Consider the following 72,089-nt stretch of genomic DNA (forward strand, 5'->3'; position numbering starts at 1 on the left):
TTCCCAGGCCATAGCAGAGGGCTGGATCGGAAGAGGCGCAGCCAGGACTAGAACTGGTGCCCATATGGGATGCCAGCGCTTCAGGCCAGAGCTTTAACCTGCTGCACCACAGCACCGGCCCCAGGACTGTGTTTCTACTGGAGGCTCTCAAGGAGGGTCATCTGCCATTGCCTTTTTCAGTTCCTAAAGGCTGGCTGCACTCCTTGGCTTGTGGCCATTCTTCCAATCCAGCAGCATCATACCTTCAAGTCTTGTTCTGACTCCAACATCTTCTTCTACCTCCCTCATCCACCTTCCAGGAACCACATGGCTAACCTTGTTATATAACAATGACCTTATATAGTATCAGTCGGCTGCAACCTTCATTTGCCTCTGCCATGTCACATAACGCAGACTCAGTTTCTGCAGATGAAGACCACAATTTTAAAGAATTTGCTTCAGGCTGGCGCTGTGGCATAGCGGATAAAGCCGCCTTCTGTAGTGCTGGCATCCCACATGGTCACCAGTTCGAGTCCTGGCTACTCCACTTCTGATCGAGCTCTGCTAATGCACCTTGAAAAGCAGTGGAGGATGGCCCAAGTCTTTGGATCCGTGCACCTGTGTGGGAGATCTGCAAGAAGCTCCTGCTGGCTTCAGAACAGCCCAGCTCTGGCCATTGTGGCCATCTGGGGAGTGACCTAGTGGATGGAAAACATCTCTGTGTGTGTGTTTCTAACTCTAACTTTCAAATAAATAAATAAATCTTTAAAATAAAGAATTCACTTCAAGGGCAGGCATTTGGCACAGTGGTTGAGACACCACTTGGGACATTCATATCCCATATCAGAATGCCTGGATTTGAGTCACGACTCTGCTTCTGATGCAATTTCCTACTAACACAAGCCCTGTGAGGAAGTAGATTAAGGCTCAAATGCTTGAATCCATGTCACCCACGTGGGAGACCTGTATGGAGTTCCAGGCTTCTGGCCTTGGTCTGGCCCAGCTCCAGCTATTGCAGGCATTTGGGGAGTAAGCCAGTGAATGGTAGATTTCTCTCTGTCTGTCTTTCCCTGCCTTCCAAGAAAATAAATAAGAAAATTAATCAAAATTGAAATAAATTTGTTTAAAAAAATCAACTTCAATAAACAGGAAATTGACCTAAATGAAGAAAAATGAAAGGATTTGTTAAACATCTTGATAAATGTAAATAAATTGGCTTTAGTAAAAACATAAGAAAAATGGCACAGTAAAATGCAGTGTTGGGATTAAAATACTAATGGATGATGTGGAATAGGGCAGGAGATTATCAGAAATAAATTCCAATGTTGTTGTGCAGGTTGGGAAAAGAGTAGAGTTCTGGTAAATGGTCCCTGCTTATCCATCATTTTACTTTTCACAGTCAACTGTAGTCCATAAATGGTGAATGGAAGTTTCCAGAAATAAGCAGATGGTAAGTTTTACGTTAAATGCTTTTCTGAGTAGTGTGATGAAATCAGGCTATCCTGTTCCATCCTGCCATCCTGCCTGGAATGTGAATCATGTCTCTGTCCAGCGGATCCATCCTGTATACACTACCCCTGTGCTAGTCACTTACTTATCAGATCTACTGTTGTGACATCAGAGTGCTTGTGTTTAAGCAACCCTTCTTTTATGTAAGAATAGCCCCACCATGCAAACATAGTGTTGCACAAGAGGCAGCAGGGCATAACACAGATGGACTCTGGTGTGGCTATGCTATAGGGCACAGAGGAAAAAAATCATATTGTACACAGTGTTCAATCTATCCATGGTTTCAGGCATCCACTGAGGGTCTTGGGACAAATCCCCTGTGGACTGAGGGGGACTATTATATTAATTAATTCTAAACTTTCTTAACTGAAATGTATATCTTACTCTTATAACCTTAAAAAATAGAAAAAATTCTATGACATTCCCAGGAGGCAAGGGAAAAATATAAAGGAAATAATTTATCCGTTAGAAAAAACAAAAGGGGGGATGAGAGGAGGGGAAGAGAGAATAAAGCATTCTTTATTGACCATAAAAGCTAATACATACCAAACAAGAAGAAATGAGGGTAAGAGCGGCCATTTGACCTAGCATTTGAGACATGCACATCCCACGCCAAAGTACCTGGCTTTGATCCCCAACTCTGGCTCTGATTCTAGATTCCTGCTGGTGCAGACCCTGGGTGGTGATGGCTCAAGTAATTAGATTCCTGCCACCCACGTGAAGACCTGGATCGAGTTCTTGGCTCTGGCTTTGACCCAATTTGTAAGCATTTGGGAAGTGAATTAGCTGACGGGAATATGTTCTCTCTTTGTCCCTACCTCTCTTTCTCTTTAATGGTCTCTCTCTAAAGGAAAAAAAAAAAAAAAAAGCAGAGACCCAGGGAAGCAATAGACTTTAAAATGAATTTGTATCCTGAAAAGGTGGATGGAGACAACACAAGATTTGAATTTTATATCAGCATGAACACAAACATTTAGTCTAAAATATGTCCAAATTTACTGTAAGGATGCCCCAAGTAACATTTTGGAACATACCTATACTAAAAATAATCGTTTTTCTTTATCTTTAATATTTTAAAAGGCTCATTTTATTTATTTGAAAGAGTGATGCAAAGGGAGGGAGAGATAGAGAGGAAGATCTTCCATCTGCTGGTTTACTCCCCAAATAGCCACAATGGGAAGCCAGGAGCCTAAAACTCCACCTGGATGCCCATGGGGGTGGCAGGAACTCAAATATTTGGGTCATCTTCCACTGGTTTCCCAGGTGCATTGTCAGGGAGCTAGAACAGAAGTGAAGGAGCTGGAACTCAAATGGATGATCCAATAGGGGATCTCGGCACTGCAAACAGCAGCTTAACCCTCTGCACCACAATGCTGCCCTGGTTTGTTCTTTATCTTAAGCTCCAATTTCACCCATGCCATTTATCTGTATTTGCTAAACTCTGGCAGCTCTATTCCTGGATGGAACGCCAATCACAGGATTCCAAGAATTAGCTCTCTAAGACAATGGCATGTTTTGCATCAGGGTGGAAAATAATAGAAATAAGTCCATTATCCTACATCATCTGTTTTCTCCAGAGAGATTGCAGTTGACTCTGGAGGATACTATCATGCCTGATGGCCTTCTGTGAGTGGTGACCCCAGCTGCAGGGCCCACCTGCACCTGCTGACCATGCAGCTCTGGACTCAACAGCCTGCCCTGAGGCTGTAGCTTTGCAAAAACAGAAGTGTCCAGGAAAGCTTGGAGTTTCTTGCTGGAGTCACCCCATGGGGCACCTCAACTGTTGAATTCATCAGATTTTAGACTAGAGGAGTCTCTAGGGAGTTTTCTTAATTCCCATCTGCTGCTTCTAGCAATGGGGAAGCTGCCCCTGGTCCACAGCAGGCCTGGAGCCCTCTGCACCGCACACAAAGGCCCATCCTGGCAGATGTCTGTTTTCTTAAACCTCTCATTCTCCCCTAGACACATTCTTTTTTTTTTTTTTTTTTTTTTTTTTTGCCAGGCAGAGTTAAACAGTGAGAGAGAGAGAGACAGAGAGAGAGAGTTATAGACAGTGAGAGGGAGACAGAGAGAAAGGTCTTCCTTCCGTTGGTTCACTCCTCTAATGACTGCCGGCACTGCGCCGATCCGAAGCCAGGAGCCGGGAGTTTCCTCCTGGTCTCCCATGCGGGTGCAGGGCCCAAGCACTTGGACTACCCCTCCACTGCCCTCCCAGGTCACAGCAGAGAGCTGGACTGGAAGAGAAGCAACCGGGACTAGTACCCGGTGTCCCAACCAGCACTAGAACCCGGGGTGCCGGCGCCACAGGCAGAAGATTAGCCTAGTGAGCCATGGCGCTGGCCTCCTAGACACATTCTTACAGAGAACCCCAGGAACTGGAGAAGAGGATGCTTCTGTGAAATAATAAAGTCCGGGAGGCAAAAGAAGTTTGCACCTTCCGCAGGCTAGGGAGCTCTTCTCATAACTTCATCCCTGCCCTGTGTGTGACCTGCATCCCGAGGGCAGATGTGTCTGCTCAGTAAATCTTCTCACTCTTCAGTCCAGCTTGATGCCAGAGCCGCCTCCTCCTCTGACTTTCCCTGGGGCTGAGCTTGTGCTAAGGGGGCTATTGCAAAAGTGTCAGCTGCCCAGACCTCTCTAGGTTGAGGACAGCAACAGCGCTGTCTCCCATTCTGTCCGTTCATGACAGCTCCTGTGGCCAAGAAAGTGGCTGTGGGAGGGGACATCCTTCATCATCCCCAGTCTGGAAGATTCCCTGCTGTTGTCAGCCCTGTGGGTGCACGCTGGAGATGAGTGGATGGAGGTGTAGGGAAGCTCTTGTGAAGTTCACTGCTCTGTCACAAAGGCTCATGCCTTCACAAAGGCCCAGAGAGTCTGGATATGTAAATAAAAATGGGACACACTGTGTGCCCTTCCCTCCACTGCTGGCCCCCTGGGCTGCTGACCTCTCCACTCCCCTTAGTCTCACCTGTGTCCCCCTCCCTCTAATTTTCATGATTTCTCCACCTGCATGTGCTTTTATTACAGCACCCAACATACTCTGCCACTCATCCTCTTCCCAGTTGGACTGTAAGCTCCTGAGGACGGAGGCCCTGAATTGACATCACAGTGTCCTGAGATCTAGCAGAGAGGACCCAGAACATCCCCCACCAAGAATGAATCAAAGGCAAGCAGCATGTTTGAGGAGGATGTGGGTGCATGGGTGCACGCTGGAGATGAGTGGATGGAGGTGTAGGGAAGCTCTTGTGAAGTTCACTGCTCTGTCACAAAGGCTCATGCCTTCACAAAGGCACAGTAGCTGGGTGGCAAAGTTCCATCACACTTGCTTCCCAATATTCCCATGAACCTTCCGGACTAACAGAAACAAAACCCAACCTTAGATGGAAATATCTGTGCGTGCTATGTGGACCATGAAGCCAAGACACTGATTCATCTGACCTTTGGCCTCTGTCACTCTCTTGCCATGGACATTTCAAGAAGAGCCATAGGATGCCGAGCTTCCCTCTCATCCCAACACACATCGTTAAGGGCCACCCAACGCCTCATCCACACACCAGTGGCCCCTGCCTTGGTCAGCCCTGGCCAGAACGACTCAGCATGGACATGCCAATCCTGCCAAGAAAGCCCAGCCACAGGCCAGATCAGTGAGTTACGGTGCCTTGGTCCTCCATTGAGGGATGTGGATGCTTGAAGGCAGCCAGCCAAAGTGAGCCCCCAGCCATGGGATCGTCTGCCTGTCCCCTGCTTGTTCCTTTACAAAATCAAAAGGCCAGCTCTTGCTTTCCTCTCTCAGAAACAGTCTAACAATGTGATGTCATGCTTCACTGGCAGTGTTTCCCATGGTAACAGCTCCCCCCCCACCCTGACATGAACCATGCACAGGACCCCTGTACTTCAACTGGAACAGAGCTAAAGGTGCATACAACAAAACAGAAAAACCTGCAAGTAGATTTTTGCACCAAGATAAACCTATCTTTTAATTCCCTCTTTCCACAAACTTTCTGACGTAACCTCTTATGCCAGGCATATATTCTATGTTTTCTCATTTAATCTCCTGAAAATCCTATAGATTAGGTATGATTGCCCCACCAACCCCATCCGAAGATGGAAGAGCTATTGCATCTAGAAAAAAGGGACTTGCCCAAGGTCACCGGGTGGTCCCAGATGACCCTGGAGTGTGTCACAAAGCAACCTGCAGCTTCTCTAAGACCACGTCAGCCACAGACAGAGATGCTGCCGCTCACCATGGTCCTCAGCCAGGAGCACAGTCCTGCCTCCCCCCTACTCCTTCCTGGCCATGGGCGTCTAATTTAATTTCACTCTGGAGCATCAATAAACGTATTATTTTAAAGGAAAACGAAAACACTGCAGAAGAACATTTGAGTATAATTTCAAGAGCAAAAGAACACAAATATCCCTTTACAAAGAAGTCCCATAATGAATAAGCTCTCCGTGTGGGGTGGCGAGAAGCAGGAAAAATAAAGTTGGATTTCCTTGGGATCAATTCAACTCTTTAATTCGGACTCTCAGTTACTAAGAAAACACTCTCCAATGCAGTCTCACCCCCACGCGATTGTATCAGACAGGAACTATGGAGGCCTTTACCAAAATCCATGCATTGCTCTTTTTTTTTTTTTTTTTTTTTTTGAAGGAGTCAGCTTTGCCATTGTTCTTTCAAGTTTTTAGGAAAGGAAGAAAGTACTCAGAATTCTCCAGACTTCTCCAGCATTCACAATTTGGTGAGGGATGTTTGTGGTCTTCTTGCCTTCTGTAAAGAACTTCAACCGAATCCCCTAGAAAAGACACATTTGTAAAAGAAAGGGAGAGTAGAGAAAACTGCAGAGGCAAATGTGGCAATTGCCAGGGGCTTGGAGACCAGGTGATGGGAGAGATTGGTGTGTGATACCTCTCCTCACCTACCATGGAGGTCACAGCCAACGCTCCTGTAACAAAAGACAGGTTACCAAAGAGCAAACTGGAATACATTTATTTCAGCTACAGTTTAAGGGACACAGAGAAGTTCAGAAATGAAGGCGCAGAGACCCAGGGGGGAACGCTGGTTTTTGTGGTTGTGGTAGGTAAAGAATGGACACCAGAGCAGAGATGTGATTGGACAGAAGGGCATGATGGACCAATCAGCCTGAGAGGGAGCTCAGCCCAGCCAGCCTGTCTGTTCCAATTCTCCTGGGACTATCTGGGTAGCCCCCCTCTTCCCAGGGGTGGAGCAGGACCCCTCGGGGATGACATGTCTCTAGAGGGTAAGGAGAAGCAACATGGTGGCCTTTTTAGGGTTTAGGGTCCACACTGCAGGGACATGGACCTTAGGTTCAATGACCTGCCTTGAAGAGAGGGATGCTGGTGTCTGGAGCTCACTCCAGGGAGAAGGAGGATCCAGATGTAGGAGGGCAAGAGGTCAGAGAAGCCTTGCCTCTGAGTCCTCCCGTTCCCTTCATTCCAAGTTCTCCATGCGTCAGGGCGCCACTTTCGGGTGCTATATTCTGAGCCCTGATGGTGACTATAGTTAGCATCCAAGTCATGTATTCTTGAAAACTGCTAAGAAAGTAGATTTTGGGGACCGATGTTCTGGCGTAGCAGTGAAAGCTGCTGCCTGCGACACTGGTTCATGTCTCAGCTGCTCTTCCAATCCAGCTCCCTGCTAAAGGCCTGGGAGAAGTAGTGGAAGATGGCCCAAGTGGTCGGGGCCCTGCCTCCCACCCAAGAGACCTTGAGGAAACTCCCAGCTCTTGGCTTTGGCCATTTGAGGAGAGGGCCAGCATATGGAAGATCCTGCTCCACGTGTCTCTCCCTCTCTCTAGAGAACTCAGATGTTCAAACAAATAAATACATAAATCTTTAAAAAGAAGATTTGTGGATGTTCCAACACACACAAAAACAGTACCTGAGATAATGCATGTTAATTTTCTCAATTTAGCTATTCCAAACATAGATATATTTCAAAAGAGCATGCTAGATAGTGTACTTGTATCAGTTTAAAAACAATTTTTAAATGAAGAATCTAAATGGAAATTAATGTTAAGAAAAACATATTGATTAATAGGAAAAATAGCAAATGTTCAATGCTGTTGACTTCCTTCAATATTTGATGTCTTGGTGCTTCCCTCCTCTGGCCACTGCTCAGCCCACCTCCCACAGCCCTGTGTAGGCTCCTGTCCCTCTGGGCTCTTTCCTCCCTGGGCTGCTTTCCTTCTAACCCTTGTCCTGGAAGGTCCAATTGAACATCACGTTTATCAACTGACCTCCAGAAAAGCCTTAGTGACCATGCAGCTTATGTAGTTGTGGGCATGCACTTGCTGGGCTATGACTTCTGGAGCAGACAGCATTTCTCAGACACTTTGTTTGCAGTGGCTGGCACCTAACAGGGAGTCACTCCATGAGGCCACTCCAAAGGGTGACTACATGACCATAACTGAAAACCTACTCAGGCCACTTCCTGAGAGCCCACTTTGGATTTAGCACAAAAGGAAGTGTTATTTGTGCCTCCACAGGTTTTCTTCAGAGGTCATGAAAAGACTCATAGCCACTGGGTAAATATGGTATTACAGTCAGCCCCCCAAATCTGTGGGCTCTGCAAACTCAGATTTAATCAACCACAGACAGAATATTCTGGAAAAGAAATCACCTTTATGCTAAACACACAGAGACCTTTTCCCTTGCTATTATTCTCTAAAAAATACAGTAAAGCAGCTATTTACATAGCATTTGCATTGTATTAGGTATTGTGAGTAATCTAGAGAGAATTTCATGTATTATATGCAAATGTCAAGCCCTTTTATAGAAGGAATTTGAGCACCCTCAGACTGGGGTATCCAGGTGGAGTCTTCAAGCCAGTGCTCTGTGAGTACTGGGGAATGACTGTACTCCGAGAGGGCCAGACTCATTCAGTGACTAACCAACACAATAGGAGACATAAAGTAACGTTTCTATAGTGAAGTCATTAAAAGACGGAACACAGGGCCGGTGTTTGGTGTAGCACTTAGATGTCATCATCTCATATCGGAGCGCCTGGGTTTTGAGTCCTGACTCCACTTCTGCTCTGACTTCCTGCTAATGCACACCCTGAAGAGCAGCAGCTCAAGTACTTGGGCTCCTGACACCCATGTGGGAGACCTGGAAGTAGTTCCTGGCTTCTGCTTTTTTGTCTGGCCCAGCACCAGCTGTTGTGGACATTTGGGAAATAAACCAGCAAGTGGGATCTCTCTCTATGTAACTCTCCCTTTCAAACAAATAAAGTAAAGGGGTTCTTTAAACAGATGGCACAAAGCCCTCTGAGACACTCTTGCCCTTGTCTTTGGCCACCCTGGCTCAGGTTGCAGATAGAGGAAGCTGGGAGACTGAATGAAGACAGTTTGTGCCATTTGAAATCATGCAAATTAGTGTATTGAGAAGAGCACCGACTCTGCAGACAGGCGAAGGCAGCTCTGCCACACATACACGTGTGTCCTAGGGCAAAGTAAGCCTGAGTACATTGAGTATGTATGGCAAGGCCCATCCTACAGTCTAGCCTACAGCTGAGCACCAGGCCGTGGGAGCTGATAGAGACCCTGCTATAATTCAGGTGTGGTTTTCTCCCCAAGGTTAGTGTGCTGAAGGCCTGGTCCCCAGAGTGGCAATGTCAACGGGGGAGCCTAGTAGGAGGTCATTAGGTCACTGGGGTACCACCTTGGGAAGATACTAAGATGGTTCTCATGGGACCTCAGTTAACTGTCACAGAAGAGTTTTGATAAAAGAGGAAGACTGATGATAGGCCTCACAGTTGAAACACCCACATCCCTCACTAGAGTACTGGGGCTCAGCCCCCAGATCTGACTCCTGAGTGCAGCTTCCTGCCAATCTGGCCCCTGGGAGGCAGTGGTGATGTTTCAATGTCTTGGGTCTCTGCCAGCCATGTAGGAGATCAGGATTGAATTCCCAGCTTGAGGCTTCAGTCATCTTGGCCACTGTTGGCATTTGTGTAGTGAATCAGCAGATGGGAGCTCCATTTACCTATTTATCACACACACAGATATACAATACACACACACACATATGTATTTCTATATTTCATTCTCTGCCTCTCAAATAAATATTTTTTTTAAAAAAGAAAACTGGCTCATCCCACTTGCTTCTTATCCTGTCACATTGTCTCTCCCTTTCACATACATGATGCAATCAGGCATGTGATACAGCAAGGGTCGCTCACCAGAGCCAAGCAGATGTCAGCACCATGCCCTTGAACCTAGAAAACTCTAGCCAAATAATCCTCTTCTTTATAGATTACCCAGCCTCCAGTACTTTGTGACAACAGCAGAAACTGGACTGATAGAGAAACTATCCTCATTATCACCATTTGGAACACTGACTCTTCCTGACACAAGGGTTTCCAGGGAACCAAAATCATAGCAAAACTGAAAAGGAAAGAAAATGGAGAATGGTAGAGACAGTGAAAATAGACAAAGCATTCTCTTTGGTCTCATTCACACCCAAATATTCACCTTTCCTGCATATTTCAAAGATGTCAGAGGTCAAAGTCAATGTTAGCGCCTTCAGGTGCAGTGAGGAGTTTGGATCCAGACTGGGCCCCTCAGCCCCTCTGCCTTGTGTACGATGAGCCCCTGCTAAGGGGAGCCCACAGGGACCAAGGGACTTCAGGGAAGCTGGGTGTGCCCAAGAGTGTGGGGAAGGGCAGGCGGGCGGGCGAGAATGCCATTTCACTGTTGCGCGGTGTTTTATTTTGCCTTGTTTATTTAAATGTGATTTTAAATTCTTAAAAAGACTATTTGAGAGGTAGAGTTACAGACAGAGAGAGCGAGAGACAGAGAGAACGGTCTTTCATCTGCTGGTTCACTCGCCAAATGGCCCCAACAGCTGGAACTGGACTGATCCAAAGATGGAAGGCAGGAGATTCTTCCAGGTCTCCTATGTGTGTACAGGGGCCCCAGCACTTGGGCCATCTTCTGCTGCATCTTCCAGGCCATAGCAGAGAGCTGGATCCGAAGAGAAGCAGCCAGGACACGAACTGGCACCCATATGGGATGCTGGCACCGCAGGTGGCATTAGTAGGCTACACCACAGCACCAGCCCCTAATTTGAAATTTTAGCCGCCACACAGTTAACTGTATATATTTATGGGGTGCGGGGGGACATTGCATAATTGGCATAGGGATCACCTCAAACGTTAATCCATCTTGGTGCAGAAACAGTCACAACCCTCCCAATTAGCTGCCTTGAAACATGCGATTCATCACTGCCAGCCACCGTAACCTGTGCTATGGAACATTAGAAGCTGTTTCTCCTGCCCAACTGCAGCCCTGGACTCATTAACGATTCTCTCTCCATCCCTCCCTTCCCCAAGCCTTCCCTCTCGTGACCACTGCTCTGCTCTCCACTTCTACACGATGGACTTTTAAATGCCATCTGGACCCAGTTTTGAGGCCTGGGCTAAAGGCTAGCTTCAGTTCCCCCTATGGAGGTCCCAGTTGAGTCCACTCAGCCCAACTACCTCCTTTTTCCTCTCTTTCACACTCTGGGCCACCATTCACCTGCCCTGATCACCCATGGCCCAGGTCCTAGCCACAGCCCCTGGGCCCCAAACCCATCAATCCTGACCCTGTTTGTGCTGCCTTGCTATTCCTTCTCAAGGAAGCCTCAATAAAGGCACTTGGCCACAGTTCCCACTTCTCCCTCAGCCCTGCCATGTCAAAGATCTGGAGTTATAACACGGCATAAAACTCTTTCTGCTGAGGCCGGCATTGTGGCATGGCGGGTAAAGCTACCACCTGCAGCACTGACAAGACATATGGACCCCAGTTTGAGTCCCGGCTGCTCCACTTCCAATCTAATCCCCTGCTAATGAGCCTGGGAAAGCAGCAGAGGATGGTCCAAGACCTTGGGCTCCTGCACCCACGTGGGAGACCTGGATGAAGCTCCTGGCTCCTGGCTCCTGGCTTCAAAACAGCCGATCTCTAGCAGTTGAAGCCATTTGGGGAGTAAATCAGGGGATAGAAGCCTTCTCTCTCTCTCTCTCTCTCTCTCTCTCTCTCTCTCTCTGCCTCTCCATAACTCTACCTTTCAAATAAATACATAAATCTTAAAAAAATACCCTCTTTCTGCTGTCTCTCTCCTCTCTAGACCTCACCCAAGGTAACGTACCTAAATCTGGCACAACTCCCAGATCAGAGTGCCCTAGGATTTTTGCTGGCATCAGCATCGTGCCCCCTCCTGGCTCCCACACCCTCTGCCACCAGGCCAGGACCACCCCATCTCTGCCGCACAGGCATCAGCCACACTCTCACCTTCTAGGTAAAGAAACAATATCATTGCCTCTGCTGCCTACATCTTGAGTTCTATCACTTTTCAGGTGGCAAAGATCTTCCACTCCCTAGAGGCAGGGACACTGGATTCAGTCAGAAATGAGCCTGCACCCGAGGCCTCCACTGAGGACAGGTCACCTCAATGCTATGGGGGTCCGTTTCCTTATTTCTAAAACACTCACAATAATGCCTGCACCCAGGGCTGTGATGGGGTGGAGAGAGAGAAGGCTATACCAGCCCATTCGCAATGCACACTCGGACAAGCCAGGGTGGTGCTTTCCCTGAGGTCCCGGGACTTGCACTCTCCGCATGGTCCATCATATCATCCTGGAGGGTGAGAGCACCTGGCTCGGGCACCTGGACGAGGCACTGCAGGAGCCTGCCCTGTCAGCGAGCCACAAGTCATCCCCAGCAACTTCAGGGCGGCTTCCTGGTCAAGCAGCTGCCAGCAATTTCCTCCTCTAAACCTAGAGCCGACTTGGCCCTCATCTTGTCCCTTTCCCAGAAACCATCCTCCGTGTCTCTCTTGCTACACGTGCGCCTCTCGTGTAAAAACACTTACTTGGCACATTTTCCCCCAAAACATCTAGCTGCCTCAACTCAAGAATTTCTACAATTCCATCTGGTTATGAAATCCCTTAAGGAAAAATCGTGATGGAAAGCTTTATGGCAGGCAAGTTGCATGGTGGAAGAACCTTGTGGCTTATAGTTTCTTGTCGGGTTTGCTTCTGAAAAGCGAAATGTATACTGAGAAATTCAGATGTCCTGAGATGTGGTTTGTCTTTGCAAAAATCACAGCATTGTGCAAAGGGGGCTGGCATTGAGCTGATTGTGAGACTGTGTCTTTGATGATGTCATTTCCCAGGGGGAGAAGCTTGGCCCCCACATCTGCTCCCCGGGGGAACCCAGGCTTCGGCTGAAATATCAATCCTCCCGCTTCAGGCAGCAAACCTGAAAGCGAACAAAAACATTCTTCCGCAGAGCAGCTTGCTCCAGAGCTGAAGAGAACTTACGGAAATTCTATCTCTACTCTTCACTAGGACTTGAGAGCATCGCAAGTGACAGGTCAGCAAATACAGTAATACTGGATCTGGATGTGGTGAGAAAGTGACTCCTCTCTTTAACCCACCTTTGTTAGTGTGAAAGGGGACCACCATGTTAAACGCCAACCTCTCTGTAAAGGGAACCGTTCTCCTGGAAGGTTCCGAGACGTGGATAGCCACAGGGCACCCCAGTGAGCCTACGATGTGAGATGGCGCCCACCTGCAGCCCACCCCGAGGCTCATGCTCCTGACCCCTCTCCAGGAGCCTCTGCAGAACTCTTGACTACTGGCCTCCACCATGCCCAAGCTCCTGTCCTCTGCACTGCATCTCCCTGGTGAACTTTCTCCCCAGGAGCTCTGGGCAGAGCTAAGCAGTCTCACTGGTCCCTGACATCTTCTCAGCCACAGTGCTGTGACCTGGACAGGGCCAGACTTTGCCTGGAATTCCCATTCACGCCTTTAGGTAAAGATGCTGTCAGGCCACTCTGCTCCCTTCATGACCTGGCTCAGGGACCTAGCCCTGGACTATGGACCCTGGTCCTCGGGGAGCACAATAAGTATCCATACCCACTGGGTATGGATGTAGACCAGGGACTTTGTGATGTCATGTGTACCCTTGCCTCAAAACTGAACTGTGCATTGAGACTATACTCTCCAGGCCAGTGTCACGGGACACTGGATTAAGCCACCGCCTTACAATGCCAGCATCCTATGTGAGCACCAGTTCAAGTTCTGGGTTGATCCAGCTCTCTGCTGATGCAGCTAGGATAGCAGCAGCAGATGACCCCGGTGCTTGGGCCTCGATGGAGTTCCTGACTCCTGGCTTCTGCCTGGCCCAGCCTGAGCATTTGCTGCCATTTGGGAAGTGAACCAGCAGGTGGAAAATCTCTCTCTCTCTCTCTCTCACTCATATTTCTATATTTCAGAAAGGCTTTTACTCTTATGTGATCATGCATTTTCCTACTGCCAGATGATATTAGAAAAATAGATTATAAAATCTCTTAAAGAAACTTTATTCTGATTGTCTTAGGGATAAATAAGAGTTTACATATATTTTTGATAATATTCTAACTATATGGTTGGTATGTCCTTTGTATAGTATGTCAGGATTAATTGCATATTTTATCTGAAGATATTTTCTCTCTAGGGAGTATCTTCATCCATTTTAACAAATTAGACCTAATAACTATTCTTCTTTGAAAATGGTGTTAATTGTTTTTATAGATATTATGTGGGTGCTTTTTTGGACTGACTTCATTTTCTTGTTTTGTAAGCCACAGCAACAACCAAACCTCTTGTCAGTTGTACTGCTTTTTCCATGAACTCTCATCAGACATTTTCACTTCTGAAAATTCTCAGTGGGGGGCCAGCGCTCTGGGCCAGTAGGTTAATCCTCCACCTACGGGTGCCATCATCCCATGTGGGCGCCAGTTCTAGTCCCGGCTGCTCCTCCTCTGATCCAGCTCTCTACTGTGGCCTGGGAAAGCAGTGGAGGATGACCCAAGTCCTTGAGCCCCTGCACCCCTGTGGGAGACTGGGAAGAAGCTCCTGGCTCCTGGCTTTGGATCAGCGCAGCTCCGGCTGTTGCGGCCATTTGGGGAGTGAACCAACGGACGGAAGATCGTTCTCTCTGTCTCTCCCTCTCACTGTCTGTAACTCTACCTCTCAAATAAATAAATAAAATCTTTTTTAAAAAAGAAAATTCTCAAATTCTTAGCAAATATTAAATGCAGCCATTGCAAGTCTTTCGTCCTCTCCTTCCCTAAAAAGCATCAGGCTCAGATGGCATTGCCTACACCACGCTAATGGGCCCAGTCAGAATTCCCAGAGCTCAGTCAAGTGGATGAGGTCTTGAGGAAGCCATGCAGAAACGTTCACGAATCCACTGGCCCAAAATCTAGAAGAATCCACTCCACAGGACTGAACAAACTGACAGGGACCATGGTTTTCTATGGGATGTTGTTGATGCTTTCATGCTCTATTTTCTTTTCTTTTCTTTTTTTTTTTTATTATTTTTGACAGGCAGAGTGGACAGTGAGAGAGAGAGATAGAGAGAAAGGTCTTCCTTTTTGCCGTTGGTTCACCCTCCAATGGCCGCCGTGGTTGGCGCGATGCGGCCGGCGCACCGCGTCGATCCGATGGCAGGAGCCAGGTGCTTCTCCCGGTCTCCCATGGGGTGCAGGGCCCAAGCACTTGGGCCATCCTCCACGGCACTCCCTGGCCACAGCAGAGAGCTGGCCTGGAAGAGGGGCAACCGGGACAGAATCCAGCACCCCGACCGGGACTAGAACCTGGTGTGCCGGTGCCACTAGGCGGAGGATTAGCCTATTGAGCCGCGGCGCCGGCCTTCATGCTCTATTTTCTAGCTACACAGGGTGAGTTCTTTTGCTTTTCCTTCAGCTGTCTATAACTCACAACAGTCTTTTTTTAAGATAATTTATTTAGAAAGTCAGAGTTAGAGAGAGAGAATCTTTCTCCCACAGGTTCACTTCCCAGATGGCCACAAAGGCCAGTTCTGGGCCAAGCCGAAGCCAGGAGCCAGGGGCTTCTTCCAGGTCTTCTTTCAGGTCTCCCATTTGGGTAACAGGGACCCAGGTATTGTCATCATCTTCTGTTGCTTTCCCTGGGCTATTAGCATGAAGCTGCATTGGAAATGGAGCAGCCAGGGCACAGACTGGTGCCCATATGGGATGCCAGAGTCACAGGTGGCAGCTTAACCTACTTCGCCACAACCTCACTTCCATGTAAGTCACAGCAATTTGAAACACTGCTAAGGGATACCATATCATCCTGGCCTGAACCCTCCAGAATCCACCCTATGGCATATTCCTATTTTTCACAGCAGTACAATTGTTTATCAAAGTTTAATAAGAAGATTTCTTCCTTGTAACAGAACACACTTGAAACATTGGTTACAGAACCAAGGCTATGCCTGAGAGGTGATATTTGAGAATGATAGTCACTTAATCAGACACAAACAGACTCTTCTAAGGAACAGAGATTGACTGTGCGACAGTCAATAAATCCCCCCCACCCCAGGAAAACCAGTTTGGTACCAGATTATTCTTATAGGCTCCTGACAAGTCTAGGAGACTTGGGATATTTGGGAGATCTTCAGAAGAATTTGTTCAAATTTATAGGCGCTGAGAGTGAAAGCTGGTGGCTTGCTCCTGCCTCAGCTTCCTAACCCAAGAGGTGCTTAGAAATCTAACCTGAGTTTTCCTGGGAAAGCCTCCAGCGTGGCAAGTCTGAGAAGGCCTGGCAGTAAACTGGCACTGCTGCTGCACACAGAGCCACAGACAGCATCTAACGGGACCCACCATGCCTTGTAACGAAGAACCAGCTTTCCTCGATACAATCTGTAATCAAAAGATGGACTTCACAAATCTGGCACGCTACCCGCAGGTGACTGGACACACACAGTCTCTGGAAAGGCATCTCCTGATTTTATCTGAGCTCAAAATAATAAGAATCCAGCCAGCATTCAGAACTAGGTAGTGCCCACGTGGCTCTCAAGCCCTTGAAACATTGCTGATATGAGTTGTGTGTGAATGACACATCAGATTTCACACCTAGTATGGAAAACAAAATGGAAAGCATCTCCTTAATAGTTCTACACTGAGGGGCTGGCACTGTGGCGTAGTGGGTTAAGCTGCCACCTGCAGTGCCAGCATCCTTTATGGGCATGGGTTCGAGACCTGGCTGTTCTACTTTGATCCAGCTCTCTGCTATGGCCTGGGAAAGCAGTGGAAAATGGCCCAAGTCTTTAGGCCCCTCCACCCACGTGGGAGACCCGGAGGAAGCTCCTGGCTTCAGATTGACGCAGCTCCAGCCATTGCAGCCATTTGGGAAGTGAACCAGCAGATGGAAGACCTCTCTCTCTCTGACCTCTCTTTCTCTCTCTCTCGCTTTCTGCCTCTCCTTCCCTTTCTGTGTAACTCTGACTTTCAAATAAGTAAATAAATCTTTAAAAAGATAGTTCTACACTGATTCTATACTGATAGGTTAATAGTCTAGGTAATAAAAAAGATCAGTAAAATTAGTTTCACTTTCTCCTTTTGAATGTAGCTTCCAGAAAAAACTTGAAATCCCATTGATGGCTTCCGTTCTATTTCTGTGGGACAGTGCTGTGAGTCTGGACTCTTATGTAAATATAGAATTCGAATCAACACAAAGTGAACCCTTAGGAGCCTGCTTCGCAAGGATCAACCATTCCCAGTTCTCTCCCCTCTTGTCACTGGAATCCCCAGAGGCAAGATCCCTGAGCTGCAACTTCAAAAGCTGGACCATGGCAGTAATTCCTGGTAATCCATAGGCTCCCACCTGCTGACAGACACCAGCCCCATGTCAGAACCTGACAAGACCTAGGATGCTGCCACCCCTGGAGACTGCAGGGCCCCAAAGCAAGTTGACTCCAAGGCCTGGGGAGAAGGGAGGCCCCAACCCCCTGCAGCCCAACCCTCCCAAGGCCCGGCTTTCACACCCCTCCTCTTTTTTCCTTTCCCTGGGGAGGGCTCTTCATTACAGAGCCACTGTCACTCACTCTGCTCCCAGGGACTCCCGCTGGCCCTGCATTCCCTTGTAAATGACCACCTGGGGCTCTGGCTGGCCTTTGGGCCTTGCTTAGGAGGGCAGGAACGGCTGGGCAGGGAGGACATTTCTGGGGCTGGGGGACAGTGATGGCAGTGATAGGGTCCCCCACCCCCCTGAGGCCATTTGGAAAGGGAGAGGCTCTGTGTGTTGTCTCTGGTTTTTACTTCTGTCTTTCAGGCACTCCAGGAAGGCTATGTAGGAGCATCCTGGACTCCTGGCTGCTGAGAACACACACACACACACACATACACCCCGCCTACAAGCCTGGGAGAGTCTGGAGGCCACAGTGGAAGGGTGCAGCATATGGCAAAGAAGAACCAAGTGGAATCCAGCACATCAACCTGAGTTAACTCAGCAGGCAAATCACAGGCTGAGTGCCTGTCACTCTACAGTCTGTGAACCTTAGCACAGAACTATCACTAATCTGCTTTTGCTAATGAGACTTCTGTGCAGGACATGCAAATCTGTCTTCAGACTTCAATTATAGCACACAGAGGGCCTGAGGCCCCCCGGCGAGTCCCAGTTCTGCTGCTTCCTTCTGATCCGAAAACCACACATTCCAATCCAGATCTCCCTTCCCACTTAATATTATATTCCTGATAGTCCTGTTTCCTCTAGATCTTTGAGATCTTAAAATATGGGAAAATATTCATTTTCCTTTTGATATTTTTCATATGTCTTACAAGTATATAGTACCCCCCCCCCCATGAAAAAATGAACAAACAGACAACACACACACAAAAAAAAGATCAGAAAGTAGATGGCAGGGTTGTGGGGCCGCCCAGCAGTGGCCTGGGCCATCTGAGCCAGGTCCAGACAAAGGACCCAGCAGGATGGAAAGCTTGGCCATGGGAGAGGGACTGAGTAAATAAGCAATAGATTGAGGAAAGGGAGTCGGGGTCTGTACTGTGGAAGAAGAGATTTACAGAACAGGGGAAGGCTAGCATGAACACGGGGGGTGGGGTTGGCCTGAAATATGAGATACAATATCAACTCATGATTTTGGAGATATAGATGTGTGTGGGTGTGTGTATAGATGTAGAGACAGACATATAAAGTATATTTCCTAATGCTATCCCCAGATGCCTGAGAACAGGGCCCTCAAGTAACAAAGGCTACAGTTATATTCCAGATTTTGGATCCAAACAAAATCCTGTACTACTGAAAGGAATCAGGGCTCCTTGGGGGAGATGGCTGCTTCAGGGCTGGAGCAGAGAAAGTACAAGAAAGTTCACAAAGAATATCAAAGGCATCCCAAAAAAGACACAGGAGCCAGATGGACAGGACTCTCGGGCCAAATCCAAGACAATGTGAACATGAAAACAAATGATGATATCAGTGAATTATAGTGATTGAGTAAAATAGGAATTCATGAAAACTATCGCGTTAATAATAATTTTTAAAATTGCTCCTTTCATAGAACTATAATCAATTATTGCAGGAAGATTAATAACAATTGAAAACCACTTTTCAACAGACATCTGTTCTTCTGGAAAGATACTTCCAAAGATCCTAAAACTTAAGAGGGTGAACAGATGAGGAATGAGATTCTCGATAGTTTCAGAGTCATCTCCACACTAAATACTTACTGATTACAAAGGGAATCAAGAGTAACATTAGAGTAGAGAAACTTAGCATCAAGAATCTTAACCTTGTGCCCTAAGTTAATGAGGAATACTGGCATCAATTTGCCTGCCAATAAGATGCAGTGGAGGGCCGGCACCGTGGCTTAATAGGCTAATCCTCCGCCTTGCGGTGCCGGCACACTGGGTTCTAGTCCCAGTCAGGGCATCGGATTCTGTCCCGGTTGTCACTCTTCCAGGCCAGCTCTCTGCTGTGGCCAGGGAGTGCAGTGGAGGATGGCCCAAGTGCTTGGGCCCTGCATCCCATGGGAGACCAGGAGAAGCACCTGGCTCCTGCCATCGGAACAGCGAGATGCGCTAGTCGCAGCGGCCATTGGAGGGTGAACCAACGGCAAAGGAAGACCTTTCTCTCTGTCTCTCTCTCTCTCTCACTGTCCACTCTGCCTGTCAAAAAACAAAAACAAAAAAGATGCAGCGGAGAACCCAATGCCATGCCTGCAATATTCTGGTCAGAACAGGAGAGTGCTTCAAAATGTGCCTGGATAATGCAGTCAATGACAAGCATATTTTAGTGCAAAAAACTTTGAAACCCATGCATACAAGGAGTCATCAAAAGTATGTGAAGGGGGCAGGTATTTGGCACAGTGGTCAATATGCTACCCACATGCCATGTCGTCCTGGCTCCACTTCCTATTCCAGCTTCCTGCTCTGTGCCCTCTGGGAGACAGTGGGTCCCTTCCATCCACTAAAAGACTTGGATTAAATTTCTCCTGGCTTCAGCTTCTCCCAGCCCCAGCTGTTGCAGGCATCTGGGGAGTAAACCAGTAGATTGAAAATCTCTGCCTTCCTCTGTCTCTGTCTCTCAGCTTGTCAAATAATTTAAAAACTTTTCAAGATATTTTTAAAGTTTATGAAATTTGCATGTATGATAAATATGCATGGATTTAAAAAATTGTTTCACAAAAATAAGTTTTTTATTTATTTCCAATTTTTTTCAAAACACTTTCTGAAATGCCCTCCAATGTATTAACTCTGTCTAAGTATGAGGAAACATCAGACCATCTCAAATGGAGGGATATTCTGTAACATTATTAGAAAGTAATTTTCAATAATAGCAAGGTCACAAAATTCAAGGAAAGACTGAGAAATTGTTCCAGAATGGAGAAGGTTAAAAGAATAAAAGCAAATAGGTACAATGTATGATCCTGGATTAGCTATTTCTTAGATTTACTGTTGGGAAAATTGAAGAAACTTTAATGGGAATTTCTGTGCTATTCTTGAAACCTTTTCTGTTACAAATTGTTTCTAAAAAAATTTTTTTTTTGACAGGCAGAGTGGACAGTGAGAGAGAGAGACAGAGAGAAAGGTCTTCCTTTGCCGTTGGTTCACCCTCCAATGACCACCATGGCCAGCGCATCTCGCTGATCCGAAGCCAGGAGCCAGGTGTTTCTCCTGGTCTCCCTTGGGGTGCAGGGCCCAAGCACTTGGGCCATCCTCCACTGCACTCCCTGGCCACAGCAGAGAGCTGGCCTGGAAGAGTGACAACCAGGACAGAATCTGGCGCCCCGATCGAGACTATAACCCAGTGTGTCGGCACTGCAAGGTGGAAGATTAGCCTGTTGAGCCGTGGCACCAGCAAATTGTTTCCAAATTTTTTTTCAAGATGTGTTTATTTGAAATTCAGAGTTACAGAGAGGGAGAGACAGAAAGAGGTCCTCCATCTGCTGGTCCTCTCCCCAGATGGCTACAATGACCAGCACCAGGCCAGACCAAAGCCAGGAGTCAGGATCTTCTTCCAGGTCTTCCATGTGGGTGGCAGGGGCCCAAACACCTGGGCCATCTTCCTCTGCCTTCTCAGACCACCAACAGGGAGCTGGATGGGGAAGACAAGCAACCTGGACATGAACCAGCGTCCATATGGGATGCTGACGCTGCAGGTGGTGGCTTAACCCACTATGCCACAAGCCCCATATTGTTTCTAATCTTTTAAAAAATGTTAAGTCTATTATGCCTTCTCATTGTTGCTTGTGACTGATAAAAACGATCTTATTGCTTTTACTTTTTAAAGATTTATTTATTTTATTTATATTATTTGAAAGGCAAGGTGATAGAGAGGGAGAGGCAGAGATATACAAAGACAGAGAAGGAAGTTCCATCAGGTAGTTCACTCTCCAAAAGCCTTCAACAGCCAGGCAAGGCCAAAGCCAGGAGCCAGGAACTCCATCTTAGTCTTCTCTGTGCATGGCCATCATCTGCTGCCCGCCATGTACATTAGCAGGGAGCTGGAACGGAGACATGGAGTAGCTGGGACTTGAACCAGCACTCCGTTATGGGCTGCAGGTGTCCCAAAGAGTGGCCTAAACTGCTACACCACAACAGCTGCCCCCCTTGTTTTCAAATGCATGTTGTGTATGTGATATACATGGATGATAGAGATAGATGGATAGATAGATAATAAACTTTCAGTTAAATACATATGTTCATGAGATGACATCACACAAACATCACAGACACGACTTATCCATCAGGTAACTTTTTCTTAAGCACCCCAAGAATCTTTGGAACACAGCGGGAACCCTGTCATGCCTCACATGAATTCAGACTTCTGTCTCCATTATAGAAGTGTCTAAACTGTGCTATTGAGCAACACATTGGAACTGACAAACTTGCATTTCAGGAAGTCCTGAGTCACAATCTTTCAAAACCTGTGGCTCCTCTGAAGCTATGGTCAAGGGCTCTGTGAACTTCTGACGGGCTCATCTTCAGTTTAGACAAGACAAGTACAGATTAGAAAATCCTTCCTTTGCATTCCACCTTTGTTGTAAGGACTGTACACCTGGTTCGTTAGTGTACCCCGCTCCTTGGGTTCTTCAGCCCCTGAAAGTCTTCGAGTTAGCCCAGCTGCCCTCCCACGGGGCGGGCATCCAGGGCCCTGTGCTCTGGGGGCTCTCTCACAGCTACACAGAGGGGCAGACTGGAGCTGAGCTGGGCCCCAGCCTCACAGAGGCCATGGGAAGAGCAGGTCAGAACCAGGCGGTGCTCCCTGCACTTTCCTGGGTGACTCAGCTATGGGCCCTTCCTCTGAACATCTCTTTCCTACCCTGCCAACCTCTAGAGAAACCACTTTTGCACCATTCCAGAGCATTCTAGGAAGTAACACATCAATACGAACATTTTGACATCTAACCTGAAAGCACAAAGGGACTGAATAGTGTGATCTGAAATACTAAGCACAGCTTTTGCTTTCAGAATCCTCAAGGGTGCTCTTTCTGCTCCCAAATCTCTGAGCCTCTGCTCCTGGTTTCTGAGTTTGACCCAAACTCCGTGACAGTCAGTGAGCCCTTTTGTCCATCAACAAAACAGCAGAGGGGTGGGGTGGGGGGCGGTAAGGAAGGCCCCCTCCCATGAAGCATTCACACCAGATGACATCGTAGAAGGGTCTTCTTCACCAAAGACCACAGCCCCCTCCTAACTGAGACTCTGACCTGCACGTGGCTGGACAATGCAATACCCCTTAACCTCAGGACAGGCTTCGGTGGCTGGTGTGCCTTTAATTCATGATTTTTTACAAAGAGATTTATTTATTTATTTGAAAATCGGAGTTACAGAGAGAGAGGAGAGGCAGAGAAAGACCTTCCATCCACTGGTTCACTTCGTAGATGGCTGCAACAGCAAAGGCTGGGCCAGGTTGAAGGCAGGAGCCTGGAACTCCATCAGGGTCTCCCACGTGGGTGGCTAGGCCATTAGCAGGGAGCTGGATCAGAAGTGGAGCAACCAGGACACAAACTGGCACCCATAATGGATGCCAGCGTTTTCATAGGCTAAAGTTTAACCAGCTGCACTACAGCACCAGTCCTGTTTAACTTTCCAAAATATTGCAGTGCCTTAGCTTCTCCCCAACCCCAAGAAAGGTCCTTGTGACCCTGATATTCTTCTTGACTGATGTCTTTGTAACTGATGTTTTCTGTTATTCCCCAAAACACCTTGTTCTAAATCCTGGATGTTGCTGTCAACTGTGAATGAATTGGGGCCCCTGTGCTCCTGCCCTGGATTTGTTTCCCAGATGCCCTCAGCAAGTTTGCAGCCTGGAAGGTTTTGCAATCCCTTATTTAAAGGCCTGAATGAAGTCTTTCTGTGTAATGCAATCATTCCAGCGTTGGGTCTGGCCCTCGGGCCTGGATATTTATTTTCACATCTTGACCCAAGGTGAGCTGGCTTTCGTAGCTGTGCCTGCAATGTGTTCTTCAGACACTGTTGTGTGTAATGGGCGGACTGTGCCACAGGCAGCACAGAAGCAGAGCGTACACAAATCGATATTTGCACAAAGCCCCAAGTCAGTTTCACAGGCAGCACTTCTGAACAGAAGCCGCTCTCCTCACAGCCTCTGGGAAGGTTCTATCTCCTGGCACATGGTGTGAGACAGCAGGGTTCTTAGCAGATGGTGCCAGTGGGCGGAGGTGGGGGTTGGGAGTCAGCTGAATGGGGGACGGATTGGCTGAATGGCCACCGCCAGGCAGGTCCCAAAAGTTCCATGCTAGTGGGAAGCAACCGGGAAGTTCCAGCTCCAGGTAAGGGCCGGCCCTGGCAACAGAAAGAACGGCCGCAGCCGAGGCACCTGCCCACTTGGCCCCATACCTGTTCTCTCTTTCCCTTCTTTGTTTGTTTTTAGTCCCCGTTGAGCATTTGCTGGTTTTAAGGTAGATTAAAACCCACAGATCAGCCGCTGTGCAGGTGTGTGGTGGGGGGCAGTGAGGAGAGGCCTCTGCAACCATCCCAGGCCCCCTTAGGAAAGCAGAGGCTCTGAGGCGCAAAGCTCTGCAGAGGTAGGCTGCAGGCTGGGGTGGAGCCAACAGGAGGAGTGGGGCAGGGGAGGCTGCGTGGTAGACAACTTGACATCTCCGTTCTCTGCACCAGCAGCTGGGCAGTGGCAGGGAGAGCTAGTAGAGGGCGGCAGGGGGCGGACACAGCTCCAGGACCGCCATCCCAGCCCGCAGCACCACGACATGTGGTCTGCATTGGCACTCTCACCCTTGCAGAGGTAGGAGAGGGGATTTTAATGTCAAAATCAGAAAAGCAACTTTCCTCTCACCTCGGCAGTCTCCCCAACGCAAGGCTTCCCTTACTCACTGCACACTGAGAACTCCAAAACACGTGACTACACCCCATCCACATTCACAGACATGCCTGCCCTTGGGACAGCTTGGGACAGCATCCAGGCCTAGGCAGCCCTCCCTGCCCAGAGAATTCCCTGACAGCTCCCTCCAGGAACCCCTATTCCAGGCACCTGAGCCACAGGGCCCTCTGGGGTGCCTGCCTTAACCATCCAGGGTGCCCCATCTCTAAGCCTCTGAAGAACACCAGTTCAGGGCCCAGGTCTCCTGCTCCATGCCCTGTAGGGACCTCCTGGGCAAATCCTGTCCCCCCTGACCCTCTCCCTCTTGGCCCCACAGCCTTTAGGGTCATCAGGTGCACAGTGCGACAAGTCGACTACCTTCTCTCCCTTCTGTTGCTTTTCAACTGCCTAGGGCTCTGCTCCGCCCTCCTGCCCACCCTCACCAGGCCTCTCTGCCCAGCCAACATAGTCTCCCACTGCCTTCCCAGCCTGAAGGACCTCTTGTTTCTTGTCAGCTCCCAGTGAGTTCCCACCTATCGGGTAGGGACTTTAGCCTTCAGCTCCACAGACACTCCCTGGGTTGTGTCCTCCCACCCCCCCCCCCAGCTCTGATGACAGCTATACCCATCACCAGCACCACTTTCGGGAGCACATGGACCCTGCACTGTTCCCCCAAAGCTTCGATCCAGGTTGTAGGGTCACGTTGTGCTGTGTGATTGTCGTCTCTCTCTCCCCCAGACCCTCCTGTCCACAGATTTGCCCAACTCCATGTCGCCAATGCCCAGCCCATGCCTGTCGTGTTTTCTGTGCTCAGCCCAGGTTTGGAAAACAAACTCACATGTGAACGACAGAAAGAAGGGAAAGCATGCTGGGTTTGAGGTCACTGTTTTTTAGGTCAAGGTGATCTTAAGTTTGAGTAAATGTAAATATAATATATATACATATATACATATTAGTGAGATAAAAATAATCCGTAGATGGGAAAGTGGAAGGAATGGGTGCGCGATACAGTACCATCACTGTTGCTATTGGTCTAACCAGACTTTGGTTTTGTCCCAGGGAAGGTCTGAGCAGCAATCCCAGCGATCGTGCTGAGCAACGTGGAGTCTTTGTCTTCAGGAGGCCTGGGGAGGTTAGGCTATGAAAACCCTGCACACCTCCCCTTGCTCCTGAAAATAGACACATGGTGTGACTTACAAGGTATCTCCAAAACACCATTAAATGTGCCCTTTTAAAATTCATTTATTTGAAAGGTAGACTGAGAGAAAGAGAGGGAGAGAGAGAGAGCAAGAATCTTCCATCTATTGCTTCACTCCCCAAATGGTCACAATGGCTGGAGCTGGGCCAGGTCAAAGCCAAGGCCAGCAATTCCATCCAGGTCTCCTGCATGGGTAGCCAGGACTCAAGTACTTGAGTCATCTTCCACTGCCTTCTTTGACACATTAGCAGGGAGCTGAATTACAAGCGGAACAGCCAGGATGGGAACTGGCACTCTGATACAGGAGGCCTGCGTCAAAGGCAGCAGATCAACCCGCTGCACCACAACACCAACCCCAAAACGTGTCCTCTGCCACCTGTGAAGTCCACGAGGAAACAGAAACCAGTTCCAGTTAAAGGCCGCAAGGGCTTTGAAGAGAGGATCACTCTGTTCTGTGTTATCCTGGCTGATGGTCGTGATTCAGATTCTCACGTCCAAGAGGCCACATCCTGGGGAAAGTGATGTCAGCCCCATCCAACATCATGCTTTGCTCACGTTGACCTTCACCTTGTCCTCACCCCGGCCTGTGTGTTCCCTGTGAGATCAGAGAGGGGCTGATGTGAGCAGTGCCCCATCAGACTCCTTCTTTGTGATCCTCCTAGGGAGCAGGGCTCGGCTTCACCCAGGCTCGGGGGAGGGACCAGGCGACAGGACAGCAGAGTGACACACGAGACTGTTCCCATCCTAACGCAGCCACTCAAGACACCAGCAGGGACAGGCAACAGCCCCAAGCATCTCACGTCAGCAGCCACTTCCTGTGACTCGGCCGGTGGTAACACACATACCTGCCTCCTGGGAATCCAGCACAGGCAGCCCCAGATTTCCAAGCCAACCACCCGAGAACGTCAACCTCTGAAACCCACAGAATCCCAGGGACACAGGAGCTGCTCTGTCCCAGCATGAGCTGGGGACTGAAAGCTTCTGTCTCTGAAGACCTCAAGCCACAGGACCTGTCAAGGCAGCTGCAGAGGGCCGAGGACTGACCGCGTCTGCTCCCTCCAGCCGTGCGGGGCCCCGCAGCCCTGCCCACCCCAGTGGCAGGAGTGTCTGATGGACGACGCTCAGGCCTCACCCCACAAACACAGCCACTGCTCTGCTCTGCTCCGTGCTCCCACCTCCCCTGCTCAGAGCCAGCAGGCAGGCTTTGTTCACTGCAGAAACCACGTGGGGGACTTGAAAGGAGACACATCCTCTGACTTTTTGGGCTGCCCCAGGCTAATTCCTGATGGAGAACCCGAGTCCCCGCACACCACCCCTTTGAGTTTAACTGATGGGGTGAAATGTGATGGAATCAAGAGAAACATTCCAGAGTGGGCGCATACAAGTTCCATGGTGTGTAAGAGATGCAGGAACTCCAGGTAGAGGCTGCACTGGCTGCCCATAAGTCAGTCTTCAGCCAGAGAGTGTGGAGTGTCTCCTTGCACAGCAACCAGGGTGGAGGGATCCCTCAGGCCTGGGCAGCAGTTCACAGGGTCAAAGCTGTTTCAGGCTCCTCCTCATCCAGAGACCACCCTCATCCTCACAGATGCAGGCTGGCATCCACCCTGAGCTGTGATTACTGCCCTGCCCCCATTTCAGAAAGCAAGGGAGGATGGCAAAGGCACACACAGCCTCTGCTCCACTTTGAAGGAGCTTTGCCAAAGCCGTATCCAACTGACCTCTGCTGATCACGTGGCCAGAGCTGTCCTGGGGCCAACACTCAGCAAGCTTGCTGGGAACAACAGGTCTTTTAGCTGAAATGACTGCCACTTACCACAAGACTGGAGTTCCGCTAAGAGAAGATGTTGGTACCCAGCTTGCAACGCTTGCCATGCAAGTCAACATGAACCTAGGCACGCAGACACACACACACACACAATATACACACATATACATTCAACACATGTACATCTGCAACACACATATGCATATGTGTATACATGCATGCACACATGTGTGATGTGCTTATGTATCTGTATTTGCAGGCACTAAAAATGCACATGCATACATACAAATGCAACATGCCCATATATGTGTTCACACATCTATGTGAGCACACACATGTAGCCACACATGCACGTGCATACACATGTGTACACATACACACTGTAGTACTGAGGGCAAACTCGAGTGGCCCAAGGCAGGATTCTGAGAAACCCACAAATCCATGATCTTCAAATGAATGTACTGCCCTCAGTCTATTTCAAAAAGCCAAGTTTTCTGGTGAGGTGTTGCAAATATAACCTCTCAGGAAGTGATTTCGTCAAGCATCCCTCAAAGTCAATGTGAAAAACGAACGTAACCAGCGGGAATTGTGTTCGGTTGTGACTTGCAGCCCCTCCAAAAGCTCCACACAGTGAGGTGTGGGGAGTGTGGACGCTCTCAGGTCCCTTCCAAAGCCAGAGCTGCCTTTAGGAGGACAGCGGGGCTGGGGGACATAGCAGCAGCCTCAGCGGGAGCGGAGGGGCTTCAGCTGTCACCGCCACCACTTCCTGACTCCGTCACTGCCCCAGCTGAGTCTCAGAAGCTGGAGGTGTGGCCTACACAGCAGAGACCCCGCTCGTAGACTAGTACTTAGGAAAGCCGTTGGCAAACTCTGTCTTCGATCCTTCATCAGACTGGGCTTATTGGCTTCCTCCATTGCAAAAAGTTGGGAAAAACTTAAAAATGTAGCACTTTGCCCAGCCGCAGGGGGAAACAAGCCTGTAAAAGGAAGGGCTAGGGGGTTGGGATGCAAGCTATTGAGCCACAGTTCTAGCAACACGATTTGGGGGCTTGTGTTTCATTGTGGGGCAGCAGAGATAATTATTTCTCAAGGTGAGAATGGTCAGCGTTTCATTTTCCCAGGAACGACTCTGGAGAAACCTCCGGGAGAGGAATTTCTCTCGGCTTCCCCTCCGTGCCTGCAGACAGCCCGGCCTGTATTGGATTAACACCACCGGGCCTCCGCGCGGGGCCGGCTGCGCCGCCAGGGCTGTGCTTCAATTCCCAGGGCCGCTGTCTGGAACAAGGAGCCTGAGGAGCCATTTCCTGGCCTGGACGCAGAGCCAAGGAGCAGGAGGTAGAGGGAGGTGGAGACACAGCCCGAACCCGAAGGCTGCGTCACTGTGCAAAGCTGACTGGATCCTGTGCGTTCTGTCTTGCGAAATACAAGGACGCCCCATGTCTGGGAATTGGACTCCCACCCACTCCACTGTGGAATCGTTATGTTCAAGTGTCACAGGCAAAAAATTACAAAGTCACTCTTCACTTTCAGAGGGGTTGTTAAACAAACAAACAAAACCCGGTGGGAGTGGTTTTGGATGCAGATTCCCCGGCTTCTAGGAGTGCAGAGTTTCGCCCTTCCTCGCAGGGGATGCTGGGACTGAAGGATCTCCTTTCCCGTTTGACTCATGCTTCCCTTGCCTCTCTGGGAGCTGTGCTTCTCAGGGGCTGCCAAACCGTGCAGCAGGAGCCCAGGCAGCGGGCTCGGGGCCACTGCAGGAACACACAGGGACAAAGGATGCATTTATTTTCATAGGATCACTTCCTTACTCGCCCAAATGATAACTGTTTGGATTACTTATTATTCCATCGGAGAGGGGAGAAACCTCAAATCTAATTTGGTTTCCACTGTGCGCACCACTATTTGTTTAACTTTCATTCATTCCCGAGCTGGGGAAATTGGAAGAAAGGTCTCAGCCATTCATTCCCCCGTGTGTGTAGAAGTGCTCGCTGCTCCTCAGCTGCCAGCCTCCCTTCCCAGCGACTTGCACTGTTGACCTGCAAAGGGTCCGTAAGGCTTGTTTCTCTACAAATACTCGAAATGCAAAGGGGGAAAGCCCCTGCCGAAAACACACAAGAAATCATTGTGCGAATGTGACCGGCTTCTGTGGGGTCAGGCCTGCTGTCAGACTGATAGGAGCTGCTGGGCTGAGACGCAACCAGGAGCCAGGCCGTGAACATGGCCCAAGCACCAGCCATTCATTCGTCCACTGGGACATGCCCAAGGGGCCTCTGGAGCAAGGAAGAAGGGAGAGGGGCTGCCCTGGGCACAGGATGAAGCTGATGAAGACAGATGGGAGGTGAAGGAAATCACAGTTTTTGCCCGCTGTGGTTTTAGTTGCCCACAGTCTGAAAACAAGCAGAAATAAAGGGTTTTCAATTGTGCTCCATCCCGAGTAGCATGCTGAAGTCTCTCAGCATCCCACCTGGGGCTTGAATCACCCCTTTGTCCAGCGTAACTGCGCTGTCCCTGCTATCTGCCCATTAGTCACTTTGTAGGTGTCTCAGTTATCACGTCCACTGTCACAGTAGCATGGGGCTTGTGTTCAAGTCACCTTATTTTACCAGTAATGGCTGCAAAGTGCAGCAGTAGTGATGCTGACAATTGGGGTGTGCCAGAAAGAAGCCAGAGTACTTTCTCTAAGTCAAAAGGTACATAGATATGTGTATCTAGGAAGAAACATCATATAGTCAGCCCTCCATATTCCTAGGTCCCACCATCCAACCAATCATGAATCAAAAGTATCACAAATATTACCAAGAGGGGCTGGTGTTGGGGTATAGCAGATTAAGCCACTGCCCATGGTGCCAGCATCCCATATGGGCGCTAGTTCGTGTCCTGGCTGCTTCACTTCCAATTCAGCTTCCTGCTAATGCGCCTGAGAAAGCAGTGGAAAATGGCTCAAGTACTTGGACCTCTGCACCCATGTGGGAAACCCAGATGCAGCTCCTGACTCCTGAATTTGGCCTGGCCCAACCCTGGCCATTGAGGCCATTTGGAGAGCAAACCAGCGATGGAAGAGCTTTCTGTTTCTCTCTGTCTCCCCCCTCCCTCTGTAACTCAGACTTTCAACTAAATAAATAAATCTTTTTTAAAAAATTCCAGAAAACAGGCTGGTATTACAGCATACCTGGTAAAGCTGCTGCCTGCAATGCCAGCATCCAGTATGAGCACCAATTCAAGTTCCAACTGCTCTACTTCCAATCCAGCTCCCTGCTCTTGCTCCTGGGAAAGTAGCAAAGGATGGCCCAAGCCCTTGGGCCCCTGCATCCACATGGCAGACCCTAAGAAGCTCCTGGCTCCTAGCTTTGATCTGACTCAGCCCTGGCCTTTGCAGCCATTTGGGGAGTGAACCAGCAGATGAAAGACCTCTCTCGTTCTCTCTCTCCCTCTCTCCATCTAATTCTTTCAATTAAATAAAATAAATCTTTTTTAAAAATTCTAGAAAACAAAATTGCATCTGTACAGTTTCTTGTCATTAAGTAACACAGTATAGCAACTATTTACACAGCATTTACACTGTATTCAGTATTATAAGTAATCTCACAGTAATTTTTTTTATTTGACAGGTAGAGTTATAGACACTGAGAGAGAGAGAGAGAGAGAGAGAGAGAGACAGAGAGAAAGGTCTTCCTTCCTTCCAAATGGCCGCTACAGCCAGTGCTGTGCCGATCTGAAGCCAGGAGCCAGGTGCCTCTTCCTGGTCTCCCATGCGGGTGCAGGGGCCCAAGCACCTGGGTCATCCTCCACTGCCCTCCCGGGCCACAGCAGAGAGCTGGCCTGGAAGAGGAGCAACTGGGTCTAGAACCCAGCACCCATATGGGATGCCGGCACTGCAGGTGGAGGATTAGCCAAGTGAGCCACGGCACTGGCCCTCTCACAATAATTTAAAATATACACAGGACGATGTGCATAAGTTATAAGCAAATATGATGCATATTTATTTAAGGGACTTGAGCATGGTGGTTTTGGTCTACAAGCAAGGTCCTAGAACCAACTCCCAACAGCTTACTGTGGGACAACTGTTATATAAGGTAGTACCTGTGGTTTTAGACGTTCACTGGCAGTCTCAGAACCTATCCTCAGCAGATAAGGGAGGGGAACGACTGTATCAACAAAGATTGCAGACTTCCCAGGAATGCAGCTGAGTTTGGGAACCTAGGAAATAGAGCATTAGCCCTATGGTTATGCTGACATAACCCTCGGATACTCACAGTAGGCGGCTGCCATCCCTCACCATCAGCGTGGAGGGGAGGGGGATGTATCGCTTCATCTGCCCCTCCTGCCCCAACATATGCACCATGTGCCCTGGGTCACCATCTTCACATTCAACGTGTCCCAAGCTATACCCAGCGCTTTTCTCTACCAGCGCCAGCAGCTGGCCTTTCCAGAGCCCGTGCTGGCAGCACCATGAAGCCATGTCCCCTTCATGTCTCAGCTGCCACTCATCCTTCTCACCCAACCAAGCCATTGCTTCTTTCAAGTGGCACAAAGATTCCAGCAGCACAGCTGCCTGGCTGGTGGCTCAGGACCCCCATCTCCTCACTCTAGAGCATTTGCAAAAATAGTCCTAAACACCACCTTGGGAAGAGAGTAGCATTCTATATGTACATCACAGTGATCTCAGCAAATAGAAAGAGGTGATTTCATTGGGTCCCACCATGTGCCACACATGGGCAGGTGTGATCATTGACCCATTTACGGGAATAAAGTCAGGCCATTTGGAACACCCTATCTCAGTGAGGCAAAGCCATTCACCAAGGAATTAGCATGGAGGAGTTCCTCTCAGGGAGATGCCAGGTTCCTAGAAAACATGCTTCCTCCCACTCAGACAGGGCCCTCATTTCAGAGGCTGCTGGGATCAACCTAGTGCTTCTCCAGGTTGATCTTTGCCAAACAGACTTGTGTGCTGTGTTTTTCAAAGCACAAAAACACAGATACAAAATGAATATTTACTTACCATGATGTGTGCACATGTCATGTATAACAGTTTTTCCATGATAGACAACTAAGGAAATCCAATGAGCCAGCCATGTGTGGGCAGCATTCTAACAGCAAGGCAGGAGAAACGGTGCAAAGACTGAGGGTGGGCATGTGTGTTCTGCGAGCAAAGTTTCTTGTTTTTACACAAGGGTTCTACTCACACCCCAAATGTTTGGGATTTCATATTTAATCAAAAATTAATACTTGGGCAATCCCAAGGATAGAAAATCAAACACTTGCAGAAACTCTACAAGATGACATACAGGTGCAATCTCATTTTAAGCACCAAGTGCTGGTACTATATTCGTGTTTCTTTCCTGAACATTCCTGGAGTGTGATCATGGGCTCGATTTTGAGAATGGTTGCAAGAAGACAAAGTCACCTGTGTTCTCCCAACCTTCCTGTGCATTTGTGTTTGGAGGAAGTATTGGCATGGCTCAGGGCTATGTACATTTATCCATGTGTCCATTTGTCAACAGAGAGGGAAGGGAGCAAAAGGAACCAATGCACTTCCTTCCCACAGAGCCACTGACAATGACCATGGAGACCTTGCAGGTTTTTTTTTAATGTTTCTAACTTTTCAACTGACATATCAAATTGCTCATATTTATGAGTTGCAATGTGATGTTTTGATGCTCATATTCATAGTGTAATTCCCAATCAGAATAAACAGACCTATCCCCTTATACTTAAGGGGATATTTATATATTAACCTTTACTTGTGGTGAAAACATTCAAAATCCTCTCTTCCAGTTGGTGAAATGCACAGTGAATTATCATTATCTGTAGACTTCTCCCATCTAACCATAAGTCAGCACCCGCTGCTCACCTTTTCTCCATCCCACTCCACCCCTTACTCTCCCCAGCCTCTATAAGCAACAGCCCCTTCTCGATTTCTGTGAGATCAAACTTGCAGATAACAGCTGAAACTTGGAATACACAATACTTTTCTTACTCCTCCTTGATGAGGGCAGACCAGCAAATGGTCCCTGCCATGCAACAAACACCCTGAGACCTATTAAGACTGCAGATAGGGGCTGGCATTGTGGCACTGTAGGCCAAATATCTACCTTGTGATGCCAGCATCCCATACTGGCACCAGTTCAAGTCCTAGCTGCTCCACTTCCAATTTACAGCCACGGGCATTTGGGGAGTGAACCAGCAGATGGGAGATCTCTCTCTCTGTCTAAGTCTCCCTCTCTCTGTAACTGCCTTTCAAATAAATACAGAAATCTTTTTAAAAAAAATAAAACTAGAGATAATGAATGCTTTGTCCTTCCCAAGTATTCATGAAGAAAGGTAAAAAGTAAATGGGAGATACAGAAGATCAGCAATGGTGCAAGACAAGAAAGTAAAACTTTGGTGGGCTGGCGCCGCAGCTCACTAGGCTAATCCTCAGCCTGCGGCGCCGGCACACCGGGTTCTAGTCCCGGTCAGGGTGCTGGATTCTGTCCCGGTTGCCCCTCTTCCAGGCCAGCTCTCTGCTGTGGCCAGAGAGTGCAGAGGAGGATGGCCCAAGTCCTTGGGCCCTGCACCCCATGGGAGACCAGGAGAAGCACCTGGCTCCTGCCATTGGATCAGCGCGGTGCGCCAGCTGCAGCGCGCCTACCGCGGCGGCCATTGGAGGGTGAACCAACGGCAAAGGAAGACCTTTCTTTCTGTCTCTCTCTCTCTCACTGTCCACTCTGCCTGTTAAAAAAAAAAAAAAGAAAGAAAGAAAGTAAAACTGTGGTGGCCCTGAGACCCATGACCTTGCATCCCCCAGGTGTCTGTAAAATTTCTGAGTCCATAAGAAGGTCCCGGAAGGTCCGGTAGGCTTCCTGTCTTTTGCAAACACACATGACGCACCCTCTGCCAGGCTCTCTGGGGTGTCAGGAATGACCAGACAAAGCATGAGGAGCATTTGAGGCACAGCTGTGAGCCCCACACACATACACACACAGCTCACAGCAGCAGGGGCAGGTGTTCCCCTCACGGAACAGCAAGGAGACAAGTCCAGCCAGTGGAAGCCCAGTTTCCCACACCATCGCCCTCTAAAATACAGCACAGTAAAATTGATGTGGAGACTGACAACTTGGGACAGAAGGAAACTGATGAATTATGTCCAGGAAACTTTGCATGAGAAGGCAGGAAATTAGAGAGCATATTTCAAAAAGATTGTCACCGGAAAGGTGTTCATATTTACATGTTGCCACACAAAGGGTTAAAATCTTCACCAGGGAAAACGAATCCCTTTCCTAGAGGAGCTCCCTCCCTGGGGTTGTAAATAACAGGCTGTTTTTGGAACGTCTCTCCTTTTTCCACAGGGAGGGAAAACTCCATGATTTTTCTTTGCACCTCAAAACTTGCTCTCCTCTCTCAGATTTTTCAGAGTTGACATAGGTTCAGGTCCCCAGAACAGGTGAGAGCCAACGGTCAATGAATATTCCCCCTGGGCCTGGACTGTGGGGCGGGTAGTATTGCTCCCAGGTGCTTAATGATGAAACTGAGGCTTGGAGGAGTTAATTGAGTGATTCAAAGCCGAACAAGGACCGTGGCAGGATCCAAGGCTCCAAACCCCAAGCGTTCAACTGCTGGACGAAGGTGCAAGGGAGGGGAAACCAAAGCTTGGGGCTGAGACCTGCATGGACTCATTGGCGCCTGTGAGAAAGGCAGAGGGCCACATTGCCGACCCCCAAGTGCCTCTCTTCTCGGCAGGCATTTGGATGTTCACTGAAAGCAATGTGGGCAGTGGTGTTGGGAGCCTGTGTCTGAAAGAGCCATAGCTTTGGGCCCCTTTAGCAATGGATAGCACTTTGCACAAAAGGGTACTCTGCACACCCTTGGTTCTGCAGTCAGTAAAAACGAGGACAAAGAAAGCTAAATTCAGTCATCCTGAGCTGTCATCTGTCCCATTGTAGGTCTCCTCTTCCATAGAGAGGCCGCAAATGCCTCAACAGACTCTAGAAGTTTCACCAGGCACAATCCAGGATGCAAATTTCCATGTGAGGGAGCTCTGTGGAAGGCCACAGAGAAGCCACAGTGTTGAGGCAAGTGTCCCTCCGAGATGCTGGGAGAAGGTGGCTTACCCACTATTCGCCTCCTGCTGCCAACTCTGGGCACCATCCGCTGCTCGCTGAGGGGACGTGGATGCCTGTCTCCATGGGCTGAATGCTCCCACGAGGGGAGAAAACACAGGAGGCGTGGGAACCCTTGCAAACACCACCACCCTGGGGCTGTGTGCAAAGCTCTGTAGACATGCAATTTTCAGCAAGAGGAGCTGGCTCCTGCAGGAATTAAGGTTTGGGTTCTCAGCTATTTCTCGCTTTTGTTCTGTTTCTGGAAACGAGGGTAAAAAAGAAAGGGAAGGAGTTGAAAGAGGGGCATTGAGTGGCCTCTTTGCCATTGTTCCTCCCCATGTGAAACTCATTATTTCACCGCTAAACTAATGATGCTTTTGCCAAAAAGGCGTCAGAGGGAGCCTCCAGGGCACCAGACCTGGCTTTGGGCATTTCAGCCATCTGTCCCAAGGGCACCAGTCTGAAAAGAGACATGCTGAGCCCCTGACATGACTGAACCTCACTCGGATTCAGGGGCACAGGCAATGTGCTGGCCTTCACGGAGGTGAGGGCAGAGTTGAGTCGGAACTGACACAAGGCACTCAGGGCTCAAAGCCCCCGGGGCAATGCAGAAGACAACAGTGGCCCAGCACTGAACAGGGAGACCAAGGCCTTGTCTGGGACTCTTTGCCAGGGCCACTAGCATCAAGTTACTGCCGAAGGAGCTGGAATGGCTTCACGTCACTATCTGGCTTCAGGCTGGCAAGACAGAAGCAGACCCAAGGGTGGTGCTGGCCTCCAGGACTCCGGCGCCACGTGGTTCCCTATGTCCCAAGTGGATTTGGCAGGGAACGTTTCCTTCCTCTACACATCAGTAGTATTTCCATGTCTGGAGCCATGCTAGCACTTGGACGATGCTCAACCATTTCTTTCCCCTTTGTAATGCAAGGAAATCCACAATGATGTAGGCTCAGAGCCTCTCCCACCACAGTGGAGCCAACCTCACAAACGTACCAGCCACGGTAGACGTGGCCAATTACTGTCTCAGCACACAGGATGGTGTCACTTTGCACTTTGGATGTTTTTATTATTATTTATTCTTACCATCAAACAGTAACATGTCCTACAGAAGAAACTTGAGCTGTCCCTACTAACGCTCAACAAACCTATCAGTCGAGGAGAGAACAGATTCTGATTCAATGGTGTGTGTGTGTGTGTGTGTGTGTGAAGTTCTAATGTCTTTATAATTGCTAGCTGCCAGAAAAGAGAATGTGACCTCTTGGCCAAGAGAATGCTTCTCCTCTCCAGGACTGTTCAACAAGAAGTTGGCCTGCATTGTCTTGAAGATCAATCCATTAATTCCTTCAGCCTCCTCCCCTCCCTCTGGAGGCTTGCTGGCCTGGTCCAGCACAAGAAACAGGGAGATAGCTCCAGCTCCACCTCCAGGGTGCTCAGGCCACAGCACGAGCTGGTGAAATAACTTTTAAGGATCCTTCAATTTTAACTGCTGTGGCTTGGCAGCTAATAATCCTGATGAAAGCCATGGCTCCCTCACGCTCTGATATGCCTCCAGCAGCTGATATCAGGGTTTCCACTCCATGCATCTCTCTGTCCTTCTGTTGGCCTGACAATTGGCTGTGGGTTTTCTACTAAGAGTACAGCTAAAGGTCAACCCGGGTCACCTGCCCCTGAAATCCATGTCAGATCATGTCCTGACTCTGCCTCTGGTGTACAGCCAAGGCCATCCATAAGACTTCAGAGACATCCCCAAGATTCCTTCCTTTTATTCTCCTGCCCTCTGGCCCTTCGGAGCAAGCATGAGTTAGTGGCCATCTCACTGTGGCACTGATTCTTCTTTCTCTAATGATTGTTCATCAAGAAAAAAGTAAAAAAAACATTTGAGTGAGGAAAGGAGGGTTGACACCACCAAGCTCTGTCTTGGGTAGTGCTGTTGGTGAAGACCCCATCACACCCAGGTCCCAGCCCCTGTGCATGTGATGACCCCTCTCTGCTCCTCTCCTCGCCTCTCCCTTACTGGCAAAGTCCTCCTGTTCATTCTCAGTGCAAAGTAGCTTGGCCATCTGGTGTCACCTCGATCAACAACTGTGCCTCAATCAGATCAGTGGTAAGCACTGCTTCTGAGCAGGTACTTCTCTGGGTCGCCTCATGAGGTTTGCATTTCCGGGCTGAGATACCCATCAGACAGCAAGAGGGGATGTCAAAGCAAGCAGGGGTGCTATGCTGTGGGGCCAAGGCGTGCTCTTTTATTTAAGGTGATCTTGGAAGGCTTCAGAAGTGGGGGGGGGCATTGGGGCAGGGGCCCGAAAGACTAAGGGTGTCTGGAGGAAGAACACTGCAGATGGAGGGGTAGCAAGAGGCACAGGACAGGAGAAAATGGGCCTTGTCATGCAACTATAGGCCTTGGGAAGACCAGCTTTTGTGCAACAGCAAACTGCAAGTCACCGGAGCTGCTGCACCGAGTCTGACAATGTACTTCCAGGAGCTTCCACCAATTTCCATGAGTACGGGTGGTGGGAGCTGGGACTGAGGGGGCACAGGGCTGCAACTGTAGTGGGGAGGCTGGTGGGATTGGAGGGCAGATGGGGCAACCAGGTAGAGCTGGCGGCAGTGAGAAAGGCTGGTTGCTGCGTGTACGTTGAGGGTGAAGTCACCGGATGTACAACCAACTGGACGTTGTGTGAGAGGAAGGGCCGAGTCATCCATCATGACTACAGCTCTGGGCCAAGCAGCTCAGTCTCCTGCCCCACAAGGCTCACGGGGCCACTCTCTCCGCAGAGTTCCCAGTGGCATTTGGGAGACAGCAGGTCTTACGAGTAACCACTAAGGGACAGCTGGCTGGCTCACCCATGCTCCTCTTTCCGCCTCTCCCCTGGGCAGGCACAAGGAGTTGAAGCGTCCTCCGGCAGGAAGACATTCAAAGGGAACTTTTCCTAGAATTGTGAGTAACAGCAAGCTGCTAAAAATGAGGCTTGACTTTACAGGGCACATACTGGAAATGAGGCTATTAATAGGCTCCTGCAGGCCGCTGCTATGCTGACAAAGTCTGCAAGGCAGACCTCGCCCGGCAGTGTCTGTGGGGATGAGAAGCAGAGGTCCAGTGCTTCCCGCAGGACACAGGGGAAAAATCCTTCCAAGACTTCCTTCAGCATGCAGAGAGGGTCAGCATCCTCTCCCCCCCACCATGCAGCCCACAGCCATATCCAGCCGTGAGCTAAGACAGGAATATGTGACCTACACACAAAACTGAAAGCTCACAGAGCGGAGACACCGAGCCGGGTGCCTTCTGCTTGGGTCTCCCGTGGCATGAATAATGTGAATGGGTCCTCGCTTCCCTTCAACACACTTGATTGGCACTCCGCAGGCTGTGGAGGAACCCACTCACCGGGGACAGCATGCTCCTGGGACACAGGAAATCAGGCAGCAAGAAGGACAGTCCTTGAAAACCAGCCCATTTCTCCCAAGCGGCAAGAAGCCAAAAATAAAAATAAAATGAAATCCAGCCCTGTATTCTCGTGGTGCACCTATTTTCCTGGCCAGTGCTCGGGAGGAATGGAGACACCTGGTGATGCGCAGCAGTGCAGTAAGATGAACACAGCTGTGCAAGGGCCTCTTTCCGAGCCCAACCCCTTCTTCCCAGCTGACCCTGGACAAGCTGAACTAACGTTTTGGATCTCAGTCTCCTCCTCCACACAACGGGCACAACACTCCTTTCCCCCACAGAGTGGTGAGAATCAAGATAACACGGAAAGTGGCTGGTCCCCAGTGAGGAGCTGCAAGTGTTAGTTTGCCTTCCTGGTTGCTAATGGAAGAGGAAAACAAAGCATTTAAGCCAAGGCAACGGCACATAGCCGGGGAGTGCAGAAGGAAACTGTTGCAGCGGGCATAGCTCCAAAGGCTGTGGCTGGACGCTGACCACAGAGTGACTACAGTTGTCAAGAATGGTGCCCACTTCTCTGTCTCCCACCAGCAAGTCCTCCTCGGCAAGGCATCACGGCAGAAGCTCTGCTTGGAATTTCTCCCGTGTACAAGGAACAGAAGCTGCCTTTTTGCTTTTTCCTTTAATCTTGAAACCTTGTCATGTTTTCTCCAGAGTGTAGAGGACCCCCAACCACCACCAGCTCGCATGCATTCTTGGGATGCCAAGACTCAGGAAACCCCATGTGGTCTCTGTAGCCTTCATCTGCTTCTGGGTTTCACCTGCAGCTCACACAAAAACCAGAAACCCCTCCAGGGGAAAGAAAGTCAGTAACGGAACAACAAACAAACAAACAAACCTCTTGGAACAGATTCGGGAGAAATCTATGGCAGAATCCCCAACCCACTGAGCAAGCAACAGATGAGGATGATTGTTTCATATCCCAGGGAGAGGAAACGAAGCGGACTGGGGAGGAAGAATGCGCCACGTGGTGTGAAAGCTGTTTTGATTCCTGATGCTGAACACCTGCCATGTTCTCCGCACAGCTACCAGCCCGAGCCGACCTCCAGGACTCTCCCAGGGCAAACCAGAGCAGTGGCCCTGGGCAGCTGTGGGAACAGCAGCAGGAAATGGGGGACCCTGGAAGACAGAAGAGAGCACTTCCTGTGGGGATAGATAAAAAAAAAAAAAAAAAAAAGAATCACAGCCAGGCTGTGGGAACCTCTCCCAGGCGAGCATGAGCACGTGGGCTGGGGAACTTCCTGAGCCAGGGAGCTGACCACAGTCATTTGCTGTAGCTGTTTATTTGTTTTCTAGGAGGTTTTTGCATAATTTAGACAAAAGGAGAGAAGATAGAAAGCTAAACTGTGTTCGGTTCCCCTTTGGAAACCAGGGCTCACAGAGCTCGCTCGGGAAGCCAGGTGACAGGAGCGCTGGGATCCAGACCAGCAGGGGACATGCCCAGCAAGTCCGACAGACCTGTCCCCACAGGTGGACAGCCAGTCAGCCAGCAGTGGACACTGGCCGTCAAACATGACGCATTAGGGGGCCGCCAGCCGGCTGGCTCCCTCCTGTCCAATGAGTGAGTCCTTCATGCCTCAGCCGGCCGTGGGCCAGCTAGGAGGCATTCCCTCCACAGTCCCTCAACCAGGAAGCCATTTGTCATTATCAGAGGCCTTATCAGAGCCTGGCATTCCTCTGCATTCCCAAGAAAGGCTCTCCATCATTTTTACCAAGACTTAGCCTTTACCCAGCTCATGCTGCACAGGAGCACTGTAAGCCATGAAGCTGGAGTGCAAAAATTAAGTGGGGGTAGCAGTCAGTTTCCAGGGCTTTTCAGTAGCAGAAACTTATATTCTTGAGTCTCCTATGGTAATTACTGGAGGTGGGGGGTGGGGTGGGGTCGGGGCAGGGGGACTGGCTGTCTCAGCAGACAGGACACAGGTTCAAATCACAGGGCCACAGCGAGCAGGCAGAGGCGTCCTGGTGCTGGTGCACCACTGCTTCTCCCAAAGCATCCTCTCCTGGCTAAGGGAGCAGGGCCCTGGCAGTGGGTCCCCAGCTCTGGTCAGGTGTCCTCTGGCCTCGGTCGGGTTCCACGTTTGCACAGTGCCTCCTGCAGGGAGCCACTTCTCTGGGACCACGGGCTCGCCCTCTCAATCAAAACCCCGACACTCTTGTCACAGAGTCTCCTGCAAGGCCCAGGGTGTGAGCAGCCCTCCTGTGAGGCCTTAGCTGCAGCCAAGGGTCAGGGTGTCCCTGAGTGTCACTCGGGCGAGCTGCAGGCACACTGCGTCTCAATGCCACAGGTACTTTTATTTTTCCTTACAGAAAATCTCCCTACTTTATTGCCTTCTCTCCACATCATCCCTGCTCTGCGTTGCTCCCTCCCTTCCTTTACTTTAGGATCCTCATAGACCCCGACGGCACAGCAGGACCTGTCTCGGGCAAGGGCCCCACCTGGCCTGGGACCTCGCAGGGTCCCTTTCTCCCCACTCACTTGAGCAGATGCTCCCAGAATGCCTGTCACAGCCCTGCCCGTGTCCACCACTCTCCTATGCACTCACAAATTCCCCTTCCACTGTGGGTCATCCTCTAAAGCAAAGCAGTCCACACCCCAAACTTGCCCTGGCCCCTGGAACTTCCGGGGCAGATGCGAACATCCACCTGCACAGTAGCGGAGGACAAAGGACGGAGGTGGAGGGGACAAGGGCGTCTCCGCACGGAACACAAACAAGCCCAGGGTTAGCCCTTCCCTGGGACACAGGGCATCTTCTGCCTCCCCAGAGCCGATGGAAAGATTCTGGAGGTATTAATAGAATGCAGATGTTGGAGAAGGCGACTCGGAATTCTGCTGAACAAATGACCCTGTTGGGAGGTCGCCTCCACTCTTGAGGGACATTCTGCAGAGGGCCCAGCTGATCGTCTCATATTGAAACAACATGTCCAAGACACATTCCAGCCAGAAGAGAGAGGAACAGGGCTAACTCCGACCAAACATAAATCATGAGGCAAAAGGGCAACTGCACTCCCTCCGCTTTGCGCCCCCTCCTTCCCCATCCACCCTCCACCCCCGCCCACCCCCCAAGGAAAACAGAGTGGGAGCGGGAGATTGCCAAGCCAAGCGCTCCCAGGCGCCAGCCGGCCGAGCGCGGCACACATGGCGGCCGTTTGGGACGCTCACGGCTTTCGGCGCTGTGGTCTTGATGTTTTTGCTCCGCTGCAATTTGTTTCTGCTCTTCAGTCAAGTCCGTAGAAGGCTGGGATCCCCTAGAGAGTTTACGCTCTGACCTTATGACAATTAACACCAGAGGCCAAGAAAAGGAAGGAGATAAAGCAGCAGCTCGGTGCCTGGGAGGTGGACGGCGGCGGACCGGCTGGGGGGCTCCTCACCCGAGTCGGTGTGCGGCTTGTGAAACGATTCGCAGCCCATAAAAAAGGACGCAGTGTCTTTCGGGAGACGAGTTGCCAGAATGGAAAGAAAGTCTCTTTCAAAGACTGCCAGCCCTGGCCATGCCCGGTGGTTGAGCTGTGTGTTCGGGGAAGGACACAGATTAGCCAGGGGCTGGGGCTGAGCGCCTTCCGCGGGAGCCTTGGCCGGGGCCATTCCTAACTGGGTCAGACTCGGTGTCCTGGATCAGAAGCTGCGGGCTGGGTCCCTCCGGCCACCAGCGCTGCGCGGTTGATGAGAGGACACTGGGCAGGGCGGGAGGGGCGTCTGGCCTCATGGCTCACACTCATGGCGTGGGGTAGTGAAGGCCACAGCATGCAGGCAGCGTCTGGGAGCTGCGGGCCACGGTGACACTCAAGGCCTGCCTGGCCCCCCAGCTCTGGGATGGCCACCAGACATGCAGGAGCAAACATCCACACACAGACCAGGCACCTGCAAAGCACACAGGCTGGGGAGGAGCACCAGAGGCACAGGCTCCCAGATACAGCCGGACTTCGTGCGTTGCTTTCAACCCAGTTTAGCTCCCTTTCTCTCTGAGCTCAGTGCCAATCTGCAGGAAGGGGCCTTGACATCAGCATGCCCTCATGGCAGACGCTGGGGTTTGGGGCGCACTTGCTGGGCTGCCAGAGACTTCAGAGGAGGGGAGGTCCCAGGGGACCCAGCCTGTAGGAACCATTATACAACAGGGCAGGCAGACACGGAGTTGTTCTCACGGTTCTCACCACTCTCAGGCCTGCGAGTGACACAGAGGAGCCAGGCCCGCCTGAGAGGCAGATTTTGAAAAGACAGAGTCAAAATTACTTGTCTTTCTGCTGAGAATGTATCAGAGAGCAAGATCACTCTCCCACCCAAGTAGCTGAGTGTTTGGGCTTCCTTAGGAAGGCAGCATTCCTATGACAGGGGAGGCCTGCTGTCTGCCACCCCACTGGGAGGCCTGCTGGAAGGCGCCAGCTCGCAGGGCTGGGGGCTGTGCGGGGGTCCTGCTGCCCCAGGGAGGGGCCATCTGCAGGCTCTGGAGGGAGCAGCAGGATTATACCAAGCTTAGGGACCAAGGCCGCAGGAGGTAGCTAGGTTAGAGGAAGGGAGCATTAACTTCTGGAGCCCCGTATGGGGAGCAGGTGAGAGGTAGGAGGCGGCAGAGTTAAGTCTGCAGAAGCAAGTGGGGCCCAGGCTACAAACTGTTATCCCGACCATTAGACCTGCTAAGGTGAACCTTACCATTTTTTTAGAGATTCATCATTTCATTGTTTGAAAGGCACAGTATCAGAGAGGAGGAGAAAGAGACAGAGAGAGATCTTCCATCTAGTGGTTCACTCCCCAAATGGCTGCAACAATCAGGTCTGGGCCAGGCCAAAGCCAGGAACCAGGAACCTAATCCTGGTCTCCCACATGGGGCCATCACCTGTTGCCTTCCCAGGTGCGTTAGCAGGGAGCTCGATTGGAAGTGGAGCAGCCAGTGCTTGAACTAGTACTCCAAAATAGGATGCCAGTGTCACAAGTGGCTGCACCACAATGCCAGCCCCTTTTACAACTACTTTTTTTGGTGTGGTAAAATCTAATATAAAATTTACCACCTGCACCATTTTTGTTTGCATGGTTCAGTTAAGTACATTCACACTGTTGTACAGCTGTCACCACCACTCATTCCACAGCTCGTTTCATCTTCCAGAACTTCAACTGTGCGCCCATTAAACATTCACTCACTGACCCCCTACCCCCAGCCCAGCACCACCATCCTACTTTCTGTCTTTGTGAATCTGAGTATTCTAGGTCCCTCGGATGAGTGGGGCCGTGCAGTATTTGTCCTTTTGTGATCGGTCGATTGGACCATAATGTCCTTGAAGTCTATCCACGTTGTAAGCTGTCAGGATTTCCTGCTTTTTCGAGACTGAAAAGTAGCCCATGTGTATCTGCCACATGTTGCCCATTCATCTTTATGTGCACTTGGGTTGCTGCCACCTTTTGGCTGCCATGAATACTGCTGCTATGAGCATGGGTGTACAGCTATCTCTTCAAGATCCTGCTTTCACTTACTAAACACCGAGAAATGCAACTGCCACATTGTATGGTTATTCTATTTTTATTTTATTAAGGAGCTGCCTGCTGTCATATTTCGCATTCCCATCAACAGTGTAGAAAAGGACCAATTTCTCCACATCTTCCCCAATGCTTGTTGTAAGGATTCACAGGGTTTTTTTTAAAAAACTTATTAGTTAACTTATTTATTTGAGTTAGACACAGAGAGCACTCCCAGCTACTGGTTCACTCCCCCCAAATGCCTGCAATAGCAGGAACTGGGCTGGGACAGAAGTCAGGATCACAATCCAGGTCTCCCATGTTGGGGGAAGTAACCTCATTACTTGAGCCAGGACCAATGCCTCCTGGAGTCTGCAATGGCAGGAAGCTGGAGTCAGGATCTGGAGCTGGGATTGAACTCAGGTTCTCTGAACTTTGACACGGGCGTCTTCACGGCTAGGCTAAACATCCACCCCTAGGATTCACTTTTAAAAAGTGAGGCACACTTTTTAAAAAGACTTATTTACTTGAAAGAGAAAGACTGAGAGACTGGGAGACAGAGATCTTCCATCTGCTGGTTCACTCCCCAAATGGTTGCAATGGCCAGGGCTGAGCCAGGTCAAGTCCAGGACCCTGGAAATCCATCTGGGTCCCCCCATCTTCTTTTTTTCCCAGGCACATTAACAGGCTGTTGGAAGAGAAGTGGAGTAGCCAAGACTCGAACCAGTGTTCCTACGGGATGCCAGCACTGTAGGTGGTGACTTAACCCATGGTGCCAGCACACTGGCCCCTTGAAAGGCCTCTTAAACATTCACTACAGACAGTTTGATAGATTGCATCCCCTAGTTCTTGGGATGTTTTCATCAGTCCATCAATCTGCACAAGGTCCCTTTCGCTGTAATGTTTAAATTCTATTGCATCCCATAGGAATTCTAGTCTCCTTCAAGGACAATGTCTTTTTTTTTTTAAGATTTATTTATTTGAAAGACAGAGTTACAGAGAGGCAGAGGCAGAGAGAGAGGTCTTCCATCCACCACTCCCCAAATGGCCAAATAGCCCCAACAATAGCCAGAGCTAGGCCGATCTGAAGCCAGGAGCCAGGAGTTCCTCTGGGTCACCCACACAGGTGCAGGGGCCCAAGCACTTAGGCCATCTTCCACTGCTTTCCCAGGCCATAGCAGAGAGCTGGATCAGAAGTGGAGCAGCCGGGACTTCAGCCGGCGCCCATATGGGATTCTGGCAGTGCAGGAGGCAGCTTTACCCACTAAGCCACAGCACCAGCCCCAGGCAATGTTGGTTGTGTTGTTTACAAAGTAAGTTTTATGTGTATGTATCCTTGATTTATGCAAATGATGTGTAATTTTTCTCATTAGATTTCCTATCTGTTTAATCCCAGTACAGACAACCCCTCTGAATGTGTGGGCTTAATCAACCTAGGATCAAAATACTAAAAACACATATTGTGTTCATTCTGCACATACAAAGACTCTCCCTTCTTGTCATTATTGTACTGAACAATACAGTACAATAACTGTCTCCCAGCATTTGCGCTGTATTAGGTATTACATCAGTGATCTGATCATTTCAGGTATACAGGAACATGTGTGGGGATTCTAGGCAAACACGGTGCCATTCTATACAAGGGACTTGAGTGTCCCCAGTGGGTCCTGGAGCCAGCGCCCCCAAGTAATTGCAAGGGACGAATGACTGTACCATGTTTGAGACTGCCCCACATCACTAAGCACACGACAAGCCCATGGCCTCTGACCAACAAGTTTCCCATGGGCCACATGCACCACTCTCCACCATGCAGGCCACAAGAGACAAGCACTCAGGATACCCCAGTTCTGTGTCTCCACACCGCAATGAGCAACTTCACCCCACCCCCATCCCCACAAGCATCCGCCTGAGGATTTCCACTGAGCCCCTCATGGGTCCCAGGACAACCCTGTGGGTGAGGTGGCTAAAGGGGCCACTCCTCCCTGCGTGCTCCTCCCTGCACACCCACCGGCAGTGAGCAGGAAGCTTGGGGGAAACCCTGCGGGCAGACTGAACCTGCAAAGCAGCTTAGAGTAGGACTCTGGCTTCTGAAGAGTGGAGCTGTTGAAGGCTTTCAGTCGACTCTGAAGGCGGCAAACCATCCTGTCTTTCACACTGGGAATAACACCCAGGCAAGACCTTGCTTCCGGCCACTCTCTGCTCAAGCTGGTAGCTGTGGCCTAACCGCCACAGGCCAAGGCTCGGAGGTGGCGATCTCTGCCCCATGCCCCCATACCATCCACTTACACCCCATGGCTCATGAGACATTTTAAAAAAGCAAATGGCAAAAGCAATTTTCTCGCAAGAAATGGCCGGAGGGGCGGGGATTAGGAGATGTTAGCTCCACTGTAGCGAGTGACACTTCAGCCTATGTTGGTTTTTTTATTTGTTGTTGTTGTTGTTTTTATTTGACAGGTAGAGTTATAGACAGTAAGAGAGAGAGACAGAGAGAAAGGTCTTCCTTCCGTTGGTTCATTCCCCAAATGGCTGCAATGGCCGGCGCTGCGCTGATCCAAAGCCAGGAGCCAGGTGCTTCTTCCTGGTCTCCCATGCGGGTGCAGGGCCCAAGCACTTGGGCCATCCTCCACTGCCCTCCCAGGCCACAGCAGAGAGCTAGACTGGAAGAGGAGCAACTGGGTCTAGAACCCGGCGCCCATATGGGATGCCGGCGCCGCAAGTGGAGGATTAACCAAGTGAGCCACGGTTTTTTAACCCTGGACTCCCCTAATTGAGTGCACACCTCCAGATGTCGGTGAAGACCTCCCTAGAGGCTGTAGGGGGGTCCTGAAGTGGGTTGGGTCTCCTCAGGTGCACACTACAAAGCAGGGGTTCCCTCTGCACTGTCACATCACTAAAGGGACTTGGCAGTGCAGAGGACACAGCCATACAAGGGAGATATTTGCCTGGGCCACACGGTGTCAGGATGAGGAACAAAATAAACTATACCTAAACTATAAACAATAAGTCTGGATCCAGGGCCACCACTGTGCCGTAGCAGATAAAGCTGCCGCTTGTAACGCGGGCATCCAATATGGGCGCAAGTTCATGTCCCAGCTGTCCCACTTCTGCTCAGAAGTGGAAGATGGCTCAAGTATTTGGCCCCTGCCACCCATATGGGAGACTCAGATAGAAGTTCCTTGCTCCTGGCTTTGACATGGTCCAGCACTAGCCATTGCAGCCATTTGGACAGTGAACCAGCAATGGAAGATCTGTGTGTGTAAATCTGACTTTCAAAATAAATGAATAAATCTTCCAAAAAAAAAAAAAGCCTGAATCCTTTGTTTACTCATTTGGTTCTCTCACCTGGGTTTCCTTACCTGTGAATCGCAGCTAGCAATCACCTCTGTTTATTCTAGCTGTCCTGAGAATCCATTCATTGTCAGGCACTGCTCCCTCTAAGTGTATGGAGGTTTGACAATGAGCAAGTCAGACCAGGTTGCCATCCACAGGAGGTGTACCCCCTACTACGGAGGGATGATGGTGGAAATAAATGATGACAGGACGATGTTGACATCAGCACCCACCAAACCTCACCCACAGCAATCCACATTTTAGCAGGGGACTCCCGGCTGCTTAAGACAGAGATAACATGAGGATACTTGAAAAAGTTAGTGGCAAGGTGCCGGGGCCAGTGCTGTGGTGCAGCAGGTAGAGCAGCCACCTGCAGTGCTGCCACCCCATATGGGCGCCAGCTTGAGTCCCAACTGCTTCACTTCTGATCCAGCTCTCTGCGATGGCCTGGGAAAGCAGTGGAAGACGGTCCAATTCCTTGGGCCCCTGCACCCGCATGGGAGACCTGGAAGAAGCTGCTGGCTCCTGGCTTCGGATCAGCTCAGCTCTGGCTATTGCCGACATTTGGGGAGTGATCCAGCGGAATGGGAAACCTCTCTCTCTCTCTCTCTCTCTGGCTCTGGCTCTGGCTCTACTTTCTACTCTTTTTTTGTCTTTCAAATAAATAAAATATATTTTTAAAAAGTTAGTGGAGGCCGGCGCCACGGCTCAATAGGCTAATCCTACACCTGCGGCGCTGGCATACCAGGTTCTAGTCCTGGTCGGAGCGCCGGATTCTGTCCCGGTTGCTCCTCTTCCAGTCCAGCTCTCTGCTGTGGCCCAGGAAGACACTGGAGGGTGGCCCAAGTCCTTGGGCCCTGAACCTGCATGGGAGACCAGGAGGAAGCACCTGGCTCCTGCTTCGGATTGGCGCAGCGTGCTGGCCACAACACACTGGCCATAGCGGCCACTTTGGGGGTGAACCAACGGAAAAAGGAAGACCTTTCTCTCTGTCTCTCTCTCTCACTGTCCACTCTGCCTGTCAAAAAAAAGAAGTTAGTGGAAAGTTAAATTAAAAGATAAGCCTATTTTGGTGCAAAATAAACCCATGCCTATGAAAGGTCTTCAAAATATTTAAAAAATGCATGCTATGAAAAATTACACATCAATTTAAATTTTTTCATGTCGAAATACTGTTTTCATTTCATTTCTCTGAGAACTTTATAAAGTGCTTTGTATTATGCTCCCACCTCTGTTCAGTGTCCTGTGGAGGACATTCAGTGACTGCCCAACATTTTCTGCAAACACAAACTCATTTCTCAAGCCTGTTCTGCTCCTACTTCCTGTCCATTCCGAGTCCTTGATGTGTATGTATTGCATCAGCCAAATCTTTCCTCAATTTACATACATGCGTACACACACAGACACTAGGGTGACACGAGGGCACTCACATGACTGAGCTATGGGGGGACTTCCAGAGCATTGAGGCAAAAGTATAACTTTCAACCTGTGCTTGCCCAAGTTTGCTACGTTCCACCTGCCACCAGCGAAAGCTACCCAGTGGCACCTGCTCTGCTCTCCTTCCACTCCTGGTGAGGATCCTACCCCAGTGGGTCCAGAAGGGGGGCTCCCACCCCAGTGGGCAAGGAGAGTGCAGGGTTGAGCCCGAGGGGCTTATTCTTGAGCCTTCAGCTCTCACACTGTTGCTAGGTTTGAGACATCCTTGCCATCTGCCACCCCTTCCTTCTGGCCTGTTACTTCCCTCTGGAATGGAATGTCTACCCTGGGTGTGTCCCCCTCCCCCACGGGTGTGTTTTGAAGTCACATAGTTTTGTCTCACAGCTGGAGGGGAATCTGCCTCAGGATCAATCATACCTCGAGTCTCACCCACATCTGACTTGCATGATTTTTAGATGAGACTGGATTTTACAGTTGATGCTGGAATGAATTAAAACTTTTGAGGTTGGAATGGAATGAATGCATTTTGCATTTGAAAAGGACATGAATGTTGGGGAGTCAGGGGTGGGATGTTACAGAGTGAAAGTGTGTGTTCTCCGAAATTCATATGTGAAAATCCCAACACCCAAGGTCATGCTGTTAGGAGGTGGGGCCTTTGGGAGGTGATCAGAACGTGAGGGTGGAGACTTCATGATCAGTGCCCTTAGGACAGAGGCCCCAGAGAGCTCTCTCTTGCTGTCATGTGAGCTAAAAGGAAAAGTCAGACCTCTATAATCCAGGAGGAAGGCCCTCACCAGAACCCAATCATGGGGCACCCTGATGTTTGACCTTCAGCCTCCTGTAAGAATAGATTTCTGCTGCTCATGAGCCACTCAATTCATGTTTTTTTGTTCCAGCAGCCCCAACAGACTGACACAACCCCGACACCCCTCATACAGATGAGAGTGGGAAGGAGCTTAGTGTCAGTGGCTTCTGCCCATCACTCCAATGAAACATCCTCTTAGGGCCCCAGCAGCCCCCAGCTACACTCAGGAGATGGTTATCCTGTCCTCACTTCCCTCTGACATCCTTAACCTTTTGTCACTACCTTCTTAAAACGTGCTCTTCTCTTGACTTTTGTATATAAATTTGCTCTCTTCTCCTTCCTCCCTGCCACTCTCACTCAGTGGCCCAGGATGCAAGCTCCTCAGATGTAGGTTCAACCTTGGATCCTGTGGCATGGGTAGTTGGCCTAGTGGTTGACATACTATCATTCCATATGAGTGTGCCTGGGTTTGAGTCCTGTCTCTGGCTCCTGACTCTAGCTTCCTGCTAATCCAGAACCTGGGAAGCAGTAGTGATGATTTGGGTAGTTGGGTTCCTGCCAACTCATGTGGAAAATGTGGATTAAGTTCCTGGCTCATAGCTTCAGCCACTCTGCCCAGCATCTTTGCGGACATTAAGGAAGTGAACCAGCGAACACACTCTGTCTCTGTACACATTCTCTCCCTTCAGCTTCTCAAATAAGTTTCTTTTTTAACTTAAACAAACTTAGATCTCTTTGAGGATTGACTCTAGACCCACTGTTTTCCCACACTCTATACACTGGGGCTTAGCAAACTTTTCTATTTAAGATCAGATTATTAATATAAAGTCAATATTGCCAACTGCTCAACTTGGCCATTACTGCACAAAGGCAGGCACAGATAGTATGTAAATGCTTTGGCATGGCCAGTTTCCAAGAAAAGTTGACTTATAGCAGCAGGCAGCAGGCTGAATTTGTCTTAGGGGCCAGCATTTGCCAGCCCTGGCTCTGGACTCTCTCCTGGGAGAACAGAGACATTCTCATGGTTTCAACCTCTACTCAGATTTACAGTTTCCATCCAGGTTCCTCTTCTGAGGTCTCACCTTGCCTCATTCAATCAATACAACATCCATGCACACAACATCACCAACATCACCAGGCTGACCTCACAGCCTCCTTGCTCTCCCCTTGTCACCTGCTGTAGCCTGAATGTTTCTGGGCCCTCCCCATTCACACGTTGAAGTGATAGTTTTCAGAGGTGGTGCCTTTGGGAGGTAACTAGTTCATGTGAGTAGAGCCCCCACACATGGGTTTAGTGCCATTGTCAGAGAGGCCTGGGGTGGCCTACTTGTACCTTCTGCCCGGGGAAGCCACATAAAAGGTTCCTTCGATAAGGAATGGGCCCTCACGAGACCCCAAATCTGCCAGTGCCTTAATCTCAAACTTTCCAGAACTGTGAGCAATAAACGTCTGCTGTTTATGAACTATCCAGTCTATGACAACTTATTGTAGCCCGAATGGATCAGAACATCCTCCTCTGTGTGCTCTTATCTCAGAAACACAGTCACCCAGCCACACAAGCCAGACACCGGAAGTCTTCTGCACCCCTCTGCGCACTCACCCCTGATTTCAATCCAGCGTGAAGCGTCCTGGTTTTAGTTGCTAAGAACCACTGGAGTTTTGCATGTTCCTCTGAATGCTTATCCACTTCCATGCTTCAGCCATCTTTGCAGAACTGACTGCGGGAGCCTGACAGCCACCCCTCCAATCTGCTCTCCACAGCGCCACCAGTAGGGCTCTTCTGGAATATAATTCCCTGCCTACAGCACTTCCCATTATTCTCTGAGTAAAGACAGAAGTCCTGAGCCTCATCAGATGGCCCAGCACGACTGACCTTGTGCCCCAAGCTTCTTCTCAGACCATGTCTCTCGTCCCCTCCACATTTCTTTAACGCTCTCTTCTTTCCCTAATTTCTTTTCCTCATTCAAATCTCAAAAGTCAAATACATTAAACTCCCCTTTGCATGCTCCAACCATACCACACATCACTCTTTAACAGCTCTTAGCACATTTGGATATTTATTGTTTGGATCAGGGGTCAGAAAACCTCAGCCCACAATGTAAATCCATCCTACTACCCATTTTTGTGAATAAAGTTTTATTGGAACCCAGCCACACTGCTGCACCTACACTCCTTGTGGCACCCTTGCACTGAAAGGCAAAGCTGGGTAGTTAATGACAGAGACCACTGAGGGCCAACAAACTGGAGCTCTTTAAATATCTGGCCCTCTACAGGGAAAATTTGCCAACCCTTGGTCTTACATCTATGATGAGTCTGTCTTCCACACTGTGTAGGACAGCAACCCAACGAAGACAGAGTATCTTCATGCCCTGTGCACAGTGCCCAGCACCCTGCTGAAACCCTCCGGTAGTGGATAAAGGACAGAATGTTCTCAGGTCCCTCTTCCCACGCTCTGGCACTTTCCTGAGCAAAGACAGTCATGACGCCAGGAGAAAAACACTAATCCCACACTCTCTTCCTTCCCCCCTTCCCTTTCCATTAACTCACGTTCACTCCACTGGCTCAACAATTAAGGCTTGTTGACCTCTTCATGTTCCTCTGAAGATGAAGTGGGTACTCGAATTAATACAGTCAGCCCTCCATGTCTGTGGTTTCACATCTGCAGATTCAACAACCACAGATTCACCCAACTGCAGATGGAAAATATTCGAAAAACATTGTATGTGTGTTAAACATGGACAGACCTTCTTTGCTTGTCATTATGTTCTAAACAACACAGCATGATGAGGATTTACACGTCCCTGACATTGTATTAGTTGTTGTATATAACCTGGCGATGATTGGAAGCATATGGAAAGATGCGCATAGATTATATGCAAATTCCACACCATGTTATATAGGGGATGAGCACCTATGGATTTGGGGATGTTCTAAGTCCAATTCCCCCATAACTGCAATCTGAATAGAAGGCACTTATGGCTCCATGTGTGAGTGAAATGATCACGCAGAAACCAGGAGTTACCTCTGGGGAATGGTCTTTCATGGCATGGCCAGCATACATCATCACATGGCCTACAAGGGTGTTCAAAGGCTTCTCTCTGTCTTGACAGTAGAGAGAACCAGGCTCACAGAGTAATACCATGTGACAAAGCTGCCTCATTTCTTCTGTCTGTAAAGTCCTTTTTCTTTCTTTCTCTCTTTCTTTCTTTCTTTCCTTCATTCTTCCTTCCTTCCTTCCTTCCTTTCTTTTTTTTTTTTTTTTGACTCATCAACATTTCCAAAATGTGTGCTCTTTCTCTAAGTTTAAGGAAAAAGAGAGTTCTGTGCTCAGATGGGATTGGAAAGTGGAGCATCCTCTGTACCCCTGGTAGAGATTGAGCAAGAAAGAAAGCTAACACTTCCTAAATATGTGTGGCCTCACACACCAGTATCTAGAGACTGCAGAGATAGGTGCTCTGTGGAACACATTCGGAGAAACAGGAATCTTTAATCATCCAAATGTCTGCCATGTGTCAGGCCTTGTTGGAGTCATTGCAGGGTCCATCCCTGCTCTCTGCCCAGTGAGTGCCACGTGTCCATCACCCAGGGCTTGAGGAGAGAGGATTTGTGATCAGGGAGGCCAAGGGAGGTGTCGCAGCTTCCCTTCCTGTAAAATGCCTCCAGCTGCTAAGTCACCCCCATTGCTCCCTTCTCTCAGCACTGATTTCAACTCTCCTGAGAGAAAATCAAGGTCATTATCTGAGCAAAGTAATTTGCCCAAGACAGAAATGGCCGAAATGATCCTAAGTGACTTTGGAAGTTTGAAAGAGGAGCTTACAAAAGTTAAATATCAGAACACACCTCAACCGCACCAGGGTTACTCCTCTGTGAACACCTCATCCACCTACTCTGTTCATGAACAGGGATCCATTAGGCAACATCCTTCTGAGCTGGGAGCACTCACCTCACCTGTCCTCCTCTGTTGCACCTGTTTGGGAACTGGAGTCACCACTTTGCTCCTTGCTAGCGGAAAAGCATCTCCGTCATCTTAATGTCACCCTTATAGCCCAGGGCAGCATTCAAAGAGAATGCAATCAGAAGCCTTTTGATTTTTATCCTACAGACTTCTAAAGCAACTTGAGCACCTACTGTGTGCTAAACATCATGTCAGACCTACGTTCAGGAGCGTGCAGTCTAAGGGGGAAGATGGGCAGAGATGCAATGGTTTTTAGTGCACCATGGTGAATGCTATATCAAGGTTGCTAGTGAAAATGTTGACTTTTCAGAACACTGAGAAGTCTCACAGAAAAGTCCTGGTCATTGGCGCATCCCATGGAGTGAGACGAGCTGCAGTGGACACATGTTGGGGGAGCCTACAGAGCTACAGGCAGGAGGAGGTGTCTAGGGGCAGCCTGGGGTAGGCACACTGTCTTATGGGTAATGAGAGTCTTGGAAGATTTATAAGCAAAGCAACATGATTCAATTTCCGTTTCCAATGAAAACTCAGCTGGAGGAAGGACTACAAGAGACAGAGCCTCCTCTATTTAGAAAGCTGCAGTGTCCTCAACCTCCTTTCTTGGGCATCCTGCTAAGCATGCCTGTAATATGCAGACACAGTCCGCCGCGTGGTCAAGCCTCATGTGGTCCAAGAGAAGGCAAGGGCCAAGGAGGAGAAGCTGCTGCTAAAACCTGTGGGGGAGCCGTCTCCTTGGAGCTTCTGCAGCCTGTGCCCACCAGGACAAGGCAGAGAGCTTTCCCAAACCTCCTGGCTTCATCCTGGAGAAGGGACCAGGACCAGCGACCAGCTGCAGCCTGGTAAGGGCTCAGCGGCGCCCGCGGCAGTAGGGGGGTGCCCGTGCCAGGCGGCGCTGTCCCTCCGGACAGGGGCCCTGCAGGATGCTGGACAATACAGGGAAGGAAAAGGAGGGAATCCTCGACCTTGGGCCGGAGCCTGGCGCAGACCACTGAACCCTGGGTGTCTGGACAGGTCTCAAGAAGGGAAAAAATTCTTGCAAGCTGACGAGGCAGCAAGTGAAAACAAAAGATTCTATCTGGTAGGAAATAGGACAAAACGGAGAGAAATGTGTTTTTGTTTGGGGAGATAAAATAAGCAACAGAGCACTGAACCCAGGTCAGGAGAGCACAGCGGCCTCCTACAGGGTGACGGCGCACGGAGGAGGAAGTGTGTTGGGGCAGGTACAAAAAAGAAGCTATTGTGAGAAATACCGTCATCCACACAGTATGGCTCCACTGCAGAGAAGGCAGGGCATCCATGTGAAGGGTCCCAGCAAATCCATCACAGCGGCACACGTCCAGGGCACAGCTGGCTCATGGGGACTCTCTGGTTCCTCTGTGCAGATCCTTCTGGAAGGTACCCCCTGTCGACATACACTTGCCATCTGCTTACAGCAGGTTCCCTCCCACAGTCAGTGCAGTCAGCATGCTTGCAGCTGGCTTTGTACGGTGTGGACCCAGCTCTGGAAATGAAAACCCTTCTTGTCAGGAGAACCTCAGGGAGGAGAGTGGCCGTACTCAAGGAAGAATCATTCATCACCCTGGTCAACCCAATGGTTGCAGGGCTGCTGTGTTTGGAAAGATTGAGCTTTGGGGCTGTAGGGTTTTCCACAGGCTTTGAAGTCACTGTACATGCAAAAGCATGGTTTCAAGTAGTCATTCACTGAATGCTTCTTGCATGGACTTAACCAAGTACCCAGAGGACTTGGAACATAACTGTGACCAGGGTTTTGTGCCCTCTCCACCAACAGGCTTATGTCCAGCTAGTTTCAGAAGTAGAGTAGCCTCCTCACCAGATGTACCCTTTCCTATTTCTGCCCACATGACCCTCTCCTGTACACGTCCCAAGGGCTCTTCCAATGGAGTCCCAAGCTTTCCTTGAGCACTCAACACGTCATTGCTTGCTTCCTGGGCAAATTTTGCTCTTGAAATGTAAAGTCATCTTCATTCCAGCAGAAGTGGCTACTGTGGATATGAAGCCAAGAAGAGAATGTGCAGTCTGACCTGGCTCACATCCACAGACAAGTGATTTAGAGGAACAAAGCAGTTAATCAAGCCAGTTGCTAGCAGACACAGGTATTAGGACAAGCCTCATTAGAGGCTGGCAGTGACAGGTCATCAACATGGTAAGAGAGCTGGAGGGCTGCTCAGCTTCTGATCAGTCATGTGTGAGCCCAGGTGGTCCTTAAAAATAATACAAAGCAGGTAGATCTACTGAGATATAATTCGCAGAGTGTACTGCTCACCCATTTAAAGTACATAATTCACCAATTTTCAGTATAATCAGGGTGATGCAATTAATTTTACCCACAAGCAACTTTGAGATAACTTCATCACCCACCAAAAAATTCTGTACCCATTAGCAGTCACTCCTATTTGCAACCAACCACCCCCACCCTAGGCAATCACTAATCTACTTCCAGTCTCTATTGATTCCAAGCAAATATTGAATCTGTCTGGGCCTCAGTTTCCCCATGTAGAAAGAAAGGAGCCAGGCTGTGCAGATGTCAGGGAAGCCCTTGGAAGCCTCTTTCCCTTTAACACACAGACCCGTTGTTGTGCAATCAAGGATTTTTCATGAGACCTTGCAAAAACAGATCATGATGCTGGCCCTGGCCTGGGTTATGTTCTTCCAATAAGATTTTCTAGGGAGACCAAGGAGTGTTTCTTGCCCCCATTTCCCTTTTGCTCACACACCCTGTCTGCCATTATCCTGCCCCTTAGAGAAAGGAGCCCTAGGCCGTGCCGGGGCACATCAGCACAGATCCCAGAGCACAGTAACAGGATAGCTGTCGACAAACCCAAGACACAAAGCACTGGTCACATCCATCGTAAAGAAAAGCGATGGGCTCTCTGAAAATGATGCAGCACCTGCTCCAGGACACTTGCTCATCATCTACCTCCAGCCTGATGGAAACAGAAAATTGAGAGAGTTTATTTTAATTTTACTCAACAATTTGGTAGCACTTAGCACATTCATAGTTTGCATAACCACCTCCTCTTCCCAGCTCCAAACCATTTCCAGCATGCCAAAGTAAAACCCTTTACCCATAAAGCATTTCCTCGCTATTTCCCCCTCACCCCACATCCCACGTCTGAAAACCAACCTTCTGGGTTCTCTTTCTATGAAGTTTTCTGAGTATTGTGTGTAAATGGAATGACACAATACACAGACTTTTGCATCTGGTTGGCTTCCCTTAGAATAATGTTGCCAAAGTTCATTCACAGTGTAGTATGCATCAGTCTATCATTCCTTTTTATGGCTGGATAATACTTCATTGCATAGATATTCCACAATTCCTTTATCTGTTCTTCTGCTCATGGAAATTTGGGTTGAGTTCACTTTTTGTTTATGTGACTCTTATTACCATGAGCATGCATGTTTACATGTTTGCTTATGTAAATTGTACTTAGAAGTGGAACTGTGAGACTGTATGGTCATTCTACCTTTCAGTTTTTGAAGAATCATCACACTATTTTCCACATGGATTCACCAGAAATTCACAAGCATTGCAGCTTGTCCACATCCTTGTCGACATGCTTACTTTCCATTGTCTTGTTACTGCCATACTAGTAGGTGTGAAATGGTGCCTCATTGTAGTTTTGACTTGCATTTTTGTAACTACTAACCACATTGAGCATCTTTTCATATGATTGTTGACCATTTACACATTACACATATCCTTTGGAGAAACTCTTTTTGCTATTTATTTTTAAGATTTATTTTAAAGTCAGAGTTACAGAGAGAGAAATATTCCATCTGTTGATTTACTCCTCATATGGCCACAATAGCCGGGGCTGGGCCAGGCCAAAGCCAGGAGCCAGGAGCTTCATCCAGGTCTCCAAAATGGGATACAGAGGCCCAGACACTTGAGCCATCTTCTGCTGCTTTTTCCAAGCTATTAGAAGAGAGTTAGATCAGAAGTGGAGCAACCAAGACACAAACCAGCACACGTATGGGATGGCCGGTGTCATAGGCGGTAACTACCCTGTGCCACAACATAGGCTCCATCATTTTGCTGTTTTTAAATTGGGTTTACCTTTTCATTATGGAGTTGTAAGAGTTACATATTATTAAGTTGTATGTTCTGAATACTGGAATCTTATCAGATATATAATTTCAAAATACTTTCTCCCATTCTTTAGGTTGTCGTTTCACTTCCCTGATAACATCACTCAATGCACAAAATTTTTGTTAAATGTTCTTAAATTATCCCTTATTTTCTTATGTTACTCATGATTTTGGTGTCATATCTAAGAACCCATTGTCAAATCCAAAATCATGAAGATTTATCTCTATGTAATATTCTAAGAATTTTATAGGCTTAGTTCTTGTATTTAGGCAATTGATTCGTTTTGAGTTAGTTTTTGCATGTGATGTGAGGAAGGTGTCCAACTTGTCTGTTACCTGTGGACAGCCAATTAACCCAGAACCACTTGTTGAAGAAATCATTCTTCTCCTATTGATGGTCTTAGTGTCATTGCAAAAATTCTGTTGACTGCAGAGGGCTTATTTCTGGATTCTCAGTTCCATTTCATTGACAATGTACCTGTCCTTATGCCAGTACCACATTGTTTTGGATACTGCGGTTAATAGTAACTTTTCAAACCGGGAAGTATGAGTTGAGTTCTCCAACTTTGTTCAACTATTCAGGGTTTATCATACATTCAAATGGATTTGAGGATCACCTTTTCCATTTCTTCCAAAGTCATTAGAATTTTCTTAATTTTAAAATTTATATTTATTTGAAATGTAGTCAGAGACAGAGAAAGTAGAGATTGACAGACAAAGAGAGAATGTCTATACACTGGTTTGCTCCCCAAATATCCAAAACAGGGAAGTTTGGGGCAGGCCAAAGCCAGGAGCCAGGAATTAAATCTAGGTTACCTCCATCAGCGAACTGTTTCAACCAAATTATCACGAAGTTGGAAGGAGAAGCAGAGCCAGGTCTAAAACCCAGCACTCCAATACTGATGCAGGTGCCCCTGTGCCAAACATCTACCCCCAGGTCATTACAATCTTCTTGGCAATTGCTTTGGGTAGAATTGACATCTAACAATATTTTCTTCTAATCTACAAACATGGATATCTTTTTTCTGTTTAGATCTTCTTTAATTTCTTTCATTAATATTTTATGATTTTCAGTGTAGAAGCCTTTCACTCACATAATCAAATTTACTCCTAGGTATCTAATTCATTTGGGTGTTATTACAAATTAAATTTTCTTAATTTCCTTTTTATACTGTTTATTAGGGTATATAAAAACACAAAATACCTTGCATCTTTGTCTTGTGTATTCTTTGGTATTTTCTATAGATAGAATTGCGTTATCTGGTTTAACTTCTTATTTTCAAATGTGAATACCTTGTTTTGATCTGATTGTTATGGATAGAATTTCCAATACAATATTGGGTAGCAGCAATAAAAATGGGCCTCTTTGTTTTGTTCCTGATCTTAGAAGTAAAGCTTTCAGTCTCCCACCACTGACTGTGATGTTAGCAATGGATGTTTCATAAATGTCTTTTGTATCATTGATTTTTAGTTTAATGAATATCTTTATATGAAAGGCATTAATTATGTCAAATACTTTAACTTCATCAATTGTGAGCCTATTGTGTGTTTTGCCCCCTTTTGTTCTAATTGTTTGCATATTACATTGATTAGTTGCATTATGTTGCACCGCCCTTGCATGCCTGACATAAATCCCACTTGGTCATGGTGGATAATCTTTTTATATACTGTTAGATTATGTTTGCTAGTATTTTATTGAGGACTTTTCCATTGCTATTCAAAAGGGATATTGGTCCATAATTTTATTTTCTCATTATGTCTTTATTGCTACAGAGTATACGCTGGGATCATAGAAATAAGTTAGGAAACTTTCCCTCTTCTATGGAAGTGGGAGGGTTGAGAAACATTGGCATTAATTCTTCTTTAAATATTTGCTAGAATTCACCAATGAAACCACTTGATCCTGTACTTTTCACTGTTGGAAGATTTTCACATCCAATTGAACTGATTTACTTGTTATCTGCTTTTTCTTTAATCAGCTTTGATTATGTGTGTGTTTCTAGGAATTTGTCCTTTTCACTTAGGTTATCTTATTGGTTGTTATACAACTGTTCTTAATATTTCTCATAATCCTTTTTTATTTCTCAAATAGCATTACTAATGTTCTCACTTAATTCCTGATTTTAGTTGTTTTCATCTCCCTCTTTTTCCTTTGTAGATCTAGCTAGTAGTTGACCAATTTTGTTGATATTTTCAGAGAACAAATTTTGGTTTCTGTGAGTCTCTCTATTGCTTTCTATAGTCTATTTCATTTCTTTCTGATCAAATGTTATTATTTCCTTTTTTCTTCTAGCCTTGAGTTTAGGTTGTTCATCTTTTCCTAGTATCTTTAGTTATTGACATAGAATCTTTCTTCTTGTTTAATGCATACCCGTGTAAATTTCCCTCTGACCACTGCCTTCACTACATTCCACAAATTTCAGTACATTAAAGCTTCATTTCCAGTCACCTCAAAGGACATTTGCTCCTCCATATCCATGAATTGCACATTTGCAGACCAGATAATCACTGATTGAAAATATTCAGAAAAAATTCTGTATATTCAGAAACTATGCAGAATATTGTACATGTACTGAACATGTACAAACAGGGGTTTTAGGTTATTATCCCCTAAGTAATACAGTAAAACAGCTATTTACAGAGTATTCACATTATATTAGATATTATAAAAATGATAGAGGGGAGGACCTTTGGTGCAGCAGTCAAGACTCTGCTTGGGCCTCTCGAGTCCCCTATCAGAGTGCCTAGGATCATGTCCCAGTGCCTCTTCTGATCCCAGCTTCCTGCTAACATGCTCTCTGGGAGGCAGCAGGTGATGGCCCAAGTATTAGGGCACCTGCCACACACAAGAGGGATCTGGATCGGCCAGCGCCGCGGCTCACTAGGCTGATCCTCTGCCTGCAGTGCTGGCAACCTGGGTTCTAGTCCTGGTCTGGGCGCCGGATTCTGTCCTGGTTGCTCCTCTTCCTGCCCAGCTCTCTGCTGTGGCCCTGGAGTGCAGTGGAGGATGGCCCAAGTGCTTGGGCCCTGCACCCGCATGGGAGACCAGGAGAAGCACCTGGCTCCTGGCTTCAGATCAGTGCAGTGCGCTGGCCGCAGCACGCTGGCTGCAGAGGCCGTTGCGGGGTGAACCAACGGTAAAGGAAGACCTTTCTCTCTGTCTCTCTCTCTCTCACTGTCCACTCTGCCTGTCCAAAAAAAATAAAAAATAAAAATTTTTAAATAAATAAAAGTAAATAAAAAAGGGACCTGGATCAAATTCTGGACTCCTGTATTCAGCCTAGTGCAGCCCCAGCTGTTGTTGGCATTTAGGGAGTGAACCAGCAAATGGAAGATCTCTCTGCCTGTCTCTCCCTCTCTCTCTCTCTCTCTCTCTCTCTGTGTGTGTGTGTGTGTGTAACTCTGTCTTTCAAATAAGTAAATCTTAAAAAAAAAAAAAAGTGGGGCATTAAGGTCTCCAAACACTGCTATAGAACTATCTCTTTCTCTTTTTGTTACCATCAAAGCATTTTGCATCTCTGTTATTTGGCACAAATATGTTTATAATTGCAATTTCTTGAAGAGGTGACCCTTTCACCAAAATATAAAAGAGTAATTCAAAATGTTCACGGAAATGGAATTAAAATATAAGGTTGTTTGGGTATATAAAAAAGTTCAAAATCCAAGCAAAATTTCATGCAAAGTGTATATTTTGAAAACACTTCACAGATTTCAAAATCCTTAAACCAAAATAAGCTTTTTGTGAGCTTTTTGAGGCACATTCATATTTTCTTTGCTTTTGAATTATATTCTATTTACCTGATACTATTACAATCACCTCAACTATTTTGTTTAAAGATTTATTTATTTATTTGAAAATCAGAGTTACACAAAGAAGGAGAGACAGAGAGAGAGAGAGAGAGAGAGAGAGAGAGAGGTCTTCCATCTGCTGGTGCACTCCCCAACTGGCTACAATGGCCAGAGCTGAGCCAATCTGAAGGCAAGAGGCAGGAGCTTCTTCTAGGTCTCCCACGAGAGTGCAGGGACCTAAAGACTTGGGCCATAGCAAAGAGCTGGATCAGAAGTAGATCAGCTGGGTCTCAAACCAACGACCATATGGGATGCCAGCACTGCAGGCAGTGGCTTTACCCACTATACCACAGCACTGGCCACGTCATACTAACTTTTGTATTTGCCTATAGAGCTACCTTTATTGGAGATATTTATTTCTTCATATGGCTTCAAGTTATTGTCTACTGTCCTTTCATTTCACTTCCTTTAGTATCTCTTGTAGACTGATATACTGGTAACAAACTCCCTCAACTTTTGCTTATGTGGGAATATCTTCATTTGTCCCTTATCTTTTTGGTATTGACTTCTCAGTTGATAATCTTTTTTTTTTTTTTTCACATTTTCAAAGTGTCTTATCATTGCCTTTTACAGTGGTTTCTGCATGAATTCTGGTGGCTTATTGACTGGTGTTGCATAGTTTTCTATGGTTTCTAATAAATAACTATTAATCTGATTAAAGATCCCTTGTACATAGCAAATCACTTCCTCCTTCTTTTTCCAAGAGTCTCTCCTTATCTTTAGCGTTTAATGATTATAAAACAGATTCGACATGAATCTCTTTGAACTTATCCTACTTGAAATGTGTTGAGCATCATGAAATTGTTGATTCATGTCTTTCATCCAGTTTGGGAAGTGTTCAGCCATGTTTATCTCAAATAGTCTTTCTTATCTTTTCTTTCTCTCTCTCTCACTTCTCCTTCATTTAACACTCAAAATGCACAAGTTGTGTGCTTGATAGCATTCCACAAATCTCTCATCTATCTTCAATCTTTTCTCTTTCTGCTCCATTGACTGTCTAATCATAATTGTCCTGTCTTCAAGTTTGTTGATTCTTCTGTCTCTTCCACTGAATTGTTTGTTTTAGTTATTGTACTTTTCAGCTCTAGAATTTCTATGTAGTTTCTTATTGTAATTTCTACCTCTTTCCTGATAGTTCATTGTCTTGGTTCCCATTAGCTCTTTGTCCATGGTTTACTTTAGCTCTTTGAGCATATTTAAGACAAATGACATAAGTCTTTGTCTAGTAACTTTAATGTGTTGGTTTTCTTGGGGATGGTTTCTGACAATTTATTGTACTACTTTAAATGAGCCCAACTTAATTATTTCTTTGTATGTGTGATTTTGGGTTGAAGTCCAGACATTTGAATGTTAGAACAAGACAACTCTGAAAATCAGATTATTCCCCTTCCCTAAGTTTTGCTGTTTTTGATTGAAGGCTGCAGTCATCCACCTCCAGTGATTTCACTGAATTGTTTTTTCCAAACAGTGTATTCTTTGTCATGTGTGGTCAAGGGAAGCCCTGTGCCTTTAGTTTGTTTTCAATGAGTATTTTGCTAGAAATTTCCTTGAATACTAGGAAACTAAACAAACCAAAAACCCTTCTTCTGGTATTTGTAAACTGCCTTTTGGTTGGGGCACTCTTTCTACACTTAGCCAATCTATTTGCAACTCTGCCTTAGCCTTCTTTGATGCTTACTCTGAGCCTAGTAAATCAGCTGGAAGTGAAAGTTTCAGGCCATCGCAGGTCCTTTGGGTGATTTGTCTTGCTGCGGGTACAGATGTTGTTTTCTAAGTTCTCCAGTATACATCAGTATTAGACTTCAGTGTTCTTGGTTCACGGAGAAACTGTCCCTAGCTTTCCTTTCCAGGATGTATGTAGTCAATTGTGCCTCGGAACTGCAATCCTTTACTCAGGAGACTGTGGACTATTTGTTTGCTTTACAATGTCTTTGAGCAATGCCCACAGCTTTTGCACTCTGATTAATTTCTGAGTTTCCCAAAACAGGGACAAGCACCTTGTGCCTGTCCTTCAGCTGGCTCCAGGCAAGTTAGAACAGATGAACACAATAATTTGCTGGAGTCAGGGACCAAGGTTTCACTCTGACAATGCAGGTTGCTTGCTCAAGACACCTGCAAACCTGGAGAGGGGGTGGGGTAAGATGACAGCAAATAAAAATGCCACAAATCTTTCCCACCATTTTTTAGTGCTGCCTTTTCTTTGACTCAGCATTCTTTTGGTTGCTGTAAATCTTCAATTGTTTTCCAGAGTTCTGACAGCTTCTGCTAGGTTTTGACATTTCTGTGGAGAAACAGGAGCTGTCTATACCTACTGGTCTATCCAGATGAGAGGGGATTTTGGGGGAGAGTTTTTGGGCTAGTGTTAAGGGAGGGGGCATGCCATGGTACCTGCATCCCCAAAGACATATGTATGTCACACCACATGAGGGCACTTTGCAGGCCCCGTGGCACCAGGCAGGGCCTGTCATAGAAGCCTAGGAAATCAGATGGCTGTGCTACTTCCTATGGGAAAAGCCTAACCACAGAGGGTTGCATGAGCTGCCCAGATGTCCAAGCAAAGAGAGTGGGCTGGAACAGAAGCTGCTCATCTACCTATGAGTCAGGTATTGGCCCATGTGTCCATGAGCAAGATCCCACAGTGCTGCTACCAGAACAGAGGTCGAGAGGCGAAGCGGATTACTGGATCACGCAAGCACCTCTCTCTAAAATGAGTGTTCACCAAAGAATGCATGGCAGCATCTATGTAGGGACAGCCAATGTCTGCACCCATGGAGAGGATCCAATGTCAGGAGGTAACTGCCACAGGCAGGTGAGACCTTCCTGCCACCTCCTCTCCTTTCCCAGACATGGAAAGCGTGGAGAAGTCTTATCCCTCCCAGAACCAGGCCTCAAGACTAATAGGTCATGACTGGGATGGGGTCATGGGTAGGAGCACTTTCAACTACTTGGGAGGTTCACATTTTTATTTAATTCAGGCTGGACTTTTAATATCTGATAGTGAACAGGAAAAGCTATGAGATCCTTCCCAAATCTCATCGTAAAAATGGGGCTGTTTCCTGCTTGCCTGTCCTGAGTCAAATCCATATTGGTGACACACAAACCTGGGGTGTGAGCTGGGGACAAAGAAGGCAGGAACAAGAGGGAGGAAACCTGCAAACTATAAACCAGAAGCCTCAGGGCGAGAATTCAACGGCAATTTGTAGCACTGCCCACAGGTGCACGGAAAACCATAAGGCTGAAATGTGTGCTCAGGGCACTGGCTTCCATGGCGGGCTAGGAGAAGGGAGGGAGGGGCACGAGCCATGTCCGCAGTGTCCTGGGCTCCTCTCCAGAGAGGGCCCCTCCTGACTCTGAGGTCCAGGACTCTGGGAGGCCTGCTGCTGGCAGCCCAAGGGAGGGTGCGACCCGGCTGGAGCCTGTGTGGGAAACCATGTGTTCCTCGGTGGTTTCTTTTAACTTGGTGCCAGGGAAGCTTCAGCAAGTTCAGTGTCCGAGCTGTACTCCGAGTGGGTGAGACGTCTCAAGCCCGGTATCCACCACAGAATTAAGAAAGGAGAAGAGTAGAAAGGCAGCCCGAAGCTCACTGGATATTGCTAATCCCACCAACCCGGTCTGGCCCTGGGGAGGTGAGAGGGGCCTCTGCAGAGCCCCGACCTCACATTCCCGGTGCTGTAGCCCAGGGGGCAGCAGGGATGCCCAGCCATGTTTGCTCATCTTCTTCCCACATGGGTCCTGTTTAAGCTCTTCCCTGCCGTGCACTTTGGTTCGTGTCTTCCCGGTAATGAAATTGAAATAATTTATTTTCTTGGCTGCTCCATGAAATGTACTATGAATTTATTCTCAAGGAGGGAAGGGAGAATGGGGAATCAATGTGGCATTGGCTTCTCGATTGTGGTTTTCATTTCCATAAACCTTAGATCACAAGAATGCATGAGATATTTACACAAATCTTTCCACAATTCCTGTGGCCTTTAGGGGCATAGCTTTTGCATGACTTCACACCGTGGCTGGCGTGTGCTTTCTCAGCAGCTTTGCTTGCGACAGGGAGCGGCCCCCACCAGGGCCTGCAGAGCTGTGTGTGTCTCGGGGAGTGGGGGCAAGATGTGTGCGTGTGTCACTTCTTCCTTCCTTGCTTTCTCTGTTGCAAATGCAGCTGTGAGAGGAGAGTCAGAACCTTCTACCTCATAGTGCAGTGCGTTTTCTCGCTGTAGGCGTTTACTTCTTCCGAGAGCATTTCTTTGGGGATAATAAAGTAGAAGGACACGAGGCAAGTCATGCAGCTTCATTCCTCTCTGCCACGAGGAAGACTCGAGGGCTGACCAGGCCCAGAGGGGAGGAACATGGGAACGAGTTAGCGGTGAGGCAAGTGGGCCCCAGAGTCAAGCTTTTCCTGTGAGTCAGATCTCTGCGGTTGCAACAGGTTCACCAACAGCTGGGAGGACGGAACATCTGGAGGGGCCGTGGCCTGGGTCCTGGACACCAAGCGCCACACAGACACAGTGCACCCAGGAGGTCCGGGCCACAGCACTCGCACAGAGACAGCCAGTGCACAGGGGCACCTGCACAGAGGACTCGGGGTGCTGGCCGAATGCACCCACGTACAGAAGTAAATGTGCTTGTCACGGCCCCCAGCCATCTGATGTCCTGGTAAATTCAAATGAATCACTGGCGGTGCAGACACCACCCCAGCTTTTCTCACATTAGTCATCTTATTGCTTCTTTCCCTGACTTTGCATTATTACCCAGTAACGATATGGCCGCCGATATAGCCTCATTCAATGGCAGTGATCCAAGGCGGAGGTTTAGGAAAACGTGGTCCCTGGATAATGGGAAGCACGCAGCCATGTTTGCCACCCTCTGCTGCCTCCTCCCCCCCCTGAGCACCAGTGCACCTCGGGAGAAAGAGCATAAGGTGAGCCGAGTAGATCTGTGCTTAAATCCCATCTTCACCACAGCCCAGGTGTGGGGGTTTGGGCCCAGCTCCCCAGCCCTCGGGCCTGCCTCAGATGCCTTATCTAGAAAGTGGGGAGCCCCTTCCTGCCATGCAGAGCTCTGGGAGGATGAAGTGAGGTGGTGGTGTGGGGCAACCCCTGGGGAACACAAGATGGATCACTGAGCAGAGCCTGTCCTCCACAGCAGGTTGGTTCTTTGCTGGTTTTTCTTTAAGACTTTATTTATTTATTTATTTATTTGAAAGGCAGAGTGACAGAGACAGAGAAAGATTTTTCCATCTGCTAGTTCACTCCCCAGATGGCCACAAAGGCTGGGGCTTGGCCAAGCTGAAGCCAGAAGCCAGGAACTCTCCCTGGTTCTCTCACGTGGGTGGCAGGGGCCCAAGAACTTGAGCTGTCTTCCACTGCCTTCCCAGGTGAATTAGCGGGGAACTGGACTGGAAGAGGAGCAGTCAGAACTCAAAGCAGCGCTCCAGTACGGGATGCTAGTGTTGCAAGCAGCAGCTTAACCCGCTGTGCCACTATGCCAGCCCCAAGCAGGTTTGTGCTTCATTAACACCTGCAGTGGGCAGCAGCCCAACCACCCCCGAGAACAGCAGGGCTCCCCGCACCCACGTGAAACAGAGGAGGCTTTGTTCACAGGAGGGAAAACACATGGGACCCACTGGCAGCCCGTGGGGGTTCCACTGGCAGCAGGAGTCTGACCTGGGTGCCCTGCCCAAGGGTGCCCGTGAGAGGAGAGGACTCATCAGCTTCCCAGCCAGCACACGTGCGCGCAGCCAGCTCGCCACACCTGTGTGCAACATCAAGCTCTGTCCTTTTCCAATGTCCCGGATGAGGTTTCCTGGGAAATCTAGCTAATTTTCTTGGTTTAACAAGGAGCTCCCTCTTCATACAAATTAAGCAGTCTAAAGGAAAAGCTTTAACACCATTTGGGTCTGTAAATACAAGTGTGAGGGCTCCGTTCCTTCTTGGAGAACGCAACCTCAGGTCAGGGTCAAGTGCTGTGAGCTCTGCAGAGGCCAGAAGTTCCCGGAGTTGAGACTGGCATCCATGACACCCTTGCCAAAGGAGGGCCTAGCGTCTCCCACTGACCATATACCACATAGCGATCACTTTGAATGAGGGATGAGATGCTTGACATTTTCTGTCCATACCATGTAGTATTTTGAGATACAGGCTCGCAGATTTTAAGCATCAAAGCCTTTATTTAAAGGTCTCAGGATTCTGCTAGCACTTTTTTTGTTATTATTTAAGCTGGGGATGGAGAGGATGAGGAAGCCCAGCTCCCTGGTACTCAACATGCCATCAAGAGTGCACTGTCGGGGCCAGCACTGTGGTGTAGTGGGTCAAGCTTCTGTCTGTGGTGCTGGCATCCCAAATGGGCACTGGTTCAAGTCCCAGCTGCTCCTCCAATCCAGCTCTCTGCTATGGCCTAAGAAAGCAATGGAAGATGGCCCAAGTGCTCAGGCCCCTGCACCACATCAGAAACCTAGAGGAAGCTCCTGGTTTCTGGCTTTGGATTGGCCGAGACCCAGCCATTTTGGCCATCTGGGGAGTGAACCAGCAGATGGAAGACCTCTCTCTGTGTCTCTCCCTCTCTCTGCATGTAACTCTACCTATTGAGTAAATAAATAAATCTTTTTTTTAAAAAGTGCACTATTTTTGTGCCAGAAAGTGCTGATCCTTTATATAATACATCCAGATAGGGCACAACCCTCCATGCACTGTGATTCTAACAGTGTGTGAAGCTGATCTAGGAAATTATTGAAACCATATCATTTCACAAACCAAGTAAAAACAGCCAGAGAAGTGTCCAGAGTCTTCCGAGAGCTTCCTTTTGCTAACAATTCCTGAGGAAACGCGACCCACAGTAACCTGCAGGCCAGGGGAAGTTACGAGGTTCCAGTGCAGACACTGGGCACTCACTCAGCCTGTCCTGGGGAGCAGCCGGGCACCCCCACGTGGCAGGTGCAGGTGTTACAAGTGCGCAAGCTCCAGGAAAGGAGGGCCACCTCATGCCCAGGCCCTGAGAATATGACAATTTGGGAACATCCAGACAAGTGGCTGGTTTCCCCCTTCTTATGCGCATTTTTGCCTTGCTGTCAGCACGTGAAGGCCGGTCTGGCCAGCGTGGTTCTAGACTAGGATTTTGTTTCTAATGCCAGCTCCATCAGTGACTGTTGACATCAATGGTCTTGTCCTCACCAGGAACCTGACTCTAGCAGTTGAATTTAGACAAAACTAGAAGAACCTTTCACTCAAACCAAGAAGGCACAAAACGAGGCCCACAATGAAAAGCCTGCAAGTACAGGGGGAGAAAAATCAATTCATTGAAACACTCCATTAACTCTAATCACCAAACTCCTTGCGGTTCTACTGCTAACCTCACGCCTATAAATCCAGTTCAAGGCACAGTCAAGTTATATTTCTTCCTCCATAACTGCCTTCAGTCTGTTTGTGTTCGGGTAAGCACAATGATGTACTTGCAATGGGCCAAGGCCCCAGACAATTAGTTATTCCCAGGCACAGTGCTGACAGTGTGGCTCCGGGAACCACGGGTGACAGGGTCAAGCTCAACAGCATGGGAATTTGAGGACACAGCCACCCACAAGCATGTCTTTGTTTTCGCCTACTCTCACTTTTGTTATTCCAGGGTGGGTCGCGTCTGTCCGTCACCGTGGCTCGATGATGATGAGCAGAAGAACCCCCAAACAAGGCTGCAGCTCTGAGCCACGGCTGCCATGAGGCAGTCACAGCAAGAAGGACCACAAGAGCCCCAGTGGAGGTGGCCAAGCATGGAGGCTGCCTTGGCTCAGCCTCACCTTTCCAACCTACTGAATGGGGAGTGCAGGGTGCATGATGACCCGGTGGTTCCAGTGTTTCCAAACCCTGGGTACTTTCCAAGCAGACCCACCATGCCCACAGGCCTTCCCTTGGCTGGGTTGGGGAAATAAGTCTTTGTATCAACCCCTTGGCTGCTCTAAGATACAGGAAGGAATCATGGAGGGAGGGAATGGAAGCACCTATAGATATGCTCTTGGGACACAGATGTGGTTTTCTAAATCTCATTCCTGACCCTCACTGAAAAACCATTGCCCCTTTTTCTTTATCTGCATTCATCACTACAACCTTGTCTATTTCCACAGGGCCTTCCTCTTAGGGTAGATGAGTTTATCTGGGTGTCCCTGGAATGGTTTTCTGGACCAGTGGCTTCCTCCATCACAGAGGCACAGGCTAGGAAGCTCGGGCGATGTTTCATGTCTGTGACAACCGAGTGATGAAGCTCTGTGTTTCTGTGCTTTCTAAATCATCAGCAACTGTCATGTATTCAGGTATCCGTTAGTTCCCTTTGCTTACAAACAACTGAAATCTGCTCTGGCCAATGGAAAGTAAATAGCCATTTATTGAAAAGATATCGAGCTGCTCATGCGATCTAGGTACACTGTAAAGAACAGTGCTTATTGTTTCTTGGGGAATAAAACTAACTTGGTACTTGGAAGAAGAGTGAAAGCTTTCCTTGCAAGAGAGCCACAGCCACCAGACCCTTCCTTACAAACCAGGACATGCCATCTCATTAAAGGCAACACTCTCAGCCTGCAAAGTGTACAGTCAGCCTTCTGCACCTGTGAGTTCCACATCCACAGACTGCAATGTATCAACCATTTACAAAGCACTTATCTTGCTTTTTAAATAGCATAGAGATGATTTAAAGTATGCGAGAGGATTGTATAGGCTATATGCAAACACAATGCCACCTTATGTGAAGGACCTGAGTATGTGCAGATTTTGGCATCTTCAAGGGGTCCTGGAACCAATACCATGCACACACCAAGGGATTACTGTGCATATGCAGTGTATGTGATGTCTACAGATGCAAGAGCTTTGACCATAAACCACAGACTCCAACAAGATAAAGCAATCGGCTGAGGCAATCCTCCTCTGTCTCTTTCCTGCTTTGCTCATCAGTTACAAAGGCACTGCACTCTGAGACCACAGCACCCTCCAGGATGGTTGGTGTCAGTCCTGAAGAAGAGCCTGGTGCCATGCTAGGTTTTTCCAATCATGTATGGAAACACGTTAGAGGCCCAATTAACCCCTGGTCTTTGCAGATCCACGCCAATGAGGACAGTAGCCAAATCATCCTCGCTGTACAGAATGTACTGTGCCAGGACAAACTGCATCAAATGCAGTAGTTAGAAAACACCAGAGCCAGGCCGGCGCCGTGGCTTAACAGGCTAATCCTCCGCCTTGCGGCGCCGGCACACTGGGTTCTAGTCCCAGTTGGGGCGCCAGATTCTATCCCGGTTGCCCCTCTTCCAGGCCAGCTCTCTGCTAAGGCAGTGGAGGATGGCCCATGTCCTTGGGCCCTGCGCCCGCATGGGAGACCAGGAGAAGCACCTGGCTCCTGCCTTCGGATCAGCGTGATGCGCCGGCCGCAGCAGCCATTGGAGGGTGAACCAGCGGCAAAAAGGAAGACCTTTCTATCTGGAATACCTTTCTCTCTCTCTCTCTCTCTCTCTCTGTCTCTCTCTCACTATCCACTCTGCCTGTCAAAAAAAAAAAAAAAAAAACACCAGAGCCTCTTTGGTGGGTGGGAGATGCTGGTCTTCTTCATTCAGCTGGAGATGAAAAATGATGTAGTATTGAGTTTCCCTTGAAAGGATAGACTTTGGAAGAAGATTGTAAAAGACAAGAGTGTGGAATCTAGAGCCAGAACCCTGACAACTTACCAGCTGTAGCACTCACTTGCTGAGCCCTTCACACAGTTGCATTGCTGGACTTCGATGATGATGTCATGTGCAACTTCCAGCAGAAGTGTTTGCTCAAGAAAGAGTAGCTAATCCTGAAAAAGAACAGGCAGGAAAAACAGTTTCATGCACATCTCCAATTGTTCTAACCTTCTGCTTCAACTCAGAATAAAAATGCTACACTGGGGCCCTGGACAGGGATATCTGTGAAAGAAACAGCAGGGCTGGCAGGAGAAAAGAGAGGACCAGAGAACATGTGGGTAACTGAGGGAAGGGACTGGAGAAAGGACGGAAAGGTGTGGGGGAGAGGGCTGAACCCACGGCTGGCACAGATTCAGGGAGGGCAGCCTGAGAGGCCATATTGGAAAAGCAGAGCATTCAAGAGAGAGATAGAGCGAGAGGGAGGGAGGGAAGGAGAAAGAGATATCTTCCATCTGCTGGATCACTGCCCAAATGGACACAAAAGCCACATCTGGGCCAGGCCAAAGCCAGGAGCCAGAAACTCCATCCAAGTCTCCCATACGGGTGGTGGGAGCCCAAGCAATTAAGCCATCTTCCATTGCCTTCCTAGGGAGCTGGATCAGAAACAGAGGTTTGCATTGGCATCGGATATGGGATGTCAGCACCATAAAGGGTGCCTAATCCACTGTGCCACAATACCCAACACAAAGGGGTGATTTTTTTAAAAAATTAAAATATCTGCCCTTGAAGTACTTAACCCTCAGCTGACTTAGATTTGGTAAATTGTGCAATGCTGTGTGTGGAGCTGTTGAGGATCCATAAGGAACTGAGCTTTCTGGGCCATATGCTGGGCCCTCTCTTCCCTCCTACACCCCTTTTGCAG

The 72,089-nt window shown here is 48.5% G+C and overlaps 1 long non-coding RNA gene across 2 annotated transcripts; it reads right to left on the reverse strand.

Annotated features, from left to right (window-relative positions):
• Positions 1-6,110: 6,110 nt before the first annotated feature.
• On the reverse strand, positions 6,111-55,798 carry LOC133757750 (uncharacterized). Of its 2 annotated transcripts, none has more exons than XR_009865730.1 (3): positions 54,834-55,798; positions 52,176-52,287; positions 6,111-6,281 (listed from the first exon to the last, which is right to left on the reverse strand). It is a non-coding gene; the product is annotated as an uncharacterized LOC133757750 (long non-coding RNA). The 2 variants fall into 2 exon arrangements; XR_009865729.1 differs by having other exon boundaries at positions 52,176-52,318.
• Between the last annotated feature and the right edge of the window lie 16,291 nt (positions 55,799-72,089).

The sequence above is a fragment of the Lepus europaeus genome, chromosome 4, assembly GCF_033115175.1.
Source record: "Lepus europaeus isolate LE1 chromosome 4, mLepTim1.pri, whole genome shotgun sequence".
Taxonomy (NCBI): Eukaryota; Metazoa; Chordata; class Mammalia; order Lagomorpha; family Leporidae; genus Lepus; species Lepus europaeus.